Source organism: Dermochelys coriacea, chromosome 4 (assembly GCF_009764565.3).
Source record: "Dermochelys coriacea isolate rDerCor1 chromosome 4, rDerCor1.pri.v4, whole genome shotgun sequence".
Lineage (NCBI taxonomy): Eukaryota > Metazoa > Chordata > Testudines > Dermochelyidae > Dermochelys > Dermochelys coriacea.
Genome location: NC_050071.1, coordinates 104,927,283 through 104,999,371, shown reverse-complemented (window position 1 = coordinate 104,999,371; position 72,089 = coordinate 104,927,283). Strand labels below are relative to the sequence as shown.

The 72,089-nt window shown below is 39.6% G+C and overlaps 1 long non-coding RNA gene across 1 annotated transcript; it reads right to left on the bottom strand.

Annotated features, from left to right (window-relative positions):
* Positions 1–24,995: 24,995 nt before the first annotated feature.
* On the bottom strand, positions 24,996–55,445 carry LOC122459885. Its single transcript, XR_006280843.1, has 3 exons — positions 55,192–55,445; positions 42,671–42,780; positions 24,996–25,294 (listed from the first exon to the last, which is right to left on the bottom strand). It is a non-coding gene; the product is annotated as an uncharacterized LOC122459885 (long non-coding RNA).
* Between the last annotated feature and the right edge of the window lie 16,644 nt (positions 55,446–72,089).

Genomic DNA, 72,089 nt, shown 5'->3' with positions numbered 1-72,089 from the left:
AAAGAGATATTTGCGTGTTGGACACTCAACCTGTGGGTGGGGGAACAAAGTTAATAGACTCCTGCCAAAGTTTGTGTTATTTATTCATAGACAGAGAAATATTTTTGCTATGTTTCCCTAGTTGATGATATGTTCCCTTCCACCCAAGTAAAATTTTGTCTGTTTCATACACAGACTGAGGGTTTGCAAGTGAGACCTATTGCTTGTTAAGGGCACCAAGGAAAGGCATTTAGTGATCCCAGAAATTCTGGGTGGGGGCTTGAGCTGGTGGTGTTTGTTACTTGTAAGAGGGATCCCCAGATACCTGAACTTGCTGCTGCTACCGCTGACTTCACCTGGAAGAAGGGTTACATTTTGAAAAAAATTCTTTACCAAAGATACAAACATTCTTACTACAAAAAGATTTGAAAAAAGATTGTGTCCTGATCAGGCAGATAAACTTATCCTGCAGTATAGATTTGTTTTCACTTCTTGTCCGCCTGTGGATAAAGTAGAGAGAAGGTGGGTGAGGTAATATTGTTTATTGGAACTTCTGTTGGTGAGAGAAACTTTTGAGTCACAAAAAGCTCTTCTTCAGGTCTTGGAAGGGCACTTCCAAAAACACAGCAAAATGCAAGTTGGAACATAGATTCATAGAACAGATTGTTTAGCATAAGTAGTTTGCACATATTGCAAGGCAGAGTGGCCTGTTAACCCCTCTTCAGTCATAGGACAAAAAACCGGGAGGGGGAGGTTGTGTGTTATAAATTGTTATAATAAGCCAGGAGTGGCCAAATTTAATAACCCTCCAAGCCGCATACAATAATCTTCAGCAGTTAAAGAGCTTCAAGACATACACAACCTGGCCCGCAGGGAGGCATCTGCCAGAGCTCAGGGCTAAAGCCTTTAGACCCCTGTTCCTTACAGGAGAGAAGCCTCTAGTTCCACCACCCCACCACAAGGCAGAAGCCCTGAGCTCATTCCTGTCCTGTCCAGTCTGGTAGGCGGAGAAGCGGGGTGAGGTGCGTGAGGAGCTCTGCGATCCACACTTTAGCTGTAAAAGAACTGCATGTGCCTCATGAGCCACAGGTTGGCCACGTCTGTAATAAGCCATAAATCCAGAGTATCTGTTCAGTTCATGATATTTAGTGTCTAGCAAAGTAATGAGTTAAAACTCCCAGGCTTGTCTTTTGAAAATGTTGTTCAGGTTTCCTTTGAGGATGAGGATTGATAGGTCAGATAAAGAGTCAATGCTTTGTGAAAAATGTTCACCCACAGGAGATAGGCTGTTTTTGTCTTTTATCAGTTTCTATGTGAGTTCATCTGACAGCATAGTGATTGTTTGGTTTCACCCACACAGGTGTTGTTGGTGAATTTAGTGCACTGGATGAGGTACACCACATGTTGTGATAGGCAGAAGTAGGATCCATGGATCCTGAAAGGTGTGTTGTGAGGGGTATTGATCACTGTAGCAGTGGAGATGTCTGCATGTTTTGCATCTTCTGTTCTGGCAGGGTCTGGGGCTGCTTTAAGTTGATGTGTCCTGGTCTGTGGGGAGCTTGTTTCTAATGATGAACTTGTAGAGTTTGGGGTGTTGGGGACAAAGTAGTCTTGTCACTGGTTAATTATAGAGGGCCAGGTTCTGTAGTCCTAAATGCATCAACATTCTTATTGAAGTCAATGGGTGATAAGGTCCATTAATCTATTTTATCTAATCTAATCTACTTATGTGTTCCCATCATCCTAGTATCTTAGTGGCTCACAATTTTTAATGTATATATCCCCATAATACCCCTGTGAGGTAAGGATTACTATTTTATAGATTCTATTTTATAGATAGGGAATTGAGAGGCAGACTAGTTGATTTACCAAAAATCACGTAGGAGGTTTGCAGCAAAGCGTGGAATTGAATGCAGGTCTCCAAAATGGGGTATCATTTGAGAAAGATCAGGAAAAGAACAAATGAAAAAGAAAACACTCTGTGATGTGATGCTGCCAATACCAGCTCTGCAGGAACAGGTACTGTTGTGTGAGGCATCTAGGCATATTAGAAAAGTATTGTTGATGTGGTCTTCCCTCCTTCTCTTGGATACGTTGTAATAAATTGATAAATTATAGATATAATTTGTATTCCATCTTGTTTGAGTGTTCTTGGTTTAGTATGGCCTGCACTATGTGACCCAAATATACAAAAATGGTAAGTCTGGCCCCAAATATTGAGCTTTAAAAATCTTGCAATTTAAATAAATATTTTGATCTCTTAGTTTACCCTCTGTCGTTTGAGCCATTCCTGTTTGCATTTTCAGGCTTTTTTCCACAATGGTGGGGATTAGAACTTACTTTGATTTTTAAATGAAATCTAAAATGTGTATCTAATCACATGGCTCCAAGAGTGGGGATGTTAAGGAAACCCCTAAATAGCATGAGATTTAGGATTAAAAACTGCAAGAGTTGGCATGGTGGAATTTGAAAACTGTTTACTGAAAGCTGTGAGAGATAGTGTGTGTGTGTGTGTATGTGTGTGTTTTCTTGGGGGTGGGGCTAAATCAAATTAGTGAGTTCTACATGTCTCTCTGAAACCTATACAAGCTATACTTACTCTGATGTGTTCAGAAGACGGTGAGTTTCATAGTCACAGTCATCCCCGGCACCCTGCACTCAGGATTCTGACACTTGGGGGTAATAATTCACGTGTTTCACTGATAGGTAGCATTGTGGACAGTCATAATCACTTAGGGCTCAATCCAGTGCCCAGTGAAGTCAAGGAAAAGACTCCAATTGACTTCAATGAATATTGGGACACAGCCATGAAGAGAGGTTCCGCAAACATACTGTTCTTTATAAACTTTTCAACAGAGTTTATACATTTACTCCTTTGTGAGATAATTAGTTTGCTGTTCTTATATGGCCCATATGTTGTAGTAATGCATTGACAACTGTATTTAAAAGATCTATTCTTTTTCAGGTACATTTTCTATTTCATTTTATACTTTCTTTGGGCATGGTAGAAGTTTAGTCTTATGTTTTATTTTTTTGTTTATGAGGTTTAATCTTTTAAGAAATTTTAACTAGAAAGTCTTAGATCTCGGCACAGAAATTCAATGGCTTATTTTACCATGTCTAATGCTTTAACAGGTGTTTTAATCTGCTACAGTATACTAAGCAGGAAATAATAGGAATCCATGTTTTCAGTCCTTACTCCAGCAAAATTCTCCTTGACAATAATAATAATTAAAAAAATAAATACCCCTCTTTCGCCCCCTCCCCAAAAAAACTACTGTACATCCCAAAAAATCTAGACAATACTTCCTGTGAATTATTTTAAGAAAGAGAACTGAAAGTTTTCTAACAGACAAACCAACAGGGCAGACAAATCATTGATCGATGGAAGGACCATTTGTCTTGATTTGGTAAAATTTGCTGCTAAAAGCAAAAACCAGCTTCTATTGAATCTAAAGTTTCTATATCCATGGGAGTTTCTAGTGGGACTCCTTCAACTTGAATCATGCCAAGATATAGTGTACAGCCTTGCAGATCTAACCCTCATTGATTTTTTTGCCAGAGTTTGGCCCATAGGAATAAATTCTGGCAGCTGAAACATAGATGCAAAATACAGGAAAGGGTGTGGGGAAATTGCCCCCTTCATGCACATGTGCCCAGAGGCAGCTGGAAATGACTTTGTTTGAACTCAAAGGGTGAAATTCACTCTTGTGGAGACAGTCTGCAGAAAAAAGAAAAGGAGTACTTGTGGCACCTTAGAGACTAACAAATTTATCTGAGCATAAGCTTTCGTGAGCTACAGCTCACTTCATTGGGTGCATTTGGTGGAATGCATAAGACCTATGTTAAAAATTTAATTAGGGCTTAACTGCTGCATATGGGCTTTATGCAGGACCTCTGTAGTAAGAATAGGATAGCGTAGCTTAAAATTTGATCACATCCCAAGTACAAACAATAGCAGCTGGAGAACAGTTAAGAACCCTTTCAAATGGTGTAGTTTTCACTTCTAAGCAAGCTTCCCTACTGTCTCCAGAAGTGAATCTTAGCACCATTGAAATCAATGGGAATTTTGCCATTGACTCCAGTGAAAAGCGGATTTCACCCATTATATCTACTTCTCTTCTCCCAAGTAGAAAGATTCAGATAACTGCCATTAAGGTGATACTCTTTCACATCCCCTGAAGCACACCACTGGCTCTCATTTCTACAAAGGAGCCAAAATGTTTACAAATAATTGAAATGAAATATGAAATCTCAGTGTGGAAACACTGAAGTTCTGTGCACTACTGAGTTACAGTTTCATTCCTGGTAGGCTTGGTAATCTTTCTATGGAGACAAAATGACTTTAAGTGAATAAATGCACTCAGTGGCTTGTCATATTGCACTTTACAGGGAAATATTTTGATAATTAGAATTCAAAAGGGTGATTTCTTAAATTTATGGGCTGCATTATCACTTTATGTTCATTTTAATTTACTACTTGAATTAGTAGCCCACATTATTTTCATTAGGGAAAAAAGTACAAATAATTATAAACAGTAAAAGGGTTTGGATAAGCATTTTTGTTAGCCCTAAAGCTATCCTGATAGTTTTACTGTCTTAATCAACTTGGCCAACTCTTTTTATTGCTCTTTTGAGGTGACTGTTGTGAAAACTTGCTGGGGTGCTAGTTCGCTGCTGCCAAATTAAAAATGATAATTCTCATGTGTGAAATAACTGCAAGGACTAATGACCAAATTTCTGCATAATTTAAGCCCCAGTCCCAGCAGGAGGCAAAACAATTAGACCTTATAATACAATATATCCCCAAAGTGTTTAAAAAAAATAAAGCCAAAGGAAAAGAGTTAAGCAGAACATTAAAAATAATTATTGTCATACTATTTATTAGGATATTATAAAACATTCATATCTTTCTAGTGAAAAGAATATTAAAATACATGATCCTTTTCCTAATGTTTGATTTAGGGAATATAGACAAGAGCCTGCTTCCACTGAAGTCAATGGCAAAATTACTGTTAACTAACAAAATTAACTGTTAACTGTGGAGATGGATCAAACCTTATGAGCTAGTTTGAGGTTCTTAACATCTGGACATTTTAAGTCAAAATCCAAGAACCAAGTACCTTATATACTCGTTCATAAGCTGAATATTTTTGGTAAAAAAGTGATGCATCAAAGAGCAGGGTCAGCTTATAAACAGGTCTACTTAAAAATTAATGATTTTAAACTCTGTGGAATCATTGAATTGAATATCTAATACCTTGTTGTTTTGTTTACTTGGAGGGTCTGCAGGCATGGAACCCCTCAGCTTTCTGTGGCCTTAGTTCGCCGTTCCTAGCCAATGGGAGCTGCGGGAAGTGGTGCGCCAGCGGCTTAGCCTGACAGGCCGGGAGCCAAAGTTTGCCGACCCATTTATTGATGTCAATACTGCAGCCTTTTAAAGTTACAAAGGCTTTGTTTAGTGGACTAGATTGGCTTGAAAGGAATACTAAAAGAGCAGTGCTGCAGATCTGCATGACATTTGACCCATGCATTTCACAAAATGCTGTGCCTTACACACCAATCAGAAAAATACAATGAATGATAGTACTATAGCATTGTTGTCAGTCTGCTACTGTGTAATTTGATCTTTTCATGCTTTTCCACAATGGACCTCATAAGTCTCGAGTCAATATGAAAATATAATGTGCAGAATCGATGGAATCTCTAATAAAATAGAAATAGTCTGTTATCCCTACAGATATGCCAATCTACAGGGCTGCTTTCAAATAAACAAAGAACAATAATAATTTGACAGTGATAAAACAGGTGACATTCCTTATATAAAGTCCTACAAAATCTATAACTACAATAATAATCTATTTTCATACTAGTATTTAAAATGAACAATAGTGAAATCAAAATAAAAAGGTCTGCTTATCATGCAGAGTTCAAACTTAAAGTTGTTGAATATGCAGAAGCAAACAATAATTGTGCCACTGCTCATGAATTCTGTATCAATGAGAAGAAAGTAAGAGAATGGTGAAAAAATAAAACAACACTAAAAGACATGCCAAGAAGCAAGAAAAAATGAGGTGTGCTTCATTTCCTGAGCTGGAGAAAGATCTCAATAATTGGGTTGTTGAATGTCGACAAAAAGGGTACATTGTCACTGGAACTGGAATTCTTCTGCATTCTCTGCAAATGTCGAAAGACGATAAATACAAGTCAGTAAAGCCGTCAAAGTTTGTCGAATCAGCAGGTTGGTGTACTCGCTTCATGAACTGTCATGGTCTCTGTCTCTGTCAGCGAACAAAGATGGTGCAAAAGCTGCTGAGAGATCTGGAAGAAAAAATCAAATCTTTCTAAAGGTTTATTATAAACTATCAAAAGGAATATGCATTTGAACTGTCACAAATAGGAAATATGGATGAAACATCAATGACATTCGATCTCCCGAGCAACAGAACCATAACCAGTGTTGGTGAAAAAACAGTTTTAATTAAAAACACTGTCCAGAAAAAAAAAATCCATTTTATGGTATTTTTATCATGTCTGGGAAATGGATCAAAGGTCCCTCCTGTTATTTTTTAAAGGAAAAACCTTGCCTAAAAACATGAAATTTCCTGCTAGTGTCATTGTACGTGCACACGAAAAGGGATGGATGGATGAAAGGGGAACTATTGAATGCTGGAAAAAGTGTGAATAAGAGACCAGGAGCACTTTTCAAGAAATCTGCTATGCTGGTTTGGGACATGTTCAGGGCACACAAGACGGATGAAGTGAAAAATGTGGCCAAAAATATGAAAACTACTTTGACTGTAATACCTGGAGGCTTAACTTCAGTTCTGAAACTGCTGAACAAACCCTTTAAAGACAGGCTACGCAAAATGTGGTCTTAATGGATGTGCTCAGGCATGGCGGAGTTGACAAACGGCAGAAATCTTATGAAGCCCAAAATCAATCTGGTCGCCCAGTGGACCAAGGACGTGAGGATGTCCATTCCCTCAGAAATTATAGAAAAATAATTTAGGAAATGCTGTATCAGCAATGCACTTGGTGGGTCAGAAGATGATGCCATATTTGATTATGACACAACAGAGGCTGATGATGAGAAGGAATCTGATTCTAAAGACGACACTGCCGACATCTACGATGACAATGCAGGTGCAGCTGTGACTGAAGCCGAATTTAATGAACTGTTTGATGAATCAGACTTTGAAGGATTTTAAGACTTTTTAAAGTCTCATATTGTTCTAAGTTACTTGTTTTAAATATCCATTTCCTGATTTTAAATATTGACTGTAATTTTGAAGGTGAATACATATTCAGTTATTATAACATCAACAGGTTTTTCATTAGATTACATTAAAATAATTATAGCAAAACTTTTTCTAGAGTGTTTCTTGTGACGCCAGCTTTTAAAATATAGCAGGGGTTGGAAAACTTTGGCTCCCAGCCAGTCAGGGTAAACCGCTGGCGGGTTGGGACGTTTTGTTTACTTGGAGCATCTGCAGGCACAGAGCGTCTCAGCTCCCAGTGGCTGTGGTTTGCTTTTCCCAGCCAATGGGAGCTGCGGGAAGTGGCGCCACTTCCCGCAGCTCCCGTTGGCTGGGAACAGCAAACCACAGCCACTGGGAGCTGAGAGGCTCTGTGCCTGTGAATGCTCCAGGTAAACAAAATGTCCGGGCCCGCTAGTCGCTTACCCTAACTGGCTAGGAGCCAAAGTTTGCCAACCCCTGAAATATAGGGTCGGCTTATGAAAGGGTCATACAGTTTTTGCTGTTTTTACCTATCCATCTTGGGGGGTTGGCTTATAAACGAATGGGCTAATGAACGAGTATATATGATATCTACAACTTTGAGAAATTTTTTAATTCAGATCTGAATTTTCAGCTATTTCTATAATGGGAAAAACATTTCCAAGGTTTCAGAAAGTTTGTATTCAAGTCTACATTTTGTGGTTTGGCCCCTCTCATATAACTAAAATTCTTTTTTTATTTTTTATTTGATTGAAGCAATAGACAGGAGTTCTGAAAGTGTGTTTCTATGCAAATTTCTTTGCAGCCACTACTTAGTGGTATTTGCAGATATTTGAATTTGTTTTTAAAAAGCAATACTTGAGCTAAAACTTCCAAGTAGAAACTCATTTTATGCACATCAAATACACTCTTAATATAAGTAGATTTTTCTTCTTTCCAATTCAGAAACATGAATCACCTTTGGAACCAATCCTGCAACAGTTTGCTAATACTAAGTGGTTTGGTATTGGCAACTGTTTGGGTTAATGCAACTACTTGTTAAGCAATCATATCCCACAGTGATGAGTACAGTAATAAATCAATAAGTTAGATAATTACATGTTTTGGTATCAATAGATATCCCATATCTTAACTGAAAAACAACCAAAGTAGAACATAGACTGGCCCGAGTCCACAAAGTATTAAAGTTCATATCTAACTTTAAGCTCCTGAGTGTCCCCATTGACTTCAGTGCAAATTCAGTGGGATTACTCATGTTCTTAAAACAATACATACTGCTTCAGCATCTTGTTGATCTAGAGCAATGGTTCCCAAACTTGTTCCGCTGCTTGTGCAGGGAAAGCCCCTGCTGGGCCTGGCTGTTTTGTTTACCTGCCGCGTCCACAGGTTAGACCGATCGCAGTTCTGACTGGCTGGGGTTCACTGCTCCAGGCCAATGGGAGCTGCTGGAAGCAGTGGCCAGTATGTCCCTCGGCCCACGCCGCTTCCAACTGCTCCCATTGGCTTGGAGCAGTGAACCGCCGCCACTAGGAGCTGCGATCAGCCAAACCTGTGGACGTAGCAGGTAAACAAACTGGCCCGGCCCGGCCTGGGCTTTCCCTGCACAAGCGGCGGAACAAGTTTGGGAACCACTGATCTAGAGTTTACAGCAACCTAAGAAACAAGTGATATATAGAAAATGAGAGTATAGTCAAATATATACTATATAATTATGTCATGTGTTTGTGTGAGTGTGTGTATATATACATGTATGATGTATATAATTACACATATTGTATATACATGCACACACAAATGATGTAATTTGTATATTTAAAGAACTTACCAACTGTTCATCATCTGTTCCTAAATTTACCAATTGTTAATATTTTGAATGACCTTTTATTTTATAGTGAGTCTACTGTTTTCTCAAGAATAAGTACAGGAAAACTAGAGGTGAAATGATCACTGTAAAGCTAAGGTTGCCATATTTAAAAGGCTAGCTCAATGAAGGCATGCTGGGAAAATAAGTTAATATATTAAGGCAAACGTGTACTAGAGAGGGAGAGTAGGGACCAGACACAAAGGAAGGTGCTTCTGTGGTAGATGATGCTTTGGTATGTTGCACGCTCCCTTTCCTTCTATCACAGTAAGGGAATACTAAGCAAGTGGTAAAATGATTCACTGTGATTGTAGAAAAGCAGATAAAATATCAGATCACAATTAGTTTCTGGTCATCCACCATTAAAAATAATAGGAACTTTGCCATTGACTTCAATAAGTGTAGGATGAAACCCTAATGTACCAAAATATTGCAGACAAATTTCCCTTCTTGCCATCCACCACTACCTATCTCCCTTCCCTGTTTCTTTGGCCATGTCAACACTACAAAATTATGTCAACTTAAGTTACGTTGGCATACAGCTGCTGCAGTTATTACATCATTTGTAATGTCCAGACTACATTCCTTGTGTCGGCAGTACGCATCCTCACCAGGAGTCCTTGTATTGATGCAGAGGGCAGTGCATTATAGCTATCCCACTGTGCAACTAATTACCATCCGGTGCAGGGTGTTTTGGGAAACTTTTGCAGTGTCTCATGAGGCCAAAATGAGCCATGCAGGGGTGACTAGGAGCATTGGTTCAACATCCTATAATACAGTGTTCTTCATCTCATAACATTTTTTACCTCATTTAAAAATCCCCTCAAACCCATGAATCCTTCCTTGCTGTTCACCACCTGTGGCAGAAGCATAGAACCTACACAGCTGTGCACTATTGTGATGAGCATTGCAAGCATGAGGTATCTCATCCTGCAGTATTTTCAGAACTGCAAGAGGAGCCGCAGGAAACATGATGATTCCTTGTAGGTTAGCTTGCTGTGGGACATAGAAAGAAGCAATTCAAAGTTATTGGTAGCATTAATGGAGCAGCTGCTGGTTCTGGGCCCAAGAAACAAGCACTGACTGGTGGGATCGCATTGTCATGCAGGTTTGGGATGATGAGCAGGGGCTGCAGCACTTTCAGATGTTCAAGGCCAAATTCCTTGATATCTGTGCCAAACTAGCCTCAGCCCTCCAGCCCTGAGACACCAAATGAGAGCTATATTGATAGTTGAGAAGTAAGTGGTGGTTGCACTGTGGAAACGTGCAATGGCAGATTGCTACCAGTCAGTTGGGAATCAATTTGGAACTGGGAAATCAATCACAGGGCCTGTAGTGATGCACATGTGCATGGCCATTAATCGTCTCCTGCTATGAAGGACTATGAATCTGGGAAATGTGCAGGACACAGTGGATAGTTTTGCAGCAATGGGGTTCCCAAGCTGCAGGGAGTTGGGGAGGGAGGGTTGATAGATGGAACAAATATCCCCATTTTAGCACCAAACCACCTTACCACAAAGTACATCAATAGAAAGGGCTAACTTAAATGGTAATGAAAGCACTCGTGGATCACCAGGGGCACTTTACTGACATCATTGTGGCCTAGTCAGGGAAAGATGCATGATGCATCCATCTTTAAGAATACAGGACTGTTCAGAAAGCTACAGAGACCTACTTTCCCTACCAGTGGATTACCATTGAGAATGTTGAAATGCCAATAATGATCCCAAGAGACCCATCCTTGCTTCCATGGCTCATTAAACAATATTCTGGCCACCTTAACAGCAACAAGGAGAGCTTCAGCTACTAGCGCTAATTCAGGAAAGATTGACAGTACAATGTGTTTTTGGCCATTTGAAGGGTAGCTGGCATTATCTTCTTACAAGATTGAGATTTTTTTTCACTGAGGTCCAAATTTATAGCTGCCTGCCGTGTGCTGCATAATATCTGTGAAGCAAAGAGGGAAAAGTTTCTCCTGGGGTGGAGGTGGAATGGCTGTCTGCTGAATTTGAACAACCAGATACAAGAGTTTAGGGAGGCATTGATAGAACATTTTAATAGTGAGTAGTGTGTCTTGCTATAGTGTGCTCTACATGGCCTTGTTCATACTCTGGTATGAATCTTGTAGTGAGTGCTGTGTGTGTTGGAATATAACATTGCCAATGCACCTATTAATATTGTCTGAATGATGGTATAGATTCTGTGACAAAATGAAGTTACAGGAAACTGGTGAGTGTCAGACCTTGTCAGCATTGGACAGCATATGTTGTGAACTAATAAGAATGAATTTTGTTCCAAAAAATTTTATTCTGTAACATGAACCAGGCCATTACAAAAGTGAAACATAATAAATTAAGGGAACATAGCTTAGGAAGGGGAAAAAACAGTAATTTCCATTTCAGGTACTTATATTCTGATCTGTGAAAGACACGGTTGGTGTTATTTTCTTTAATGTCTCCCTGGGTGCAGTGGCAAGGGTAGTGTATCAACCTCTGATGCCAGGTGGAATGTTGAGGGAAGGTGTAGGGAGGTCCTGATACCGAATTCTCTATGGGTTGCACAGGGAGGTGAGCATGGGATGTTGAACCTGCAGGCTCACCTGAGTATACAGCATCTCTATATGCTGTATGAAAAGCACAAGCATATCTTGCTGCACGTCACTCTCCTTTTCTTGTGCCTTTCTTCTCTGATCTCTATCCTTGTCCATGCTGTCTTCAAGGGTGATCCTCCAGGCTCGGTGTTCATTCTCTGGTGCAGCACTGGCTTGCAGGATCTCCTAGAACATATTATCCCAAGTCCTCTTCTTTCTTCTCTTTACCTGGCTCAAGTGTTTCACTGATGTAGAGGGGGAACCCTCAAGGCCATAATACCAGCAGCTAAGGATACAACATACCAAGGTATCAAGTTCTGTCAGTGTATTCATGACAGAAATAAAAACCTAGGATACTGAACTCACTCTCTTTCATCCACACAAGTTGTAAGCACTACATTCTCAGTTCTCTTTGGGACTGATACACATGGTGCCAGTCAGAGCACCAGCCATGGTAGGTATGGCCTGGGGTTGGGTGAGGTTGGTGAAATGAAGGATACTTGGGGATAGCTCACAGACACAAATATATGTGTATAGAGCAATGGCACTGAATACTCATGCTGTTTTCCACACTGTTTTCCAGTGTAGGCAGTGATTATTTTAGCTAATATCTCACTTCTGAGGGTAGCACACACAGAGAGCAGAACTGCTACTAGTATCCTGATCTCAGGTCTGTATGCTGCTAGTCTTTGTACTGCAATGATGCCCGCTGAAGTAATTGCTGAGTGGTGTGGGAAAATGTTCTCCCACAGAAGAAGAAATAAGCCCTCCCTAGTAACCTTTGGCAAAGGATTGCAGAGTACCCCATGAAAGTTTAATTGAGATTTCTACAGAGAATTCAGAGGACATCCCAGTGCACATAAATTGCTCCACATGGCCACCTCTGAAAAGGGAAAGGAAAAGCAGATAGCAGAGTATCCATGGGGCTCTTGGGGTCTCTGCTGAGGATGGCATGCAGCTCTTTGTAAAAGCAGCAGGTCAGCAGCCCCACACCAGATAAATTATTGGCCTCTTTTGCCTTCTGCTCCTTTTGCTTTCATGTGGCACTACTGCTGATCCCTGTTCTAGCCCTTCTCCTACATGTCCAAAGCAATCTGCTCTTAGATGTCAACATTTCTGTGGCTGGATTGGAGCTGTGCCTGCATAGCCTCTATTCTCCACATACACAGGAAATCCAACACTCCTGTGTATTCCAGGCAGGAACACTTCTGCAGCATGTACTCGGCATGGTCAGCTGGGCAGATGCATACAACATTATAGAGTTGCTAGTTGTTCAACCAGAAAAAGGAATTTTTTAAAATTGCGGGGCTTCAAAGGGGAGGGGCAGCTTCCTGTCCATCTGGCCCCTAGCTAGCGGAGTTTACAGCGGTGACCAGAGTGGTTGGGTAGGGCATTGTGGGACACCCCCTGGAAGCTGGTAACAGTAAATGTAAGTAACCCAGTGTCTACACTGACATTGTGTCAACCTTAGTACATTGACTTTGACTCTATGCCGCTTAGGGAGGTGGTGTTATTATATCAGCATAGTGGGCTAGTTATGTCGGCAGGCATGACATTTAAGTCTAGACACAAGCTAGATCAACATAAGCTGCCTTGTTTCGATTTAAGTGTGTAGTGTAGACCAGGCCTTTGTCTATATTTTTATCTATTGAGCTCAGCAAACCAGATATTAACACATACTGGCCTACAAGAGTAGGAAATACACAATTATTTCATTTGGTGACATCATTTTTGCTTTAATTTCCAGTATGTTGACTACAATAAATTTATCCGAGAAACTTGCTTTATCAAAGAATCTTGCATCCTTCCAGCTTTATTGCCTCCTTTCCTTTTATCTTCCGTGTCAATGACAGGGGGGATTATATTTTTAAAACACTCTTTTTTTTTCTTTCTAGACTACAGATACCCTTTCAAACTGCTTCCCTTTTTCCAGTTAAAAAGTCTGACTACTGACAGTCCCCAACAGGAAACAGCCAGGAGGCAAATATGTTGTTGTTCGTTTAACTTCAGCTCACCCACTCCAGTGATTCACTCATTTAATTTTCAGAAAGCTCAAAGAGATTGTGTTGATGAGATCTGAACTTTGCTTTTGGTAAAGAAAAAAGAGAAGTGGGGTCTGACAAAGTTCCTGCTTTACCTTGCTGGATCTTGCTCTTATTGGCATATTTGCTCACCTTGGAGCTTCACGGCAACCCTCAGCTTGGCCGTTTTTCTGAATTCACAGTCCAGGTCAACTCCTCCTGTGTCTGACCAGGAGTTGGGAGGATTTGGGGGGAAGCCGGACCCACCCTCTACTCCGGGTTCCAGCCCAGGGCCCTGTGGAATGCAGCTGCCCAGAGTGCCACCTGAAACAGCTGTGTAACAGCTACAACTCCCAGGGCTACTTCCCCATGGCCTCCTCCCAACACCTTCTTTATTCTCCCCATAGGACTTTCCTCCTGGTGTCTGATAATGCTTGTACTTCTCAGTCCTCTAACAGTCCGCATTCTCACTCTCAGCTCCTAGTGCCTCTTGCTCCCAGCTCCTCACACGCACACCACAAACTGAAGTGAGCTCCTTTTTAAACCCAGGTGCCCTGATTAGCCTGCCTTAATTGATTCTAGCAGCTTCTTGATTGGCTGCAGGTGTTCTAATCAGTCTGTCTTAATTGTCTCCAGAAGGTTCCTGATTGTTCTGGAACCTTTCCTGTTACCTTACCCAGGGAAAAGCGACCTATTTAGCCTGGGGCTTATATATCTGCCTTCTATTATTCTCCTATATCCATCCTGCCTGACCCTATCACAGGGGGAACAGGAGGAAAATGATTTTTTCTACCTATCTACAAAACAGTCAGCAAGGCAACATTTACCGCTTTTGCATTGTGTGAATCTTTTTGCATGCTAATAGGTACAGGCATGATTTACTTATGTGCACTTGGGGCTATTCACAGATGTAATAACCCTCCCCCACCCTTCTGGAAAAAAGGTTGCATGAAAGGTTTGTGCAATGCGATTAGAAGCCTTCCCCTTTTGACATTAATTAAATTAAACTTCCTTAAATAATTTTTATTACATTCTGCAATTACATCTGTTTAAGATCCTTAACATGAAGTCCACAGGAAACAATTGCTCTGCACTCTACAAGATATTTCCAGTTAAGTTATGTTCTAGATGTACGGGAAAGGTGTTCAGATGCTTACATTCTCAGGTAAATGTAAGAATGAAAGCCTGAGGCAACGTAAATACAGGCTCTTCAAACTTCAAAGGAGAGGTGAATCATTCTTGCTGGCTTTTGCCATCCAGAATTGGCCTATGCTTGGGGAGAAATTAAAATTAAATAGCCATTGAACTGCTAAAGGTGAAGGAGACAGCTCTGGGCATAAGTAGACTCTTATAAAATCTCCTGTCTAATCCATACCTTAGTGTGTTGGTGAACAAAGAAATCAAATGAAAACTGGAGCCAACTATTAAGTGAGCAAAAGACAACTTTTTGATTATCACTACAAAAGGTTTTGGGTTTTTTTTTCTCTCCTGCTGGTAATAGCTCACTTTAACTGATCACTCTCATTATAGTGTATATGATAGCACCCATTGTTTCATGGTCTCTTTGTATATAATATCGTCCTACTGTATTTTCCACTGCATGCATCCGATGAAGTGGGCTGTAACCCACGAGAGCTTATGCTCAAATAAATTTGTTAGTCTCTAAGGTGCCACAAGTACTCCTGTTCTTTTTGTGAACCTTGCACATAATGGGCCAGATCCTCTATGCTTAGGTTACCATGGCAACCTCCTTGTGATGGAGTGAAATTCCATCCTAGGCTAGAGGAAGGTTAAAGGTCATACTTGGGCTCAAGTAGCTACAGCTGTGCTAGATTTGTTTTTTAAAAGGGGGAAGTCTAGGAGTTGAGGATAGAGAATTCCTGCCAGGACCTAATAGCTTACTAGGGGGCAAGAAATTGTCTGGAGATTATAGCTGGTCAGAGTTGGTTGCTGAAATGAGAGTTTAACCCAAAAGATGGTGACTTAACCTGAACTATCTGTCAGAGAAGTGTGGTGCCAAGGTGTAATGACTATACAGGAACAGGGACTGGAGATAGAGCCCAACAGTGTGGAAGATTCTTTTGTTTTATAGCTTTTGGGACTTTATTTTTAGAAGACTCCTTTCCCCTGGAAGGGGTTGGATACTAGGAGAGGCCTTGCGGTTGTTACAGCCTGACAGACCACAGGTGTGGGAGGCAGAATACTCACAGGACCATCCTGGGATGCAAGAAGGTATGCTTAGGGGCTGTGCCTAGTTACACCCTTAATCCAATGACCACTTTGGCACTGGCCTGCTGCCACCAGAGATTAGAGAATCCTCTGAGTTGCCCTAATCTATGCTGTTTTCCAATAACCCCCAGGGGAAATTATGGGAGCCATGGATTGCTGAGGCTAAGGGATGCCCCTGCCACATTCCCTTTTCCCACCACCTGCCCCCAACACTAAGGCCAGAAGGCTGGTGTTGTATGGCTTGCTATGTAGTTCATACCACAGGAAGATATTTCTATGCATTATCACAATGCTTAACTCCCTTTGTGGATCCAGGCCAATGTCCATATTCAGGATGTAAATCAGCAGCACAGGAGGCCAATGCTTTGAAGACCCCTCCTCCATTGACTCTTGGTGCTCCTTCCATTTTTTTTCTCCACTAAATCAGATCACAACAAGTGATTCATTAAATTCCGCCTCTCCCCCCTAGTGCTGACCTATTTCAAGCAGTCAAAGTTTTGGAAAGAAATAAACGATATAGAAATGCTGCTTTTATTTAGGGGGGGGGGGGGAAATGTCAAGGCAATTAAGAGGGAAAATAATGATCTCTTACCATTTTTATTAAAAAGTGCTGCTTTATTAACTCTGGCAGGTTCAAAAAGGTCAGGAATTGTGCTTGATAGGCAAAATTTAAAATCTCCAGTTGGAACTGGGTGCTAATAAGGCCAATAAATTAAAAGATTATACAAACTAACAATTAACATTCTCCTCAATATTTTTCTAATTTTGAAGCTATTAACGGCTATATGAATATGTTAAAGGTGTTGTACCAGGATTCGCTTCATTGCTGTCACTGTTTGCACCTCCTGTTGTTCCACCAGAATACTTGCAGTTCAAAGGCAGGAGCCAAGCAAACATAAAATAGCTTGGGTGAAAGCACTAATGTGATAAGCAGAGAGGGATTCCAACCCATATAATTATCATTCAAAGAACAGAGACATTAAGACTACATATAACATTGCCACTCCATGTATTTTTCAGTTAATGAATATCTGCTGCAATTTCCTATGTAGGTTTTTGGGGTGGATGGAGCAGAGGAGGCCTTCAAGTCCTAAATGTAGGTGTTAGCTTTATTTCTCCTTCCTATGGGGCTGTGATCTGTGAGTGGCACCAGTTGTTACCGCTGTGTCTGGTGGAGTTCCAAAAGAACACAATGATTCCATTGGAGAAAATGGTAATTACATAGTAACCTGTGTTACCACTACTGCACCATCTCTGGATAATTGCACAATTAACATACGTCTCCTCTGCATAATTGTTGTTTAAAAATCAGCCAGAGGTCAATTCTCCTTTCTTGATGCCCACATAGCTCTCATTCATGTCAATGTGTACCCTGGCCCAGAAGACCCCCTAATCTTGAGTAATACATTTCAGTGAAAATCAATGTGTGGCTTTTGTCATCTTGTTAATGTGTCAAATATTTATTGTACAATAGGAGGGTGCATAGACTCTGCTATGCTTCACTAAACCGTCTCTGTACTGGAGGTGTATCTTACTGCTGTGCTGTCAGTCTGACCCTTTTCTTCTTCCTGAGCATATAGAGGAATATTGTAATCTCCACAAACATAGTTTAGGAAAATTACTCTTGTTATAAAAGACAATGAAATCCCGCAAGAGAGACTGGAGGAGGCTATTTTGCTGATATTCAGTTCTTATCTGTCTGAAAGCAAGTCTTTTAAGATAGAAATGCGTTTAATTCTGCTTGCTTGTCAGCTATATCAGATTTCTTTTTTTTTTTTTTTTTGCTGGACTGTGTTTTCTCTGATTATGTTTTCCTCATTTTCTGCTGATTATACTGCTGATGGAAACATTTTTGTATGTTGTGGTTTCTGTTTGACAGCAATCTTAATAACACATCAGTATTCTTGAGACTGGTAATGAGTATCTCTTTTTAGGACTCTGTCATTCTCTTCTCTACAGAAAAGATTCTAAGCAGAAAATAGCCTCTTTTTAATGTACTATTGACAAGATTCACCACCCTGCATGATCACGACTGTGAATGTGACAGTGTTGTGCAGTGAATGAGAGGTAGAGAGAGTGTGAAAATGCACACACGACAGTTATTTATTCAGAGATGGACCAAATTTATATACCTTTCACAGTAAGGGCCTAATTCAAAGCCCCTTGAAGTCAATGGAAAAAACCTCCCATTGAAATCAGACAGCTTTAGATCAGACGCCTAGTACAGTAAGAATAGCACAGAACTATCTTCATTATTTTCATTAGATGCTGATGACATCTGAAAGCAGGTATGAACAATGGACCTACAAATGGGAAAACACTGAACCTGTTCTAAACAAATCATACTTCCAACAAGGTAGAAGAAACTACTGTGCCAACCCTACGGGCTTACTGTTGCCAATGAAATGTTAATATATACCTAGATTTTCAGCAGAAAGCCTTACAGCTGGAAATATTTAACAATCAAATACTTTCCAGGGCTAGCCATTATGATAGGAACCTTTTTTTATTCTGCACTCTAATTTAAATATAAGAGGTCTATAACTTTGATTCTGCTTTGGGGTGTCAGCATACTGTTCAAGGCCAAGGAAAAGTTTGTACCTTGGGGAAGTTTTTAACCTAAACTAGGAAGAATAAGCTTAGGGGGTCTTTCATGCAGGTCCCCACATCTGTACCCTAGAGTTCAGAGTGGGGAAAGAACTCTGACAGCTGGTGTAACGATGCTGGTTCTGGTGGGACCCAAATGAGAGTGCCAATTCAGTACAAATTGCTTAAAGTAGGGCAATTACAGCCCAATGCTGGGGTTTTTCCACCGCTAAGGCAAACCAAACCAGCCAGACAAAGAGGACTTTGGTTTTACCCCACTGTCTAACCACCAGTCACACAAGCAATTCCCTTAGAACCTCCAGTTTCCCAGTATCACCACCAGTGACACTCATTAAGGGGATAAATGGTTATGGAAACCAATACACCAGTGAAAGAAAAAAGGTTCTCTTGATCCCAAAGGACCAAGTCCCAGACCCAGGTCAATGTACCAATTAGATCTTACCCACAAATCACACTGTTGCCAATCCTTTAGAATCTAAAATCTAAAGGTTTATTCATAAAAGGAAAAAAGATATAGATGAGAGCTAGAACTGGATAAATGGAATCAATTACATACAGTAATGGCAAAGTTCTTAGTTCAGGCTTGTAGAAGTGATAGAATAAACTGCAGATTCAAATCAAGTCTCTGGAGTACATCCACAGCTTGGATGGGTCTTTCAGTCCTTGGTTCAAAGCTTCAGTACAGCAAAGTCCCTCCAGAGGTAAGAAGCAGGATTGAAGACAAGATGGAGATGAGGCATCAGCCTTTTATAGTCTTTTCCAGGTGTAAGAACACCTCTCTCTTCTTACTGTGGAAAATTACAGCAAAATGGAGTTTTGAGTCACATGGGCAAATCCCTGCATACTTTGCTGAGTCACAAGGCGAATCTGCCTTCTCTCAATGGGTCAATTGTATAGCTGATGGTCCTTAATGGGCCATCAAGCAGGCTAGGCAGAGCTGACACCAACTTGTCTGCGGTGTCACCCAGAAGCATAGCATACATTTGAAATACAGACAGTATAGAGCCAATATTCATAATTTTAACTTCAAAAACGATACACACATATAGACAGCATAATCATAACCAGCAAACCATAACCTTGTCTTAGACACCTTATTTGATCCCTTTTATACAAGATTTGGTGCCACTACAGGACCTTTGTTGCAATAGTGATCTATACGGTCCCAGATTATGACAATAATGTCACAGCTGGAAACAAGAATTGCTTGCAATGTTTTATTGTGGAAAGCTTTAAATTGTGTTGTGAGATAGCTTACTTTTATGAAAAGCCTCATGGGATGATGATGATGATGATGATGAAGGAAAGCTTTAAAAATAAAAATGACATGCTGAGTTTTAAATTAGCCTTTAAACTAAATTGTGACGATTTCTTAATTTGGTTCAATATCATATAGTTTATCTAGCTCTAAGTCTTCTTCAAATAAGTGAAAACATTTTTGTGAGAAAGAAACTTAGATAGCTAGAATGTAGTTGAGGATATAGTTATTGAATTTTGTAGCTGGAACTGTAAAAATATTAGGGTTCTTACATTTCTTTTTGAAATATCTGTTGTAATCATACTAATTATCACTGTGAAAACAAGTGTTGTCCAAAAGTAAATCATATTATACAAATATAAATAAATGAGGGGATTTTAGGATGTATGGGTATTTCTTACAGATTAATCTGACAGTTAAGGGAAAGCAGAGCTATTTTAGGGTAAGATAGTTTTTTTTTTTTAAAGACAAGTATATAAGTGTCAGTGGACCATTTTCAGTTATGAAGAAACCATTCTTTATGGTGAAGGCTCTGGCAGGTGAGACTTGAAGGGATATGCAAAAAAGATTGCATCTCCACCTAAGGCTCAAAAGAACTTTTGAAGTGATATCTGAAGTGACAGAAGATGAAATATCTAGGGCTATGGATTTCAATTCAGTATTGGCTGATGTGCATCATATAATTTTACATTGTATCAATCCCAATGATAATTTCAAAAATTATGGTTTATTAGCAGTTGTGAGATAAGAGTTGTTCACATAAATTCCACAACAACCTAACAGCATAACTGAGAGGCTTGTTTGGCCTGTGGGAAACGGGGCTTTGCCAACCAGAAAGACTAAAATACATACACACTTTATGAATGTAAGGATTTTATTGTTAGGTTTAAACAAGCTTATAACAACAAGCTTTCACCCTATGAAATATGACTATTATCCATCTCGGGCCTTCTCTATATTGAAAGTTGTACTGATATAACAAAGGTGTTATTTTAAACTGGTTTAGTTACAGGTGCAAAACTGTGTGTAGACATTCTTAATTTGATTTAGCTGAACTAGATTCCTTATTTAATTAACCTAAATTAATATAAACCAGGTTTAAACTGCATTAAGAATGTCTATCTTTCCCTACCTATTGGTGGATATGTCTGCACAGCAAAGAAAAACCCCTGGGATCAATTCTCAGAGCTCAGGTCTACTGTTTGGGGCTCCTGGGGCTAAACATAATAGTGTAGATGTTCTTAGTTGGGCAGGAGGCCAGGTTCTGTAACCTACCAACTAGGGAGTATCATGAAAACTGGACTTCAAGCCCCATGAGCCTGAGTCAGCTAACCCAAACTCTGAGACGTGGTACAGCACATTTTTCTTTGCAGTGTAGACATATCCTTAAAGTTTTATAATGCCTCCCATTACTGTAGTATATGAGCACCTTCCAAGTAAAAGAAATAGTAATAGCAAATTCCACATGGTACTTCATGGAATCTCTGGCACTTCTTCTTGGGAGTAAAATTTCTGCTTGGGGTAAAGTGTGCATTTTGGATTCGTCTAAATTTTGTTGGTGGTAGTAGGAGTTCATTGGGCAGAATTTTTGCACCATTTTTTAAAGCCTATCAGAATTTTTCTGACTCTGGAAGTTTGTTTCTTACCCAGATCCTCTCTTTATCTATGCTTTATTTCCAGCAGTTGTGTGCTTTGTCCTCGGCTTTGTGATCTGCTTTGTCCCAGTGTAGTGCAGTTGTTACAGTGGTTCATAAACTGAAAGGCTAAAGTCTAATTAGTACCAATATTTGGTCTTTGATGTGACTGGGGCTTGATCCATTAATTGCTTTGAAATGTAGGACATGAACATGGTACCTTGAACATGGTAAGTTTACTGGGAGCCAGGGGAGGGATTTGGGCCTGGTGAACTCGTAGCAATTTAAGTCATGGAGAAAAAATTTAAACCAATTTAAAACTTACATGGGATTTTTCACTGGAGTAACTCTTTACATTGGTGTAAAAATTTATAGTTAAAATGATGCAACTTTGAACATAGAGATGATGTTACTTTTTCTTTTCCCTTTTGATGTTTCAAATAAACACTACTTTTTTTGTAAAGATAATTTGCGACAGAATCTGTGGGCCATTCTTGGAGAAGAGTAAAACAAATTCTGCTGTTTGCAGCGATGCAAAAGATAGGAAAAAGGTACTCAAGATGTTCAGCATTTGGTTCCAGATAGGGGGAACAAGATCTCATATTTCCATAGGGTTCTGCAAAGCTGTGCAGCAGAAAAAAGTTCAGTTTATTCACAAATGAAAATTTATCATTTCACCTTTGTATAAAGGCTTCATGCTTCTTTGGGTAGATCACATGTACAATGCTCATTTTAATCAAATCAATCTTAATATTAATGTTCTGAAAAACAACAACAACCCACAAGAGTTTCCATAGAGGCTCCCTAGACTGTTTTAAACCTGTGCCATTTCCACTAACTCCTTTGTCTATGATCTATATCTCCTCCAACATGGCCTTGATGTAGCATCATTTTCTGTAATTATATGGTAGATGCTTATAGTCTGTGATATCATATTTTGTAAACGTATCATGAGAGCTTGTGAGAATATACTTTAAAATACAAGGTTATAAAAGCCTATAAATGTAATTATATACTCAGTACCTATACTATATTGGATACATTTTCAAAAGTGCTCAGCTCCCACAACTGGGATGAGATTTTCAAGAGATCTCAATTTCTATTTAAATATCTAAATGAAGTGGCCAGATTTTTCAAAAGTGCTCAGCACCCAGAAGCTTCCTTTGTTAAACACTTTTGAGAATCTGTTCCTATAATTAGTGTGTGTGTAACGACCAAACTAGAACTCTTGTTCCAAATCTCCTAAGTTTCCTGGGGGTCAGGGACATTTGCAAATGTCCCTATCTGAACCTGACATAGTGGCTGTGACTTGCTACCAGACTCCAAATTAGAAAGTGCCCATTTTCTACATCTAGTTTTAGATGTTGGCTAAGAGGACAGAAATCTTGTAATGAAAAGCTCATCAAGAGATTTCTGTCTTATAGCCAGAACATTTTCCTAATATCCAATTTAAATCTCCTTGCTGTAAACTAAGCTGATTACTTCTTGTCCTACCTTTATGGACATGAGAACAATTGATCACCATCCTCTTTAAAACAACTTTTTATATTTTTGAAGAATGTTATGTCCCCCCTTGGCCTTCTCTTCTCTAGATTACAAATGCCCAAGTCCTTCAAGCTTTACTCATAAGTCATGTTTTCTAAATCTCTTATCATTTTTCTTGCTATCTGATGGACACTGTCCAATTTGTTCACATCTTCTTTAAAATGTAGTACTCAAAACTGGACACAATACTCCAGCTGAGTATGCTAATGCTGAATAAAATAGATCAATTACTTTCTGTGTCTTACATTTGGCGCTCATGTTAATAAATCCCAGAATAACATTTGCCTTTTTCAGAACAGCATCATGCTGTTGATTTACTCAATTTGTGATGCACTCTATCCCCCAGATCCTTTCCCGCTGAACTACCACCTAGCCAGTTATATACCATTTTTGATAGATTTTAATTAATGGATTTATGATTTGGAAGAGACCATTATGTCATTTAGTACGATCTCCTGTAAAACACAGGCCATAACTTTGTGGTCAAACAAGAGACATCCATTCTGGATTTAAAGACTTCAGGGATGGGGCAGTACAAGAAGCAGCTGGAAAACCACCCATCAATCAACATTATCATAACAAAAATATAAGCCCCATAAAATGTGAGTACACCAATTTTTCAATTTTAACACTCACTAGCATCCTATTATGTTCATTTTATTTTCCCAAGTGAAAATCTACAAACTAAATAAGGACCCAAGCAGATTTAAATGAATTTTCTAACAATTTGCCCTAGCATTTTCCCTCAGAATTGTTATGGCAAATCACTTTTTCTATAAGCAAATCCATCAGATTAATATTGTTCTTCATATACAAGGAGAGAACAGTAGTGTTGTGTGAAATGTGTTATTAAAATGTTACAGTGAAATGTTGGAAGCTGCCAAAAGATTACATGTTTGTTTTTCACAGATTATGTTTTAGTGTTGAACAAAGAAAATCAGAGAAACACTAGAGTACATCTACCATTTGTGACTCTTAGAAACGTATCTCCAACTCTGATTTCATTATATATAAAGTCCATTAGGATTTAATAGGAATGAGATCAATAGAAATGACTGGGTTCTATAGAAAAGACTTTGAAACATATAATTTAACAGAATTCTATCCAGGAGTGCAGGGGACTGGACTAGTTGTCCTCTCGAGGTCCTATCCAGTCATGCAATTCTATGATTCTCTATATTTTAAAATATCATATAGGATTTAATAGATATTTAATATTTATTTCTGTTAAAGAATACTATAAATTGGTTTAAAAACTCTTTTTTGAAATATTAATCTACTCTATATGTCTCATATAAACTGAGCCTGTTACAACCTTTAAAATCCTCACTAAGTTATTAAAACATATGCTTAATGAAAAGACTTTTTATTGGTTTAAGTAATAAAATGCAATGTATTCAGTTTTAAATACCTTTCAGCATTTGAGTTCCAGCATCCCCTCAAGGGATATTAAAATATTGGTCCTTCTAGATGAGCATGCATCTTGTGGACTTTCTGCCTCAAGTTTTAATATAGAAGGAATAAAATACTTTCAGAAGGACTGTGTTTTAACAATCAAGCCAGTATGATGGGATAATGTGATTTTGGTAAGTACTTGATCTTTAAATATTCAGGTAAATAGGACTAATCCCCTGAGATGGGATATTAGATGGATGGGATCTGAGTTACCCAGGAAAGAATTTTCTGTAGTATCTGGCTGGTGAATCTTGCCCATATGCTCAGGGTTTAGCTGATCGCCATATTTGGGGTCGGGAAGGAATTTTCCTCCAGGGCAGATTGGAGAGGCCCTGGAGGTTTTTCGCCTTCCTCTGTAGCATGGGGCACGGGTCACTAGAGGGAGGCTTCTCTGCTCCTTGAAGTCTTTAAACCACGATTTGAGGACTTCAATAGCTCAGACATAGGTGAGGTTTTTCGTAGGAGTGGGAGGGTGAGATTCTGCGGCCTGCGCTGTGCGGGAGGTCGGACTAGATGATCAGAATGGTCCCTTTTGACCTTAGTATCTAGGAATCTATAATTCCTGAGAATCCAGTGTTATCATAATAGATAATATACCTTCGGCACACTGTGTTGTATCAATTATCCATGCAACCTGAAGAAATTCTTTAATTGCAGTTTCTTTTGATCATGGAAAAATGGATCCATCCACTGTGATTTTGTTATACTGAAAGAAGTCATGCAGAGGGATTTGGTGACACAAGACATTTCCATGCTAGGTGCCGGGATGGCTTCTGTGAGTTATATTTACAAGCACCCATAAAAACAGGCATAGTTTATTCAGTACAGCTATAGACATGTATTGAGTATATTTAGACTAAGCAGTTAATAGAACCTGGAATAGAGAGAATATATACATGTCAATGTTATTTCATACAAACATAGCTGAATGGAAAATATGTTTAGATTTCAAGCTTCCATTTTTAGTATGGCATCAAAAAGAGACCACAAGATAACAATCAAATTATATCCACCAGAAATTGTCATGAGATCAGGTTAAATTTCTAGCATTCCTCTTCATTTACAGATATTATCACTAGAATGGTTTCACGTTCTGTCACTTTCAGTTCTCATTACAGTCATTGTCACTGAAATGTAAAACCAGAATTTCAATGCCCTAATCTGCAAAATCTGGTTGCAAACTGCACCACCCTGACCTTTTTATATGCTGCTGTTTGATTTTCTAAGCATTCTTATTCTTCCTCATTTTCTGTATAAGTAATATGCAATGGAAAAGTAGAAAGAGAGTATTAAAATTTCAATAGTGATTTCTGGTGTCCTTAGTGATTCAAGAAAGCATCCCTCTTTAAACATGTGCTGAGCTTTAAACATGTGCTTTAAGCCTCATTAAAGTCAATGGGCATCACACATGTGTTTAAGTGCTTTCCATAGTGAAAGTGCTTCACTTGGGTCTGGGGGTGGTAGCATAGAAGGGAAAGTAAGCTATAGTGGCCTTCTATTTCCTCCCTATCTACCTGCAGGTGAGTAGGAAGGGACAGGGAAATGGTGGAACCTTGACTCCAGCCAGAGCAACTACAGGAGTGTATGTACTGTTTTTGTATAGCACTAACAGTGTATGTTATCCCCTACTGGGGGAGGGAGGTATGGGTCTAATCCAGGGACACCACAACTGTCGAGTACCCCATAAAAAGGGCTTTTGGCAGTTATATTATATACATTTCCCAGACCTGAAGAAGAGCTCTCTGTGGCTCAAAAAATTGTTTGTCTCACCAATAGAAGTTGGTCCAATAAAACATATTACCTCACCCACCCTGTCACTCTCATACTAACATACACTTATGCAAAATTCACTGCAGGAGAGAACACTTTTTTTGTCATTGAGTTTTTGGATGCATAAGCTTTTTGGCACAAAACTTCTATTTTAACGATGCCCAGGCATAACCACAAACTGAAAAATAAATAACACTCTCCTCTAAAGAGATTCACCTGTCTTAAAAATCAAGGCAAAGTATTTTTCTTACATATATTTTTGATGTTACTTAACCAAGATGTTGTAATTAGGTTAAATGATTAAATAAGCAGTACCTTTGGGGAAGAGTAAGAATTGAAGACGTATGGTTCTGCTCCGTTGGACACATGAACAAACATTCAGTTTCATTACAGATTGCAACTAACAAAGAAGGTCAAGCTTTATAAAACTATCAAAGTCAAGATTATCTAACATGAAGTCAGCAGAGTTCTTGTATCAGCAACTAGATTATTTTCCCATAGAATGTGCCTATCTATATTCAAATGCACATTTTTTTTAATACGAAAAGGGGAAAGAATCAAGATTACATAAGATTAGTAAATATTAGATCCCACTTGGATTGCATTTTGAAATAACAGGGAACAAATTACAGTAAAATAATTTCAAAACTGATTTATTTGGTAGAAATATACCAGACATAGATTCAGAGAATTGATCAACTAATCCAGGTTATTCATGAAGGGCCATATTGAGGTCTGGTATAAACAGGTACAATTCCATTCCATTTGAGAAAGTTGTTCCTTCCATCTGTTTATAAAGGGTCTGAATATCACCTGAGAGAAATCATATCAGGTTAGGGACAGATTTTCCCTAGTTTATTCAAGGACTCGTAGTATTCACAGATTTGTCTTTCTGACCTGGCTTCTGGATTGGAAAGGACTTTCAGCTTCTGTAGTGGATGTGTGCAATTAGAGCCTGATCCAAAGGCCATTGAAATCAACAACCCTTACTGCTTTTACAAAAGTTGTCATAACAAATAAAACAAACTGAGCTGTACACAAAGAGGATTTATTAGACATTTTTTATACTGTTAAGAACAAAACAGTTTTCAGAATCTGTAGGCATTGTGGCAGAGTGAGCGACTAACGATCAGTGATAATGACAACATATTTATTACTCATCTTTATTTTTACCTCTGATTTAATTTTAGTCCATATGTACAAAACCCAAATGTAGTTATTTTCACATCAAACTCAAAGTTTTCCTACACCGTGGACACCAGGGACATCAAATTAAGGTCAGTTTAACATACTCTCCACAATGCCTTTAAGGTTTTTACCATTGTACTTTTCCAATTGTGCTCAAAAGAATAAACTGCCATAGAAACCCTTAGGCTTACTTCACGTAAACATGTTGGGTCAAGGATTTGAATTGACTTAAATCTCAAATCACAGCTTGCTACTCTTAAGAGAGGCCACGGGAGTCGGGAACATTTTTTTTTCTCTCTCAGTACAATAATGAAATGCCAAAAATGAACTAGCTATTTAAGTCCCTTTTCTCCAGTCTGATCTCATGGGAAAGAATTATGGCAGCTGGGAGAGCTGTGTGTCACCAAATCATCCATCATTCCTGTTCTGTATTACAGATGGAGGCTCTGAGTGTCATACAGTGGTTGAGGCATTTTCCTAGCCTATTCAGTAACTGGATTAACACAAACTGTGTAGCACCAAGGCATTTTTTCTTAAGGTACTTTGCAGATGATCTTGTCAAAAAGAAAACTGTTGGAAAAAAAAAAGGAGTCCCTGTTTCTTCTCTGAAATGTAGAGAAGTACTCCCTGCTGGCTTGAAAGCAAGCCTCTGGAATCAATCAGGTCAAATCATGGGTCTGGAGCATACATTACTACTGTACATCCTGGATTTAGGTAAACCTTAGCTCATATAACTGTTGAAGAATATTGACTTGTAGGCTCAAAGTGTGATGGGAGGTTCTTTTAGTAAAACATTAAATGCAAAGAACAATTATGTGACATGCTATAAGATGACAAAAATCAGAACTTCCAGTTTTTCTGTTATTTCTAAGCACAATACTTTAAGTTGATTTAAAAAGAAATGTGTGTCATATTCTTAGGTCCCTACCCAATTGTTATGCTGTCAAATTTCCTTTGGATTGACTGAAGTTTTCATGAGTGTTTCTGTAGTTCTTAAAACCCAAAGCTCTTGGTAACTATTACTCTTGGTGAGGTGGTGGCAGGAAATAAATCAATGGAGACATGGCCATCCAACCAATAGGTAGCTGGCACAAACAGTACAATACAAGAGTATTTCCTCTTAAAGCTGTACTTTATTTTAGTCTCAAGCACTTACACACATCTGCAACAGGTTAGTAAAACACCCCAAAAATCAATAATTACCGACATCAAAAGCAGTCTTTGAATGGTACAGTCCTTCCGATAGACCAGTCCTTCAGCTGTCATTGGGAACCCTAAACTGTGTTTCTGAAGAGTCCACCTTCCCTATACTTTCTCTCCTTGTTTATTTGGGTTAGTGAAGTGGTTCTCAACTCTGGTCTACCGCTTGTTCAGGGAAAGCCCCTGGCACTCCGGGCCAGTTTATTTACCTACTGCATCCACAGGTTCGGCCGATCACGGTTCGCCACTCCAGGCCAACAGGTTGCAGAAAGCGGCATGGGCAGAGGGATGTGCTGGCCCCCCTTCCCTACATTTGTTGTGTCTAAGGTGTCACAAGTAGTCCTGTTCTTTTTGTTTCTAGTGAGTTACTAGTCAGCTTCACTTTCAAATTTGGCACATATAATGGTTTAGTTAGAATTGGGAAGAAATGTTTTACCATATACAGAGAACATAATTGACCCAACTGTGATACCAGTTCTGTTTCTAGTTTATCATCCCAGCCTGACAAAACATATCTGAAATCTTTCCTTTAAATAGCTTCCTAAGTAAAAAAGTCTAGTCCTTTGTCTCTCCTTGATCCTCTGAAAGTCTTATGTGTCTCCTCTTGTTTTGCATTTAAACTGAGATATTTTCATTAAATAACTCTCAAGAGGACTGAGATTATAAGGCAATAGTCTTTCAAATAGTTTATTCTGGAGTGCATATTGCTATTATTCAGTGCAGATATGAAATCTGTATTTCATAAATGTGTGTTTCTATGAGATCTGCTCAGAAGATGAATATCATGGTCATTGTTCCTGACACCACTGAATTATAAATAAAGTGAAGCCTAAATTGTTTATTTGCTGTGGAACAGCTGTATGAAAATCTCAGTTATTGATGGCATAGTAATTGCTTCAGAGAGGATATCCTTCAAATTATCGTGCATTCAATTTGAGATAGGTACTCTTAAATCAGATAATCAGTTAAAATGGACATAAATCAATTCCCCCAAACTAGATATACAATAGTAAAACAAGTACATGCACTCTTAATTGAGACACCAAATCAGAGAGTGGGGGAATTATTCAGGTGTTAAGTGAGATTATACAGCAGATTAAGTTCTAACTAATTAGTACTGTATGAATGAGACTAGGTATAAAATAACCTGAACAATACCCAGCTTTCTGTTCAGCCTGCTTGCTCTTGCTTATTATGGTTTCCAGGAAAACCATTCTTCCTCAATGTCAAAAGATCAAGATCATTATAACAGAGATTCTGATGAATGTGAGGGAGACATGGTACTACTCTATGGTCTGTCCAGTTTGACCAATCTATTTTTGTCATTAAATTTTACTCCATTGCTGCCATGCTCTCCTTGTGACTATCTACATGGTTGCTTAAATTGAATTTTGGAGAGGCATTCCTGTCTTATACAGACAAGTCTCAAAGATTTTTCCTTTCTCGGTTGCATGCTCAATGAGTTTTAACATCAGAATAAAGAATATGAATGATGGTTGTGTAGTTAGAAAGGAAAGCAAATCCCTTTTGAGAAAAGTTAACAACAGAAAAACGTAGTCCAAAGGATACTAATACAAAAGTGATTGCTTATTCATTCTTATTAGATATTAAATCCACAATCCTAGAAAGACTTCAATGGGGCTGCTCACAGAGTATAAGGGAATATATTTGCATAAATGGACAACGAGGAGGAGTTTAAGTATATTAGGAATAAAAGGAAATCTCATCAAAAGTATACGTCAATTATTGGATGGTGTGACAAGATATACCTGTCCCACATAGCACAGGAAGAGGATAATCCTATACTTTGGGCTGAAGAAGCCATGTCCCCTCGCCTGTGCTGGGTATGCTCCAACTGGAACCACAGTATAAGTGGGAGCAGCTCAGCTTAGTCTGGGCTCACTGTGGAGAAGAGACAGCATACGCTGCAGGCTTCTGTTTGGAAGGTGTCAGAGCCCCAGTTCTCAGAGGCCAGGCACCCCAAGACCCAGGCAAATACCAAGCTGCCAATGGAACCCCATGAGAGGAAGGAGTCATTGGGACCTTTGCCTGTCAATTATCCTGGAGAACCAGAGATCCCGCCGTCTACGGAGCAGGAAGACAGTGTAGGAAGTAGCCCAGGGAACCAGACATTGATCTGGGAAAAGAGTCAGCATATTTCAGAGGGATCCCTGCTGACCGACTGTGAATACACTCACTTCTGATAGGGCCCTGGGCTGGGACCTAGTGGTGTAGGTAAGGCTTGTGGCTCCATTGACTCCAGCTCTTAGGCCATACTGTCCTGAATCCGAGGACAGTCCTATTATCTCTGACCATTTGGCTTTTCCTCAGTGAGAAGAAAATCAGTTATTTGCATTTGACTGTGGGCTACAGAACCCAAATTGGCAATGGGGTATACCTGACCCATGACAGATGGAGATAGTAAAATTTTTGATAATAATGATGGAACAAAGGCAGAAGTGTTCAATAGATGTTTGTGTTATGTATTTGGGAATAACGCCAAATTATTTAATTTTAACACATGAGGATGAAGAAGTACTTTCCAGTCCATTGGTAACTGAGGACTGGAAATATGATCTACTAGGGATAAAGATTTTTAAAACAGCAACCTCATAAAACATACTAAAAAGTCCTAAATAGTTTCCTGACAAAAGTTCTGCTCTGCTGATATGTTTTAATACCAGGGAAACTCCAGAAGGCAAGTGGGATAACCTGAGTAACAATAAACCAGTTAGCCTGACATCCATTCCAAACAAAATAATGGAAAAGTTGATAGAGGATTCAATTCCTACAGAACTAGAGGATAGAGATATAACTAACACCAGTGAACATGATGTTATGGAAAATAGATCTCATCAAACACCCTGATTTCATTCTTTGATGAGATTATCCTGTTTGGCTGAGAAAGATAACTATGTAATTCAATGCATCCGATGAAGTGAGCTGTAGCTCACGAAAGCTTATGCTCTAATAAATGTGTTAGTCTCTAAGGTGCCACAAGTACTCCTTTTCTTTTTGCGAATACAGACTAACACGGCTGCTACTCTGAAATATGTAATTCAATAGACGTTGTAAGGAATCTGACACATTACCACCCAACTTTCTGGTAAAGAAATTAGCAGTACAGTATCAATAAAGATCTCAAAAAGCAGTCATCAATGGGGAAATCAACCTTGAATGGAGGTTTTTCTAATGGGGTTCTGCAGGGATCAGTCCTCTTCAACTGTTTCATCAATTTCGTATTTATCAATGATCTGCTCATAAAATTTGTGGGTGACACAAAGATTGGCAGAATGGTACATTTAGGCATTTAGGTACAAGAATGCAGGCCATACCTACAGAATGGGGGATTGTATCCTGGAAAGCTGTAAAAAGAAAAGGAGTACTTGTGGCACCTTAGAGACTAACAAATTTATTTGAGCATAAGCTTTCGTGATCAGTCCTTTTGGTATGATATCCATCTGTTTGCATTTGGAGAGGAAGATAATGTCTGTCTGTATCTGTATGAGTTTTTTCATGAAGTTGACAGATTACTCTGAAAATGATTTTAGGGTCAGAGTGGAGATGCAATTCACCAAGAATGCTCAATGTGATGCTGTGGCAAAAGAAGCCAATGTAATTGTTGGCTGTATAAACAGGGGAGTAGGGGGGAAGAGGAGGAAGATGATTTTACCTTGGTATATGACATATAAAGATAAATTCTGTAATACTGTGTAAAGTTCTGGTGGGTGCAGAAAAGAACCACAAAAATGATTCAAGGGTTGGAGAAAGTGCCTTACACTGAGATATTTGAGAGCTCAATCTGTTTTATCAGAAAAAGAATAAAAGGTAACTTGAATTCAATGTATAAGTACCTTCATAGGGAGAAAATATTGGTTATTAAAGGGCTTCTTAATATAGCAGAAAAAGGCAGAACAAGAACCAAGGGCTGGAATGTAAAGCCAAGCAAATTCAAATTAGAAATAAGACCCAACTTTTTAAAATAACATTACTAACCATTGAAACAAAACTACCAAAGTAAGTGGTAGATTCTCCATCTCTTGATGTCTTCAGATTGAGACTGGCCATCTTTCTGGAAGATATGCTTTAGCCAAATACAAGTTATTGGGCTCAGTACGGGGATAAATGGGTGAAACAATGTCCTGGGATATGTGGGAGGTCAGAATGGATGATGTAATGCTCCCTTTTGATCTTAAGCTCTGTGTCTAAATCTCTGCAGCATCAGTACCTGAAGCATATGTGTATCTTTACTCACATGAGTGAAGATATATACGTTTAAATGTTTGCAGAATGGGGGCCTGAATTTTTAATCAGAGCTTCATTAAAACACTTATTTTTCAATAGTTTGCCATATTGGTGTAGCCAGGTTGGTCCCAGGACACTAGAGTGGCAAGATAGGGAGGCAATATCTTTTACTGGTCCAAGGGTGAAAGGGACAAGCTTTCGAGCTTCTGGTCTTCAGACTTGATGAAAAGTTCTGTGTAGCTCAAGAGCTAGTCTCTTTCACCAACAGAAGTTGGTTCAATAAAAGATATTACCTCACCCACCTGACCCCTCTTTTTCAAATGGTTAGTTATTCTTTGCTTAACTAATCAAGTTTTGAAAGATTTTAAAAAAGTAGATTTGCTTTTGTTATGCCTTCCATGATGTCACACTTTTTGCATATAGCCAAATGAATTTACATAAAATAATTCAAAATGTACAGCAGCAAGGAAAGTGATGAGATTCTAGTTTTCCCACTGCAAAAATCCCTAGTTTATGCAATTAAAAACATCTGTATGCAGTTTGTAATTTTCACCTGTTATTGAAGTTTAATGTACTAGTACTCTCTGCTAACAGGGGAAGAGATTGATGAGGGTTTTTTTCCCTTCTGTAACAGGAATTATTTCTTCAGGAAAAAATAAAAGTGTACATGAGAGAGTATTCTGATTCATCTATCATGATGGGCCAGTACTGAAACTGATTTACTTCACTTTCACCAATCCTTCATCATTTTCCCTCTGATGACCCATGCTATTAAATTCTCTTTTTACTTGAACAAACAGAAACACCGAAAAGAGCATTTACTATAGAAGTACATGAATGGACTGAGGCCATAAGAAGTACTTGTGTCACTTGAAAAATATTCGCTATTATAAAAGAGAGTTGTATCAAATATCAAAATCTCTTTTGGATGTAACTCACAAGTAACTAAAATAATGCTCTGATTTTACAGCAGCCTCTTTTTAAATTTTTATTTTATCTTACTTGCCTATTCTGATAGTACCACCTTGGAAATACAATAAAGAGAAAACAGTTTGCTTCTTTCCTCCCTTTTGTGGTGTGTCTGACAGCTTATTCAACACATCTCCCACCACAACAGCTGTGCACCAGGATTTTTAACTTCACCCTGGCTTTGGTGATTCATACATATCAAGGTTAGAAGGGACCATTATGATCATCTAGTCTGACCCCCTGAACAACACAGGCCACAGAATCTCACCCACCGACGCCTGCAAAAAACCTCTCACCTATGTCTGAGCTATTGAAGTCCTCAAATCATGGTTAAAAGACTTCAAGGAACAGAGAATTCTCCAGCTAGTGACCCGTGCCCCATGCTACGGAGGAAGGTGAAAGACCTCCAGGGCCTCTTCCAATCTGCCCTGGAGGAAAATTCCTTCCCGACCCCAAATATGGCGATAAGCTAAACCCTGAGCATATGGGCAAGATTCACCAGCCAGATACCCAGGAAAGAATTTTCTGTAGTAACTCAGATCCCACCCCATCTAACATTCCATCACAGGCCATTGGGCCTATTTACCATGAATATTTAAAGATCAATTAATTGCCAAAATCATGTTATCCCATCATACCATCTCCTCCATAAACTTATTGAGTCTAATCTTAAAGCTAGATAGGTCTTTTTGTGGAAAGGGAAGATACAAAAGTCCAGTTAACAGAATTCTTTCCATCCTGTCACAACATAACTGGTGTGCAAGTATCACTTTCCCTGCTGCTTCAACTAGGGCATCTGTTTCGCTGAATTGAATGTTGTGCTAAGAGACCAGGGTTCTATTCCCAACTGCTATTCAACCACAGTATAGATCTTGAGAAAGTCTCCTAACCTCTTAGTGTCTCACCTCTAAAGTAAGGATAATGATTACCAGGCCTTTGAGGTCTATGGATACAAAAGTATGTGAAGTATTTTTATTTACAGTATCATATCTTGTATTACAAAACCAGGATTAAACAAAAGGAGCACAACATAAAATTTTGGTTTAATTAAATTAAAGTCACATATGTGACTATTTAACTTGCCCTCCTTTTCATCCTCCCAAAAGGCTTAGCTGACCCTGCTTCAGTCGCCCAGTTCAATATTCAATACTCTATTGATAAGTGATAGTGATATTGTTAGTAGATTGTAGATAATTACTTTCTTAATCATTCCCAACCTTCCATGCACTACTAGTGAGTGTTAAAAAATGTGAATTTGATTAATAGAGTGCACTATGTAATATATTTCTATGTTGTCAGTTGAATAAGGTCAGCAGTTTGGGGTTGAGATTAGATATCTCATCAATAATTTAAAAGATTATTCTTTTGTCCTTATGTTAGCCTGGAAGGCTTTCCTCTCAATAACAAAAACCCAAGAGAACTTAAATTACACTATACTGTGATAAAGTTACTTCATCCCATTTTAATGCAAGTTAAAAACAGAATGACCTTTTTAGCTTATCTGCTGAGCATAAAAAATAAGGTAATTTATTGTTGTTTAGTATTGTATCAGGTGTATTTAAACAAAATGTTTTCCATTTACCAAATAGTTTCTACAGAAAAGAACAAAGAATTTTGTATTTAATTGAATTTTCTAAAGGGAAACATCTGAGTGCACCAATCCCTACTGTAATCAGACCTGTTTGTTACAAATGAATACATAAAGTCGCAATGATTTACAATCAGGAAAAAAAGATAAAATAAACAAAACCAATATTTTAGGCTAATCTGGACTCTAGTTTTCTTCCTCAAAGAAAAAATACTAAACATACACTGGGCTTACAGCTGGTGTAAATCTGCATAGCTCCATGTAGTCTAAATACATTGTTATAAATGGCTTGTAATAAAAAAGTATTTTAGTCTGCCTCATATTGTGATCAAACATGAACACTGGGGCAAGGAAACGTGGCAAGGGGTAAGGCAGAAACAGGCTCTACACAGGTGCTATGTGCGCCCATCCTGCACAGGTGGATGGGGTGATGGGAAGTGGGTGGAGCTGTTACTCCCCCAACCTATCTTGCAGTGTAGGTATACTGCCATTTCAGGGAGTGTACTCCATCCTCGAAGCAGCAGGGAGACTGGCAGGAACATTATTACGTAGGGAATCAATCTCCCTCCCAGGCTGCTTCATAGTACCTCATATCATGGATAAGATCGCAAACTGATCGTCTAGGCCATCACAATGAATTATTAGTTTCTGGAAATTTAAGCAATTAATCTTCTTACAGTTTTTTAGAATATATGTTTAGAAACTATCTGATATATTGACATAGTTCACAGTACTTCAGCTAGCTCAAAAGTAGACCATTTTGTCATGGATATAATCACTTGGTTTCTAGTTGTCATGTAGTTGTGCTGGACAGTGTTATTTAAACAAATTCGTTACTTTGGCTTTCACTGTTTCTATGAAAATAGATCAATATCCCAACAAATACATAGTTAATCATTTAAAAGAATCCCATGAATACTTTTCTCTCATTTCTTTTTAAGTATATTCAAAATATTAATTCTTCAATTTGCATGAGAAACATCTGTTGTTGTCCAACATTAAATTAAAGCTGGATCACCTTTTGCAAAAGTTACATTCAATGACCATACTATAATTACTAAAACAAATGCAATAAAATTATTCACAAGAGAGGATGAATAGACAATGCACTAATCCTGTGTTCTGAATGGGTCCCATCCTGCAACCTCGCTCTACACAATACTAACTCACAGAGCTGTCTGCTGTAGAACATTATTATGCAACTCTGTTCATTTAATTTTGTTTTAATTGAACAGTTCCAGAATCACAGGACTAACTACATGGCAGGGGAGCATGTACTAAGCAATATCCATCTCCTGTGATGCATAAACTACTCATCCTGAAGTCTTCGGTGTTTATCACTCAGTGGTTCTGGAGATGTAAATTAACAAATACTGAACATGAGTATTTTACCAAATAGCTATCACTGCAAATATTTTCCTTTATTTTTTCTTTGCAATTTATTTCCTCTATTACTACCTTTCATTGAGATTTGAGATTATTTTACTTTATAGTACATGTCAGTGTCTTTAATGACAGGTTTCAGAGTAGCAGCCGTTTTTCTTTTGGTAACTCTCAGTGGGATCAGAGGGTAATGGCTTGTAGAAAGTGGTGTTGGAGAGCTGCCTAGTAGCCTCTTGTTCATACTCCGACCTATTCATGATGATGACAGCACCTCCTTTGTCAGCCTTTTTGATTATGATGTCAGAGTTGTTTCTGAGGCTGTGGATGGCACTGTGTTCTGCATGGCTGAGGTTATGGGGTAAGCGATGCTGCTTTTCCACAATTTCAGCTCGTGCACGTCAGCGGAAGCAGTCTATGTAGAAATCCACGCTGCTGTTTCGACCTTCAGGAGGAGTCCACCCAGAATCCTTCTTTTTCTTTTGGTAACTCTCAGTGGGATCAGAGGGTAATGGCTTGTAGAAAGTTTTCTTTTGGTAACTCTCAGTGGGATCAGAGGGTAATGGCTTGTAGAAAGTGTCTTTAATGTTATACAAAGAATAGGCCAAATTCAGACACTACATTATTTTAGTGCCAAGTAAATTTAGCAAAAATGAATTAGCAATAGTTTAGACACTTTTTTCAATAATTGACCTAAACTGAAAACACACACACAAAGTTGAATAATGTCAACAAATAGACTAGACATGAATAGTGTCTAAGACCAGGTCTATATTACTGATCATCGGTATAACTACATTGCTCAGGGTTATTAAAAAACAACACCCCTGAGCAACGTAATTATACTGACCTAACCCCCTAGTATAGACAGTGCTATGTTGATGGGAGAGCTTTGTTTCTCAAGAATGTGTATTAACTATGCCAATGGGAGAAGCTTTCTTGTTGGTTTAGGGTATCTTCACTTAAGTGCTATAGCAGTGCAGCTGCATTACAGCAGCTGCACCAATGCAGTGTTTTAAGTGTAAACCTGCCCTGTGTCTCTTAGAAAATATTTTTTAGAGAATGATATAGAATATCCATGGAGGGTGCAATTAACTACATCTGCATAGAATCTGTGTGGAACGTGGAGAGGATGGGAGATGATATTAACTTCTTCAACTCATGTCCAATCTATATGTTTTCTGTGCAGCTCCCTTGTGGCTACTACTGCAGCTTATGGGCTGGAATGGTAGACACAACTCCTTTCTTTGGTTCAATGGGTCACCAGAGTCACTGGTTTTGCATAAAATCCATGATCCTTCCCCAGTTCACCCTGTAAACATCTTTGTCTCTTCCGCCTCTCGTTATTCTTCTGCACCAGCATACATAGGCTGGCATGGTAACCGGTTTTGCTGCATGCAGCTGGTGTGCAGGCACCACCATTAAGCCACTCAGCATCTGACCCTACAAAAAAAATAAGGCTAATTGGAATAGAGGTACTTATTCCCATTCTTCACATGAAAAATTAATTTCGCCTTTATAGTGAATTTTGAAGTTGTAATCACAAGGAAAATTATTCATTTTAAAAGATTCATTTATCCAATCAGGGAATAGAAATGTCCCATGTGGCCTATATTCCCAATTAGAATCACAAGAATGTTGAACTATGTATGCTGAATACTCAAAGCAATACTCATAAAGCTAACAGTTTCATGAGCAATCCACAGGCTGAAATGTATTTTGTAGAAAATATTCATCAAAACATTTAAAATACTGTAAATTAATGGGAACATTTTAGATTTTTCAACAGGTGTAAATAAGCATAGCTTATTGGCTTCAATGGATTTGTGCCACTTTAAATCACCCTAGTACCTGGCTAATCTATTCGTGGACAATTCACAAACAAGAGAAATGGCCGAATACACTGAGGGATGGATACTGCTCCCCTTACTCATATTGAGTAGTACCTTGCTTTGTAAGCAGAGCTATTTATTTCAATCAGGCATACTTTCTGACCTTCTAAAAAGAAATTTTACTAAAATATGTTCTGAAGGTAAGAAGATTACTTAATACAGGCTTCAGAACCTCTTAGAGTACAATTATACATACAGGTCTGATTTTGCAAGGAATGCATTTTAAGTACTTAAAGGCATGAGTGCATAGGAAAGTTTAAATAAGATTAAATTAAGTGAATGGTGTATTTGGAAATAGGGAATTTACATGCATAATTATGTATCCAACTGAGACCACCCTGAGCAAAAAAATATAATTTTCAGAAATCTTTTTGTGCTCATAATTTCGCACAGATCACTACACTTATGTTTATTTAACATACACATCCCTTTCTTATTTGTGCCCTTATTTCTCCTTTGTAAACAAATTCTAATAGCCCTTTTCCCCTTTCACTCTAAAAGTGACTCTAATATTTTTCTTGCTTAGCAGTAGAACTGGGTTTACCCACTGAGAGTATGGTGAGAGAATCTGCATCTATGTAAATAGTTTTTTGCAGGTTGTTCACGTACCGTAGTTCTGCTTTTGAAGTTAATCCATCAGCTACTGTTAGCATGCAAGTGGTTTGCCAGTGTGTTCTAATATATAACGATCTATTTCACTGAATCCTGTATCCCTTCTTCTTCCTTCAGTTAGTAATTTTCCAAGGGATGGAGGGGGCTGTGTGGAAATTGTCATATACATTCAACTAAAATCAAAACTATGTGTCTTCCTTCCACATTTCCTAATTAACAAAGATATTTTTGTTTAGAAACTTTGTCTCAGCAATTCTTTGTTCCTACTTTTCATGAAATGAAACTATGTTGCAGAATGTATGATATCATAAGGATTTCCATTACATTAGATTTTATAACAGGCCAAGGGTGAGAAGAGTTACTTAACCCAATCAGATTCAGAAACTGCACTGCTAAGGATGGTTAAGCCTTATATTTCCCCGCCCAGACCCTCCGTTCTCATGCTTGCTTATTGAATTTCCACCCCCTGCCCCCACCACTTCTGACTGAGTGTGAAGGACAGAAGTATGCAGTCACTGGACTCCACAAATTGGACAAATAAGATGGCTGCTTCATCCAAGTCCTTTCCCAGATGTAGAGGTTACTTTCTTGGGCTCCAGTGGTGATTGGGTTCCAGCCACTGGGCAGTTAGCAAAGGAAGGGATCAGGCCCTAAATAGTTTTCCCAGCATCTTGCTCTCTCTAATGGTTAATACCTAGACTTGAATAGCCTCTAATGGACAAGCACAAGCCCTAAATAGTCTCCATAAATATTGATGCTTCTGAAAGGTTTTGGCAAGTTGCTAACACCATCTTCAGCTTCAATTGACAAGTTTTTTTTTTAAGTTTACCACACAGAATACTGCAGATCTTATTGGTGCTATAACTACCTACAGTTCTTAAAACTCCACACATTGTAAAGTGGATGAGCAACAGCTAAGCATCAACAGTTTTTTTAAAAGTTGAACCATAGAATCTGGGAAGCTGGATGTCTACTATCTAACTTTAGGGTTGAAAATTCAAACTGCTCTGCAGTGTTTCAGCTGCACAATTCCCACTGATTCTATTAGGATTCACACAGCTACAACCCACACAATTCTGTACTTTGCAAATTGACCTATAAGTGACAAAATTGAAGGGGGGTTATTTAGAGCAGATGTTCTAATGTATACACCTCCTACCTTCTAGTGACACTTTTTCTAAACAAACTGCAGGTTTCATTGCTGCTGTCATTTGGAGCTAATGAAAAAAATATCACATAATGAAGTTATTGGATTTGTTTTGATTCAAGTTGATTATTAATGATGCATGTGGGCAAACACCTGCCTCTTTCCAGACCTCCTCATTATTAAAATGACTTATTTTAGATATTTTCTATGTGCTTTATTGCTTCCTAAGTGCTTATTTTTGTCTTGGAAGAATGGTTTAATGGCTAAAGAACTATACTGGGGCTCTGAAGATCTTGGTTCATCCACTGGCCTCCTGTGACATCTTGGGCAAGTCACTTCAACCTACATTATTCCTCAATTCCTGATCTGTGAAATGGAGATAGATAGGGAAGAACTTGCAGGGGATATATTTGTGGATGATTGTAATATACTCAGATATTATGGTGATGACAGCCATAAAAATACCTTGATAGATGTGATGCAATTTTTACCAATTGGGTTTTTATTCCAGGCTTTTTTGAGACTTTTTGATCTTCAATCTTGGTTTGCAGTATTTTTGTAGCTGAGCTGGTCCCAGGATATGAGAGAGAGAAGGTCAGTGAGGTAATATATTTTATTGGACCAACATCTATTCATGGAAAGGACAAGTTTTGAGCCTCATAGATGTCTTCCTCATGTCTGGGGAAGATAACCAGAATGTCCAAACTAAATATATGGTGGGACCAATTGTTAAACTTAAAAGGTTCAAAAGTTACTAAACTGGACGGACATTATTTAAAGCAGGTGTTGCAATGTATGCAACCTCCTCCACTTGCAAGCACCCACGTGGTCCTGTACTTCAATCTGTCCTACTGTCCCCCACCTTCACTTTGTGGATTGGAAAGATAATTATATTTGAAGCAAGAATTTAAACTCCTACTTCTGAAAACCTTGACTTCAAATCTTCCAATGTATTATAAGATGTCTGGAATTGATTGTTTACTGTTGATAGGGATAGCCATGGTCAGACATCTAGAGAGAAGTACCGTAATGTTCCAGCTTTATACGTGTGTGTGATAATGGTCTTGAAAAATGTTAATCTCATCAACTATCTGTCTCTATTTTATCCCATTGCAAGATTAGGGGATTATATACCACAAAACATGTATCAGATGCAATATTACAATATATCATTAATCAACTGTCTCAGTTACATGCAATGCAAAGACGGTGGTGACAGTTTCATCCTCTATAATTAAAGGAAGAATTTTCTAATCCTTTTTCTAGACCTTACAACACAACACAATATGTCAGATAATAATTATTAAGATGTGGCAAGTCTTTATCCTCTCTACAAATAAACAAGGACAATTGGAATGTTAATGTTCCGACAGGGATGGGGGGGGTTTCCTGACCATTTCTTGTATTTTGAAAGCAATATAAGTTATAGTAACTTTTCAACATTTTAACCTACTTTTACTCAATAGCTTCAGTAAATTAATTGAAATGAAATGTAATCCTTTCACTTTTTCAGGTATGGTTAGAAACAACTGTTCCTGAAATATACATTAAATTAAGTCCATTAGTGAATCTGTTTTGAGTTCATATCCATTCCAGATATCTAAAATATTTCCAATATTGTAGGACATGGCAAACACATTATGATTCAATTTCATGATCAATATTCAAAGCAAATATACACAAGTTTTATTATTTGCCAGAATTACAAGCCATTCATAAAATGGTTTATATAAAACAGATTTTTATTTTTTTAAATTAGGTCATTTTCATTCCCTTATGACACAATATTTACACTTGATTGAATTCAGAGAATTCAGAATAAGCATAATCTTTTAAAATAATTTAATACATTCTCCTAAGCGTCAAACAGACAGTGTTAGTGATGATTAAGTAAAGGAATATTGTACAAATTAGTATTGCACTGGAATTAATTATTGAGATATGTATATCAGTACTCAGTCAGCACACATTAAGAGAGGGTTTGTGGGGTATCACAGTAAGATCCTTTCAGTCCAGGATCAATGAGAGTCAAGAAAGGGTCAAAGAGGGATAGCCTTGCAAGCTTTTTAAAATCTGAATTATTATATGGGGGGTCCATAGGCTCTACAAAGAGAACAATGATAGTTGGTAAAGCATTCGCTGAATAAAATGTAATCATTATACAATCTTTGTGTAAAGAAGGATAATTATAAACTTCATGGGCATAAATGATTCTGATGTTCTTGACAAATCTTATCATAATTACAATATTATACTTACTTATCACTCTCACCAGGAAGCATCAGGAAATTATATTTGGTGGCAGCTCAAGTACTGAAGAACTAAGAGTGGAAAGACTGGGGGGTGAAACGTGAGCACTTTGAAATGCACTGAAAAAGAAAAAAAAGTGCATGAATATTTTCAAAACAAAAACAGTTTGGTACTGTCTCCTGCCCCCACAACATAATCCTTTTCTAATTGCATTTTCCAATACAAACATTTTCCTTTTGACCAACTAAAGACAGACAAATGGGATAATTTAGATCCAAATACCACTGATCAAGAAAGGATATTTATTATGCAAATCATCTTTTAGAACAAGCTAAGGAAAGTATTAAAAATAGGCTAAAGTAACCCAAAAAATCATAAAAATACTTAATATATTTTAATTGGTATTCTATTATTTAACAGTGCAATTAAAATTGTGATTAATTGTGATTTTTTTATCACGATTAATTGTTTTGAGTTAATCTCGTGAGTTAACTGTGATTAATCAACAGCCCTTAATTAAAATAATAGCAAACCATATAAAATAGATCAGAAACACTAAGATAGCGCTATTCTGCTGCTCTTTCAGGAAGAAAACTCTTCTTGAGACACGCACAATACTAATCTTATTGTTTTCACTGTCTTCTCTTTATACATTTCAACATCAAAAACCATCTGACTGAAAAAATTTACATTTAATATAATTGTAAAAAAGGTATTTTGTAATTCTAGCAATGTAATTTGACTACTGAAGTGAGTGAGGACTATATTCAAGGATGGGAAAGCCATTTACTTTCTAACAAAAGTTGAATCAGTGTATGCCACTGTAAATATACATTCTAAGTGTTCGTAATAAGGTCAGGCTTAACTGCCAAATGTTCAAAAATCATAAATCAAGTAACCAAGAATATTCAGGTTGGCTTAAAATAATGAACTTAAAAAAAACAAAAACCCTAATTTGATTTCTTTCATTGCCCTTTTGGTTTTGGGGGATTCAGGCTGCACTTGGGGCAAGCTGCTCTCTGCAATGCTGAGGACTAGAAACTTAACTCTCTTTTAAAAATAAAACCTAGGATTGTCACATAATCAGTTGTTGCCTTTAGGAGCTGGGGCTTTAAGTAAACCATACACTATTATGTGACTCATGATAAAATTGCAAGAATTAGAAACACTGCTTTATGCATGTTTGGTACCATTGGGTCCATGATGCTACTTAAATCTGGAATTCAGTGAATCTATACCTGTGCATAATGTTATTCATGTGCACCTGTGCCTGCAAGATCATAAGACATCAGAACAACAAGAAAACATAAAAAGGAATGAGAAAGGAGCAGGGTGATGGGGATGATTATGTGGTTAAATACAAGGCTAATGCATGTGCCCTGTTGGTTATTGTTTCTGTGTCAGGTAATATAAATTATTATATTAGAACTATAGAGCTTGAAGAAGTGGGATTTGGAGAAAGGACATAAAGGACATGATTAAGGCTACATTGTAGTCATTGGTATTTTTTGTAAATGTCATAGACAAGTCCCGGGCAGTAAACAAAAATGCACAGCCTGTGACCTGTCCATGACTTTTACTAAAAATGCCAGTGAATAAAACATGGAGGGGGTCTTGTGGGTGCTGGAGGAAGGCAGCTTGGCTGCTTGCGGGGGGGGCATGGCGTGCGGCCCGGGATATCTGCTAGTGCTGGGGGAGCGGGGTTGGTGGGGCTGGTAAGCTCCTTACCTGGCTCCACACCTCCCCCTCCAGCAGCAGCAGAGTTTGGGGACAGGAGGTTGGAGCACAGGATGGGGTGAGGCAGGCTCTGGGCAGTGCTTACCTGGGGGGCTCCCCGGAAGTGGCAACATCCCCCTCACTCAGCTGCTAAGCAGAGGCATGGCCATTGAAGCTCTGCATGCTGCCTCTGCCAACAAGCACCGCCCCCACAGCTCCCATTGTCTGTGGTTCCCGGCCAATGGGATCTGCGAAGCCAGCACTCTGAGCGGAGGCTGCCTGGCCACACCTCCACCTAGCAGCAGAGCAAGGGGTATGTTGCTGCTTCTGGGGAGCCCCCCTGGTAAGTGCTGCCCAGAGCCCGCCTCACCTCATCCCCTGCCACAACCCCCATACCCAAAGGCTGCTGGTGGGGGGGGGAAGAGCAGTGACCTGAGACTGCCACAGCTGCAGCTGGTGCACGGGCTGCCTGAGCTGCCCCTGAGCCACCAGCCACTGCAGAAGTCATGAAAGTCATGGAAAGTCATGGAATCTATGACTTCCATTACCTCCATGACAAACTCACAAGGAGGCATCTCCAGGCTGATGGGGCAGCCTGAAAGAAGGGTCAGAGGTGAGAATGGAGAAAGACATGCCGGAGACATCCAGACAGGTGGCTTGGGCAGAGCAACATGGCCAAAATCAGGAGCAAGGAGCCAGGAGCAAATGGGAAAGGGAATCTGAGCTGTGGAGTCTGTAAAATTTTAATACAGATATACACTTTTCACAAACGGATATTATAAATAGATTCCTGTGCTGGGAGCTACATTTTGGCTTTTTCCCCGCCCCCCTGCCACTTCTAAAGCAGTCTGTCAAGAATGTCAATTTTTTTTTTAGGATAGCCCTTACATGAGAAAATATTGATGAATTTACAGTGCAATGTCTTTCTAGAAGAGTTTCCCATTTGAAATGTAAATGTTAGAGCAACTTTTGTTTAGTGGAAAAATAAATAAAGCTGGGATCCCTAATGCCGCAATAGATTTGTTACACAGTTAGCTTAAATAGATACTCTATTTTGACTGGTGGTTTTCCACAAGTGCCACATTTTCACTTTCAGTTAATAAACTTGTTTGCATTTTAATTTCTAGTCTCAGTTGGCATTTTACTGTTCTGTGAATAATTAATAAGCCAAAATTATTCCTAAGGAGCTAGCTAGAGATTGGTCTCGGTGAGCTGGATCTGCAGGGAGGGTTTGTCCTTTTAGGATTTGCCATGATGATGATAATATAAATGAATGAACATTTCGGGACAAATTCTGTCTTCTAAAGCTAAATATACAACCCCCATTTCAGGCATATCCAGGGCTAAAACTTGGCTTTTTTTAGGAACTGATCTTACAAGGGGCCAAAGACCATCTGCCCTCTTTAACTTCAGGGTCAATGGAAAGTGTGAAGTGTCTTTCAGGAAGCACTCAGACCTTTGCACAATCCAAGCATTACTGTCAACCTAGTGTCAGTCTAAGGCCTGGTCTGTACCTAAAACTGAGGTCAACCAAACTGTAACTTTCAGCCCTGGTCTACACTAGGCATCAAGGTTGAATTTAGCAGTGTTAAATCGATTTAACCTTGCACCCATCCACATGATGAAGCCCTTTTTTTCGACTTAAAGGGTTCTTAAAATCGATTTCCTTACTCCACCCCCGACAATGGGATTAGCGCTGAAATCGGTTTTGCTGGGTCAAATTTGGGGTACTGTGGAAGCAATTAGATGGTATTGGCCTCCAGGAGCTATTCCAGAGTGCTTCATTGTGACCACTCTGGACAGCACTCTCAACTCAGATGCACTGGCCAGGTAGACAGGAAAAGGCCCACAAACTTTTGAATTTCAATTTCCTGTTTGGCCAGTGTGGCAAGCGGCAGGTGACCATGCAGAGCTCATCAGCAAAGGTGACCATGATGGAGTCCCAGAATCGCAAAAGAGCTCCAGCAAGGACCGAACGGGAGGTACGGGATCTGATCACTGTATGGGGAGGGGAATCCGTGCTATCAGAACTACGTTCCAGTTTTCAAAATGCCAAAACATTTGTGAAAATCTCCCAGGGCATGAAGGACAGAGGCCATAACAGGGACCTGAAGCAGTGCTGCGTGAAAATTAAGGAGCTGAGGCAAGCCTACCAGAAAACCAGAGAGGCGAATGGCCGCTCCAGGTCAGAGCCCCAAACATGCTGCTTCTATGATGAGCTGCATGCCATTTTAGGGGATTCAGCCACCACTACCTCAGCCGTGTTGTTTGACTCCTTAAATGGAGATGGAGGGAACACGGAAGCAGGCTTTGGGGACTAGGAAGATGATGAGGAGGAGGTTGTAGATAGCTCACAGCAAACAAGCGGAGAAACCGGTTTTCCCAACAGCCAGGAACTGTTTCTCACCCTGGACCTGGAGCCAGTCCCCCCCAAACTCACCCAAGGCTGCCTCCCAGACCCGCCAGGTGGAGAAGGGACCTCTGGTGAGTGTACCTTTTAAAATACTATACAAGGTTTAAAAGCCAGCATGTTTAATGATTAATTTGCCCTGGCATTCGTGGCTCTTCTGAATATACTCCCAAAGCCTTTGCAAAAGGTTTCTGGGGAGGGCAGCCTTATTCCATCCACCATGGTAGGACACTTTACCACTCCAGGCCAGTAGCATGTACTTGGGAATCATTGTAGAACAAAGCATTGCAGTGTATGTTTGCTGGCGTTCAAACAATATCCGTTCTTTATCTCTCTGTGTTATCCTCAGGAGAGTGATATCATTCATGGTCACCTAGTTGAAATAGGGTGCTTTTCTTAAGGGGACATTCAGAGGTGCCCGTTCCTGCTGGGCTGTTTGAATATGGCTGAACAGAAATGCTCCCTGCTGTTAGCCACTCAGTGGGGGGAGGCAAAATGCGACCTTGTAATGAAAGCACATGTGCTATGTATGTAATGTTAACAGCAAGGTTTACCGTGAAAGAGTGTACCCATTGTTCTATAAAATGTGTCTTTTATACCACTGTCCCTTTTAAATACCATTGTCCCTTTTTTTTTCTCCACCAGCTGCATGTGTTTCAAGGATCACAGGATCTTCTCCTTCCCAGAGGCTAGCGAAGATTAGAAGGTGAAAAAAACGCACTCACTATGAAATGTTCTCTGAGCTCATGCTGTCCTTCCACACTGACAGAGCACAGACGAATGTGTGGAGGCAGACAATGTCAGAGTGTAGGAAAGCACAAAATGACCAGGAGGAGAGGTGGCGGGGTGAAGAGAGGGCTGAAGCTGAAAGGTGGCGGCAGCATGATGAGAGAAGGCAAAATTCAATGCTGAGGCTGCTGGAGGATCAAACTAATATGCTCCAGCGTATGATTGAGCTGCAGGAAAGGCAGCAGGAGCACAGACCACCGCTATAGCCCCTGTATAACCAACCGGCCTCCTTCCCAAGTTCCATAGCTTCCTCACCCAGATGCCCAAGAACGTGGTGAGGGGGCCTCCAGCCACCCAGCCACTCCACCCCAGAGGATTGCCCAAGTATCAGAAGGCTGGCATTCAATAAGTTTTAAAGTTTTAAACTTTTAAAGTGCTGTGTGGCCTTGTCCTTCCCTCCTCCACCACCCCTCCTGAGCTATGTTGGTAATTATCCCCCTATTTGTGTGATGAATTAATAAAGAATGCATGAATGTGAAGCAACAATGACTTTATTGCCTCTGCAAGCAGCGATCGAAGGGAGGTAGTGAGGGTGGTTAGCTTACAGGGAAGTAGAGTGAATCAAGGGGTGGGGGGTTTCCTCAAGGAGAAACAAACAGAATTTTCACACCATAGCCTGGCCAGTCATGAAACTGGTTTTCAAAGCTTCTCTGAGGCGCACCACACCCTCCTGTGCTCTTCTAACCACCCTGGTGTCCGGCTGTGCGTAACCATCAGCAAGACAATTTGCCTCAACCTCCCACCCCACCATAAACGTCTCCCCCTTACTCTCACAGATATTGTGGAGCGCACAGCAAGCAGTAATAACAGTGGGAATATTGGTTTCACTGAGGTCTAACCAAGTCAGTAAACTGCGCCAGCGTGCTTTTAAACATCCAAATGCACATTCTACCACCATTCTGCACTTGCTCAGCCTGTAGTTGAACAGCTCTTGAGTACTCTCCAGGCTGCCTATGTATGGCTTCATGAGCCATGGCATTAAGGGGTGGGCTGGGTCCCCAAGGATAACTATAAGCATTTCAACATCCCCAACGGTTATTTTCTGGTCTGGGAAGAAAGTCCCTTCCTGCAGCTTTTGAAACAGACCACAGTTCCTGACGATGCGAGCATCATGTATCTTTACCGGCCATCCCACGTTGATGTTGGTGAAATGTCCCTTGTGATCCACCAGTGCTTGCAGCACTATTGAAAAGTACCCCTTGCGGTTTATGTACTCGCTTTGCTTGGTGCTCCAGTGCCAAGATAGGGATATGGATTCCATCTATGGCCCCACCACAGTTAGGGAATCCCATTGCAGCAAAGCCATCCACTATGACCTGAACATTTCCTAGTGTCACTACCCTTGATATCAACAAATCTATGATTGCGTTGGCTACTTGCATCACAGCAGCCCCCACAGTAGATTTGCCCACTCCAAATTGATTCCCGACTGAACGGTAGCTGTCTGGCATTGCAATTTTCCACAGGGCTATTGCCACTCGCTTCTCAACTGTGAGGGCTGCTCTCATCTTGGTATTCTTGTGCCTCAGGGCAGGGGAAAGCAAGTCACACAGTTCCATGAAAGTGCCCTTACGCATGCGAAAGTTTCGCAGCCACTGGGAATCGTCCCAGACCTGCAACACTATGCGGTCCCACCAGTCTGTGCTTGTTTCCCAGGCCCAGAATCGGCGTTCCACCGCATGAGTCTGCCCCATTAACACCATGATGCCCACATTGCCAGGGCACGTGGTTTGAGAGAAGTCCGTGTCCATGTCCTCATCACTCTCGTAACCGCGATGACGTCGCCTACTCGCCCTGTTTTGCTTTGCCAGGTTCTGGTGCTGCATATACTGCTGGATAATCCGTGTGGTGTTTAATGTGCTCCTAATTGCCAAAGTGATCTGAGCGGGCTCCATGCTTGCCATGGTATGGCGTCTGCACAGAAAAAAGGCGCGGAACGATTGTCTGCTGTTGCCCTGACAGAGAGAGGGGCGACTGACTACATGGCTTACAGGGTTGGTTTACAGGGAATTAAAATCAGCAAAGGGGGTGGCTTTGCGAGAAACTGAATGGCCGCCTCAAGGGTAGAACTCAAAACCTCAAGGATAGAACTCAAAACTGGGTTTAGCAGGCCATTGATTTCACAGAGGGAGGGAGGGAGGGAGGGAGGAGAAAATGAATACAAAACAAATATGGTCTATTTCTTGTTTTGAGCCACTTAATCTATCTTTATACATCTTGCTGGCAGCAGAATGTGCAGTATGACCGCTAGCCATTGTCACCTCCTGGGTGCTCGGCAGAAGATGGTGCAGTATGACTGCTGGCCATCATCTTCTGCTGGCTGCAGATTAAAAGACAGTGCACTGCCGGTAGGACTCAATCACCATGAGACAAAACAAGGGAAATGACCTGGCTGAGTCACTCCCATGTTTGCCCAGGCGCCCGGTTAAAAGAGCACCCAGGACTATGTCGACGACTGCTACCAGTCATACTGCACTGTCTGCTGCCAAAAGGCAATAAACTGCTGCTCTGTAGCAATGCAGCACCACGTCCACCAGCACCCAGGAGACATACGGTGACGGTTAGCTGAGCAGGCTGCATGCTTGCTGTGGTATGGCGTCTGCACAGGTAACTCAAGAAAAAAGGCGCAAAACAATTACCTGCCCTTGCTTTTACATAGGGAGGGAGGGAATGGAGGCCTGACCATAGGTACCCAGAACCACCCGCGACAATGTTTTAGCCCCATCAGGCACTGGGATTTCTACCCAGAATTCAAATGGGTGGTGGAGACTGCGGGAATTGTGGGATAGCTACCCACAGTACAAAGCTCCGGAAGTTGATGGTTGCCTCGGTACTGTGGACACACTCCGCCGACTACATGCACTTACAGCATTTGTGTGGGGACACCAAGACTCGACTGTATAAAAACGCTTTCTACAAAACCGACTTCTATTAGTTTGACCTGATTTCGTAGTGTAGAGATACCGTCAGAACTGTGAACAATGTTGCACCCTGTGCAACATAGTTAGGTCAACCTAACACCCACTGTAAGTACAGTTAGGGTGGCGGAAGAATCCTTCTGTCAACCTAGCTACCACCTCTCAAGGGGATGGATTTATTACAATGACGTAAAATCACTTCTATTGCTGTAGTAAATGTCTACACTACAGTGCTACAACAGTGTACCTGCAGCACCACAAGTGTAGCACTCATAGTGTAGCACTCATACTCTAAGAAGGACAGGATTCTTTCTGATATTAAAAAAATGATTAGACTATATATTTTTTATTACTATGATGAACTCCATTGATTTTTGCTTTTTTTTTTTTGTTTTGAGATGGGCTGACTAGAACTGAGCACAATATTCCAGACAAGGACATAGTATTGATTTATATACTGGAATTATAATTTTAGCTTTACTTATAGCCCACTCTTTGTGCATTCCAGCATTTGTTTGCCAGCATTGTCTAGTGGCTGCAACAATGTTTTGGGAATCAGGAGGCTTCGGTACTAATTACAGTTCAACCACTGACTTGCTTTGTGACTCTGGACAAAAACACCTCATGCTGTGCCTTTCTTTTTCCCCCACCACCCTTTGCCTGTCTTTTACTCTGAAAGCTTTTTGGAGCAAGGACTGTCCCTTAGTATGTCTATATATAGCATCTAGAACAATGGGGCCCTGATTTCAGTTGGGGCTGCTAGTCACTACTGTGATACAAATAAGTAATCATAATAATAACCATCACCACTGCATAATGAACCATGGTTTTCAATCAAGCTGTCCACACTGATGTCCTTAGTGGTTACAGTTAATGTAGAATCCAGCAATATATACAAGTAGTTCAAATGATTGCTTTCAATATTCATTACCTTGCATTTTGAGAGGATGTTTCATAAGTAAGTAAGTTTACAAAGCTCATCACCCAGGTATTTTCTCTGGCTGCCTCTTGCTGGTTTCTCTCTGGAAGGGGTGATCTGTCCCTTGGATAATAGTATCAAAATGGCAAAAGATTCCCTCAGGCAGTTTTAAGTCAAGTTCTTACATGAGATAATATTTATAGCAAATGCTTTAACAGTCATAATTTAGGAGTCTCTCAATTTGCAAGTTTTACCTCTTTTGACACTAGAGCTGAAAAATGATGGTAAAAAGGGATCAACCTGCTTTCTTAAGAAGAGTCTGAATTGATTCTGAAGACTTATGAAAACAGTGGGATAAGATTGTTCTGACTCACTAATAAGCATTACCCATCAACTGCCAGGGTGCCTAAATTGGACGATAATGCCATTTTGGGACACTGGTTCAGTACCAATTATAACTAGTCATAGCTTTCATAGGAGATGAATTTAGTACATTTTTTCTGTTCAGATTGATCATACATATCATGATGTTTAGAAGTTTGTTTTTTCAAAAACGGTTAATGAACAACTTTAATTAACATATTAGTAATTGTTCATCATGAATATTGAATTAATTATTTTCTATGCAAAATTTAGAGTTCAAATTTTGTGGCCTGCCATCTAAATCACATGGTTCACTGATGGGAGGACCTAAAATTAATTCAGCTTTCATGTGAAAAAATTCAGTTTTGTCATTAAACAAACCTTGTTTTGCCATAAAAGAAAAAGAGTACTTGTGACACCTTAGAGACTAACAAATTTATTTGAGCATAAGCTTTCATGAGCTACAGCTCACGATGAAGTGAGCTGTAGCTCACGAAAGCTTATGCTCAAGTAAATTTGTTAGTTTCTAAGGTGCCACAAGTACTCCTTTTCTTTTTTGCAAATACAGACTAACACGGCTGCTACTCTGAAATTTGTTTTGCCATTAAAGCTTTGTTTGGGGAATAGACATTTGATTTGTTCAAATACTCACATGGAAACTTTGCTTCCATTAATGTTCTGAAACAAATAAGTAGATATGAACAAGTCACATCAAAACCCAGGATGAAGTCTGGGCCTCCATTGAATTCAACCACAAAACTTCCATAGACTTCAATGGCACCAGCATTATACCTAGTTTCGAACTTTAACCAAATCAGCCGCTCTGTAAGAAGTAAAAGCAAAATGTACTAAATCACTAATAGAATTTCTTACAGCTCCCTTTATATTTCTTATAAGTGTCCCCTCCAAATATTAACTGGACTTATCTGATATAGTTGGAGACTTGGAACAAAGAATGTTAATATCTCTTCTTATTTTTGTTTCAGAACAAAATCTGAACAGTCCAGAGATGACCAGAGACAACATTCCAGTTCACTTCCTGACATCTGAGTATTGCATGTTTTACTGCTGTCTGCACAAATGCATATTCAGATGTCATAGAATTCTCTCTCTCTAAGTCTTAAAGAATTAATATCAGATGCACGTCTTCAGCACAAATGTATTGTTTGTTTTACAGATGATTTCCCAAGGCTCATCTGCACAAGAGGTGTGTAAATTCTGGTATGCACAAGTGCGTCACACACTAACCAATGCAAATGGATTCTGCTGGCACACAGTAAAAATTACCTAGTGCACATTAACATAGTACTTTTTGAAACTGGACTACATTAATGTTTTTACCACATGAGCCAGTCCGTGCATGACATGCTACTGCACACTAGAATTAACACTACTCTGATGCAGAATACTGCACCATGTAGACAAGCCCTTATATAATTTTTGTAGGACTTATGGTGTGCTGTTGAGTCATAGAGAAGCCAGGACAAAAATCACGGGAAGGGGAAAGCTAATTTGCCATCTGTCAATGAACTACTCTCTCATTTTTTTGTATTAAATCTGTTTAACTTTCCTCCCTTGCTTTACTACAGAATTTTTAAAAACAAAAATCCTATGGTTTTTCACAACTAACCTCCTTGATGAATCTTCTAGAACAATGGCTTGTTTTGTAAAATCATCCTTGTTATTTCATTTTAATGGTATAATGTGTACTTAATACAGAAATGCATTCTTCTTTATTAAGACTGTTTCTATACAGAAACAATGATCTCACAATCATTGATAGCTAATAGATTTGCATCCGATGAAGTGAGCTGTAGCTCACGAAAGCTTATGCTCTAATAAATTTGTTAGTCTCTAAGGTGCCACCGGTACTCCTTTTCTTTTTGCGAATACAGACTAACACGGCTGCTACTCTGAAACCTAATAGATTTTGTTCTCATCTGCTTCCAAGTTTTGCTTATTGTATTTTAAAGATCGGCTCAAGTGACAGAATTTGTACTTCATCATCATTTTCCAATATTTGGGGTGTTTGAATCTCAAGGTTTGGTTTGACATGCATAGAAAGAGGCCCTTTGTGAAATCATATCAGGTTTTTGAACCTCCCCCTGAGTTCTGGCGGAAAGAGATTTGGATTTTGGGATTTGTTTTGTTCCTCTGCATTGTATCAACATACTGAAATAATTTCTGTATCCAGAAATATTGCCATTTCAGACTTTCCAACCATAAAGTAAACAACTGAAACTTTGTTACATAACAGATCCATTCCTAGTAAATCTAATAGCATAAAGGGCTATGATAAAAGATAGATTATATATATCACAGTTAAACAATGAGTGTATTAAATATTCTCTTTGTAAAAAAACAAAACTAAATACTATTTTGTTGAGTAGTTTCTAAAAGAGTTTAAAGGAGGAATGTGTACAAGAGTGAAATAGGAAGAGAGTGGAAAAGCTGTATTTAATCAAGGACTCCTATAAAGATATTGTGAATTATCTGATATTAGTAACTTTTGGAAGTTGATTATCCCAAAATATTTCCCAAAGGGTCTATATTTCAGTCAGTCACTACTTTGTCCACCCTAAAAAACACAAGACCCAGAAATGAGGTAAGAAGTGTGGATGTCAAAGATGATTATACACTGAATGTTAATGCACTGTATTAATAATGTAGGCCAAAAAAATGGGAGTGCAGAAGCTTGGGAGGAATGCTATTCTTCAATCCTGAGTACACTGTTCTATCACTCAGATTCTTCAGGGCAATTTAACAAAAACCACACAAAACACATTATGTAAAAATTGCTCATTAGTGGATGTAATGAAATAGGATTAAAATGGTGTGTACAAGGCAGCAATTAAGAACTACAACATATTTCTCTCACCTTGAAATGGGTACACATGGGAATAAAACTCCAAAACCATAAATCAACAACAATGCAAGTCCCTACAATAAAGGTGACCTATATGCTGGTGAGATAACAAGTGTCTTCTAGCCACCAGCAACACCAGAATGTTGAAGGAATGTCTGCCTTTCCACATTTGTATCTCTTCAGAGCCTCAAGGGTAAAGAATGTGCAGATCAGAACACATTATGTCAGACAAAAGACAGGTGTATATCCTGAGCTCTTCCACAGAGATATTTTTATACCTTTGCTCCTAGATGATATAGCATCTGTCAAATACAATAAATCAGATGGTTTTATGGACTACTCCTTGAAATTATAAATGCAGTGTGAAGCAGTATGTTCAGTAGAATTTGTATTCAAGTGCTCATTAGACACACGATATTTGAATAGATTCAAAATCCACAAATACCCCAAAATTGGGTAGGTGAAATTTATATAATGGGAAATAAGATGTTTGAAAATTGTACATTTCTTTACATTTTATCCAAAACAAAATTTTGCCCCTTTGCTCACCTCAAGTTTATACCTTGTTTTGCTTTGTCTATGCTTCCATCTGTGGCCTTGGAAAGGCAGTGGACTCCCAAAGAAGAAGCCCTAGCAAAACCAAAATCAAAGTACACAAGCTTCTGGGATTCTGCCATCTCTGTCCTACTTCATAATCTGACATTCCTATAGTGATTACCTGAAAATTCCTGAATTCTGAGGAGATACTATGTCCTACATCACATAGCATTACTGAGTCACTTTCCTCCAAATTGACCTCTAATTGATTCACAAGGGGGAGTTAGGCAGTGTAATGCCCAGCTTTTAAGTACTGTACTGCTTAGCAACATTGAATTAGGGGCCTAAACTACCAGTACAATGCAAGGGGAGAGTTAGGTGCTGTAATGGGGTATATACTTCATCCTATCTTTAAAAGAGGTATTGTGGGACTGAGAAGCTAATTTACCCATTTAGCTGCACCTGGAAGGTGGGCAACCCCAATTAAAGATGAGTCCCAGCTGAGAAAGGAACTGGGTGGTTTCTATAAAGGCAGGAAGCCTGGAACAGAAAGGCACTGTAGGGAGAGAAATTCTATAGCTGTCCTTTGGGACTAGCAAGTGGAAAGATCAGGATGGTCAAGGCAGAGCCCTCTACTGGGTAGTAAAGTCTGTCAAGAAGCTAGAAGAGATAGTTAGCCACTGAGGTGGAGGAAGCTCTGGTGGTGAGGTCTGATAATAAAGAAGGTTCTAGACTTCTGGGAGAGAGTCCTGAGAGGTCTTCATCTTAGGAAGAGAGGGATGAAAGGTCAAGCCTGAGGAGGGCAGAAGTGAGTTTAAATTTTCTCTTGTAGTTTAGGATTTACTGGGGGATTCTGAGGAAGAGTCCTGGCTCTAAAAAACAGGGTAAACTTAGAGAGGTGGTGAGAAAAGCCTACTCTCAGGAAGTAGTCCAGGGAAGTGACAGCAAGGAGTTTAGCAGAGTGAAACTTCATTGTCTGTCCTGAGGCCCCTAGACAGGGCCCAACATCTACAGTGAGACTGGATTCCCCTATCAGCCAGGGCATGAAGCCTGGAGAAGGAAATAAGGATTAGTGAGAGAAGAATGTGAGGATTAAGAGGCACACAGGGCTGAAGGCATTTTGTAAGGACACTGAGCTGTTGGACTTTTTTACCTTAGAAGGGGTGGGACTAAAATGTGATCGGGCCAGAGGCCCAAGTCATAATAAGAGGCAGATCACTGCAGGAACAGAGCAACTGTCAGGAGAAAGTGCTAGAGAGGAGGAGAACTAGCTATGCCTTACCCAGGAAGAAGATGGTATTCCAGCAGTGAGTCAACTTTCTATAGGTGTCAAGAAAGGCTCACAAAAGCCAACACACTGAGTAGGGAGTGGAAGCTAGCCAGTAGGAAAGTCCACTCAGGCACCCAACCCCATGAGATTTCACAACTTTGAACCCAGAGTACAGGCAGTTGCTTCCCTTTTACCTGGGAGATATCTCAGCTAGATCAGCCCTCTCTTATGGAAAAAACAGGGTGATAGCGGTTTCCTAACTCCTGGGCTAAAGTTTTCTCTCTGTGTGTCTCTCCTCATATTTAATTATTTATAGAAGGTAGAACAGTTTTTTTTCCAGAGAGATTCCCCCTCCCCATTGTAGACAATAGTCCAATTACAGTTAGGTCACTCATTTAGGAGATCTTAGTATTTAAGTCCAGAAGGGACCACCACATCTAGTTTGCTCTCTTTATATATCACAGCCACCAGCATGTTAAACACTGCAACTGAAATGAGTCCAAAGTATTACAGCCAACAGAAGACTAAACTGTTGTGTCACAGGCTTCTACAATGTCAGTGAAATGATTAAGTGAGAGGCATAGGTGAACAGTCCTGGCAAATGACCATGCACACGCTTCAGAGGAAGTCAAACCCCATTCCCACCCCAGCTCACTGTCAATCTAACCTAGGGGAAAAATTTTTCTTGACCCCACCTATGGTGATCATTTTGACCCTGAGCATGTGAGCAAGAACAAGACAGCCAAACATAATTGCTGGCTTTCGTTATCTCTGAAGCTTCAGGTGAATGAGATTAAAAAACTGTCCCAGAAAATGATTGGCAGGAATCCCTTCCTGACCCCTGCCTGTTGAAACCCTGAAGCATAAGCTTTTAGGAACATAAGACATAAATAAGAAGTAAGCCCTACCATTACAAGCAACCCCATTGTACAATCACTCTCAGATTTGTCCAGCTCTCTTAAAGCTAATTACATTGTTTGCCCTACTACTACTTTTGGGAGGCTATTCCAAACCTCACCTCTCTAATGGTTAGCAACCTTTTTCTAATTTCCAACCTGAATTTGTTCATGACACAAATGGTTATAAATTGGCCAGCATTGTCCTCTTGCTTAAATAGCTCTTACTTCCCCTGGTATTTACCCTTCCATTGTTTCCTTCAGACCTTACCCAGTTTTCCAGTTGGATTATGTGTAGTCCTTTCACTAACTGTAACATCTACCGGACTACTATTCCAATCAATGTTTGCACTTTCTTTTGCCTTATTGTCCATATTCTTTCCTTTTGGTGTTTCATTATCTTTCACTATTTCTTCATGTACTGACTTCCTTCCTCTTGTGTGTTGAAGCCAGGCATGGAGATTCCATGAGTCTCTCCCAACTGTCTCCTGTCATCTCCTAGTTTAAAGCTCTTGTGCCAGCCTGGATCCCAGAATGTTAATACCTCAGGGACTCAAGTGGGGACCATATGTTAAGAGTCGTCTTTCTATGAATTCCTCCCAATCACTGATCATCCCAAAATCTTCCTCAAAGTACAGAGGTGGGTTCAAGGTTCTTCTCCCAATTAAGCACAATGGTGATTTAAATCTGGGTTTCCTATATTGTTACTGAGTGCTCTACACAATGGGCTATTGGGTAAAAAGGGTTACCTTGACTATCTTTTTTGTGAGGATTTGGCATGTTTTGAGTACAGCTACCAAGTCAGGTCCCACGGATGAGATGTGCAGGAGAATGCCTAGTCTGAGTATCCCATCAGAACTTAGGTGTGAGTTAGGCACGGAGCAGCTCAGTGATGCAGAGAGTTAGGCAGCTGTGTGCATTCTCACCAACAGAAATTTAGATGTTTAGGGAAGTTAGGTAGCAGATGGGCAGGGGTTTGTGAATGCCAATGGTACCTAAATGTTAGATTTAGGGCTAGATTCTGAGACCTTAATTGCCTACATCTTCTAAAACCACACTCCTGGTGTGGTGCATACCCCATCATTCCAACAAGACATGTATTTTGTACAAAGTTCTAAAATGTAAATCAGTCAGTAGTTTGGACTGTCAAAAATACATTGCAATCAGACCGCTGGGTATACTCTTGCACATACTACTCTGAAGTATTCTCACCAGGAGAGATCACATTTAGCTGAACAATAATTGTTAGCTATTGTATCTCATTCAAGCTCATGAAGAGCTTGACTATTTGCCACAGCTTTTTCTTCATTGTCCTGGGAACAGATAAGTGTTGCTAGTCACACTGAATTAGTAATTATGCACTCACATTTCTGTTTTAATGTATCTGCTCCTATTGGATTTGCAGAAGAAATGTTCTTATGCCACTCTATTGACTGGTGAACCATTTAAGGTTCCAATTCAGTAAACATCTGCTAGGTAATAGACCACAGGTGTCTTCCTTGATTAGCTGTTAATACCGTTATTGATGCCAGATTATCATTAGTTCTCACTTAACAAAAATGGGGGTTAAATCTGCCCATTCATGCCAGAGAGCACATTCAACCAGGCTATAAAAATCCCTTGAATAAAGATACAGATGAGAGAGAAGGATTAGTTGTCCCAGAGTAGTCTCATTAGATCATTGTGGAAGACTGAGATGATCAGGCAAAACTGGAGATTCATGGAGCTAGATCCACAATGTGTCTTTATGCTGTACTCCTTAACTTTTAGGCACCGTGCTGCCTACTGAAATCCACAGCGCTGAGTTAAGTACTGAGGTCCCCCGTATAAGGGGGAGAGTTGGACACTTAATTATTCACAGAAGCCGGCAAGCTAAGCCAAGAACTGACTAAGCTAGCTATTAAGAAATGCCAAGGAGAAGGTGGGGACTCTTTTTAAGAGCTTGGAACATCTGTCTACTTGGCATTCTCAGTTGTGAAGCCTCTCCTGAAAGCTTCCTCACATGCCTGCCTCCAAAAAATAAATAAATAAGAGAGGGAGGGAGGACCCTCTTGTACCTAAGAGCCCAGTGGCTAGAGCAATCACCCAGCCCATGCGGGAGACCTGGGTTCTAGTCCCTGCTCTAAATAAAAGATACTGGGGATTTAAAGCAGACTCTCCCACATCCTGGTTGAATGCTGTGACTACTGGGAAATTGGGTATACCGGTGTGTGGGGGGGAGACTATGGCACCCCCGCCGCTGTCTTCTGTGTCAGTTTAGCATGCTCTGCATATGCCTATTAGATTGGGTCCTGCAGGGAAGATAATTTGAGTCCTGCTAGGATGTAGGCATGAGTTTGGCACCAAGCATATAGGTCACCATATTTAATCTCTTGAATAAAATGGCTAGCTGTTCTCTTGCCTCTTTTTGTTTTCTGAGAATTGTATAGTTCTAAACTGTATTATAGTATAATATTCTAATTTAGAGCTATCTAGGCAAAGAACAGTCATGTGGCTGTGGCACTGGAATGGCATAGTGGCAATTTGGCTCGCTTCCCACATATGCCACTAATTTATAATGAAACCTTTAAATAAATTGCTTAATCTCTCTGGGCCCCATCCAGCTCAAATTAAGGAAAGTAGAGTGGCTCCCATTGACTTTAATGGGAGCTGGATCAAACCCTATGTACCTGAATCCCCAGTTTATAAAGCAGGAATAATTGTTGATGTTGACTACTTAGAACTGTATGCTTTTCAGGTGGGAGACGCTGTTTCCTATATGTTTAGTACTATGAAGCCTTGATTTTGGCTGTGGCTGGACCTAGGTGCTACTGTAATAAAAATAAATAACAATATTCTAGCAAATGAGTTTGTTGGTGAAAAATATTTGAAGGGAAATTAAATCTTAAGATAATATTAGAGATTATTCATAGCACATGTAGTTTGAACTAGAGTATGTAAATTTCATCTTATAAGAGGTACATATTTCAGGTCTTCCATCTCAGTTTCCAGTTGAGTGTCCCACACTTGAAAAACAAGGGGTGAATACATGGAAAATGATGCAGGATAAAGTTTACTAAATGGCAAAAAAAATAATTAAATCTTAAATTTTTTTCAAGTTCAGCTCTGATTTTGAGATAATGTTCAAGGGTGGGAGGTGTTCGTTAATGCAAATTAGCTTGCCGCTTTTTCTGTTTATGAGGAAGAGGCAAATATAGCTTCCTTAACTTCATCACTGTGTGCTATACAATATACAGTTTGAATCTCAGGGAACAGATACCTTTCAGAAAATGAAGCTATGAAAATCTCCATAATGACTTACTTCTGTACAGCGTTGTTAGAGTGTTTCCACTTGCACTAAGTGATTATTTCCTCCATGTACTTACTGTAATATCCTGCACAGACAGGCTTTATATCTATATCTATATCTATCTATATCTATATCTATATCTATAAATATGAAGAAAGACTTGATAGCAGTCTAATAAGAATAGATCGCTCTCCACTTCAAACATGCTAGATTTTTCATCATAAAAATGATCAGTCAGAAACTGGAAGCAAGAAAGCTTCCAGTCATTAGAATGATTCTTCTGTAGTCTAATGAACACTGGAATAATATGGTATGTCTGACTGTACAATGTTTTTGTTTTCTAAAGGGCATATCTGTCGTTTAATAGTTTTTTTCCAATTACTATTGTAATACTGTTATCAGTTAATAACATTGTTAAAAGTACATCAGTATCCATTCTTGTACTTAACCAGTAACTAAGTTTTAGGTAAACTATGTGTAAAGCAGAGGTAACTTTTTGCTGAACTATTTATTATTATTATTAATGGACATGAATGTTTGCTTGGATCAAATCCTTGCCAGTTCAAAAAGCTAGATCTTTCTCAAAGCCCACTTTCAGGATCAATGTTTGCACAAAGAAATAGTCGTACAAGATGATTCATGTGGGCTTACTGATTTAAAAAGACCTTGCCACCATTGATCAACTGTCTATCATAATGCTATGCTATTTAGAGAAATACAAAAATAAGTGATTATGGTCAAACAGGGTCACATCTATGGTGCTTTTTACAAAAGAGATATGGCCTTCTGAAATCCACAGAATATAACTGGAATAAGCTGTCTACAAATCTAAACTTCACAATAGTTTATATTAAAATGTCTCAGGTGGGATTGTGTGTGTGTGTGTGTGTGAGAGAGAGAGAGAGAGAGAGAGAGAGAGAGAGAGAGAGAAAATGTCTATAGTGTGATGCTGGACATGTGTCCAGAACTAGACCCATGTTGCCTGTGAAGGACAAGATAGCTGAAGGAGGGCAACATCAATTTTTCTGTCCCTTCCAGAAGCTCTTGCCCATGTGCTCAGGGTTTGGCTGATTGCCATGTTTGGGGTCGGGAGGGAGTTTTCCTCCAGGGCAGATTGGAGAGGCCCTGGAGGTTTTTCGCCTTCCTCTGTAGCATGGGGCATGGTTGACTGGAGGGAGGCTTCTCTGCTCCTTGAAGTTTTGAACCATGATTTGAGGACTTCAATAGCTCAGACATGGGTGAGGTTTTTCATAGGAGTGGTGGGTGACATTCTGTGGCCTGCGCTGTGCAGGAGGTCGGACTAGATGATCAGAGTGGTCCCTTCTGACCTTAGTATCTATGAATCTATAAGCTCCAAGACAGAGCAGAAAGCACCTCCATTTGGAACATACTGTCAACCTCAGCAGCCATATCTTCTTGCTGTTGGCCTGCCAACAAATACTAACTGACACACTGTGGTACTCCAGCTGATTTGGTTATCAGACTCCCCTCTTAAGTTGTACATAGGACTTGCCTACAGTAGAAAGTTTGCAAGTATGGATATTCCCTTCCAGGGGTATGCACAGGGGGAATTTAAATTTCACTGCTTTTGGAGGGACACCTGTGTCCCTGCCAGGGTTGGGTTCAATTCCATTTATAATTATAATGTCTACAGATATGGTATATTTTTATCCAAAAATATTTAAAAGCTAAAAGGTCAATTCTTACTCAGGCCCATAATTGTGAATATCCAAAATTAATCATTGACCTTAAATAACCTCATTTAACCAAAGCATACATCTGAGTCTAGCAGATTGCACTCTGCTGGCTGGTATTGTACATATTGTTCGGGCTTAATTTTGATCTTACACTAGTGTAAATCACATGTAATTCCAAAAAGCAATGATGTTACATTGGTGTAAAACTAATAAAAGTGAGAAGACCCAGAATCAGGACCTGGGTCTTTATTTCATACACTATGGAACTGCACAAATGACAATGGGATCAAATTATTATTATTATTATTATTAGAGCAGAATTAATTTACACCATTGGGATTCTTAAAATTAGCAACAAGTTAATTTATCAAGGAATCCATAAATATCAGGAACCCATCCAAAAGATTGCTACTAAGAGCACTATTAGTAGCAACAAACTTAATACCATTTATAAAAGCCAACTAATATCTGCTTGATGTTAGTGACTGGATTTATTGATATTTCTTCCTTCAAATGAATATGGTATAAAATGTTGGGTAAATGGGGCCAAATACATTCTAGTGTAATTCCATTTTCTTTCTCCTAGGATGAATAGGTCCAAGTAGCTGTTCAATGAGGTAATTTGCATCCTCCCCCACAACCCAGGAACAGATGTGCATGTCAGTCAGGGATGGTGTAGATAATACTCGATCCTACCCTGAGTGCAGGGGACTGGACTAGATTACCTCTCGAGGTCCCTTCCAGTCCTGTGATTCTGAGGACTCAACCCATCAGCTTGAACTCTGGGGGAAGGGAATACAAATCTTTGACCAGAAGAAACTAGGTCTTTGTGCTGTTTAGACTTTGGGAGGACAAGATTTCTAAGCATAAGCAAGGGATCTCCCAGCTGCTTAGCCTGAGTTAGCCCTAAAGAACTTAGAAGCTGCTGTAATATACAAGCTCTATATCAGCTTTTGAAATATATCACTGTAAATTATTTGTGTGTGTTCACTTGCTTTAACCTTGGAAATAACTCTTATTTATTTTTTCTTAGTTACAAGCATCTTTGATGTGGGGTCTGAGGTACAATTGAATAGGAGTAAATGACCAGTCCTGTGGGAGTGAATGTAACCTGAATATTGTTGTGATTTTTTATTTAAGGTACCATCTATTACAAAGGCAGACTTACCTGGTAGTCAAGAAAGAGTGGTGTATCTAAGAGGACTGTCTGAGTCCATGGTTAGGCTGTTCTAGTGCTTGAGGAGTTGACACTTGGTTGGTGAGATCTAAATAAAGACCTCACAACCAATTTGGGGTTTGTGCCCTGTTTCTTAACAGTCTGTCCTGAGGTTGGTACCCATGCTCCTAAGCCACTCTAGACAGCTTGACACCCTTGTTAGAAAGACATTGGTAGATGATTATTTCCCCCTCTCTATTGGTAAAGAAACATTGGCTGATGCACTGGGAGGGGAAGAAGAGTTGAGGATCTCCTTCTTCTCTGACTATCTCCACCAAATCCCCACCAAAATAAGGGCGGACTAGTGGCTCTACCGAGTTGGGTATCCACTCTACATGTCGATTTTGGAAGACTAAACAAGATAATTAGGGGAAAGTCTTCTGTCCCAGTAACTCTCCTGCATGGCTACATCGAACAAGTAATAATTTTGCCCTAAATAGTTGCAATAACAGTTTTGATCATACATTTACACAGGCAAAAAAAAAAAGATAAGAAGCCAATGTATCCTCACTTATTAACATTATAATAACTAGTAAATAATAAATCTAAGATAAGAGAGAACAATATTAATACATTTTGTTTATAAATAGTTATCTTTGTTTCAAATCTCCTTGAAGATATAAAGCTGTGAAGGTAATGATGCCTATAGGTAAAGCTGCCCAGTGCTTTCCATTATAAGATGCTCTTTTCAGTTGTTTGTAATTTTGACAAGCTGTTTGGTCTGAAATCTTCCATGTCAGGTATCCACCTGAGACTGATATTTTGGAAAGTTTTTAGTTTTAATGGTATGGTCATTTCTGTGAACAAGGACAATAATTTAGTTTGCCCATGCTTTGTTTGTTTTTAATTATACTACTAATTTATTGAGAAGATCTAGTGCACTTGTGCTTTGGGACAAGAGCTTGAAATTTTGAAGGGGTGTCACTATAGTGTAAAGAATGTCCAGCTGTATCTACCACCTCTTTTCCACTTCTCTCTGCCCCCTTTGGGCTTGCTGGACCCTGATGTACAATTACTCTCTTTTTTCTTTGACATTCCCCCTCCCCCATTGTGCATATACACTCACCTTAAGTCATGATCATGGTGGATGGTGCTATATGCAGATAAATGGAGCAGAACTGAGGTTTGTGGGGGCTCAGTGCCAGTGAATGAAGCTGGTGAGAAGTGATGTGGTGAGGAATAGGAGGGTGGTTAACACAGGAGTCAGGTTCCGTAAATGTTCCTATCTGATCATTGTTTCTAGGATCAGTTCTTTTATAGTTTACTGGTCTTGAACCATTTGTACGGTCCACCCCACCCCCGAAAGTGTTTATGAACAAGTTGTGAAACCATAGTCAATAAGTTGTAGGTGATATATAACTTATTTAATGATATTTTAATGTTTATCTTTATTAAGTGTTAATTATCTGTGCACAATCTGAAAAGGTTGTCTCTTGGCTGAATCCTCACCCAGCAAAGTTTGAGAGGATGATTGGGTTCCATACTGATACTAACATCACAAGCACATCATCTTTCCCCATTCATCAGCAGCTACAATGGCCAATGAACTCAAACAGCGAAAAATCTCATTTCAACATCTTCATCAACTTTTATTTTTTTTTACTTATATGTTTTCTCCATTTTACTTTATTTAGCTCCTCTTGAATGTAGAAGCAGGAATTGCTAACAGTCTGTTAGACTTTGTTGGGGAGACAGAATCACAGCCAAGGGATAAAACATAACATTAAATTTAGATGTATTACTCTATTGAACAAGTATTCTAATAACTAGATGACACCTACACATTAAAATCAGGTCCTTTTGATTACTACCTTGGTCATTTTGATTCTAGAAATCAAAAATTCAATATTCTGCTGACGTATGGTCTGAACGAACTTTTGATAAGACCCTGAGAGTTTAATATTTTTCCCATTTCAAAATTTGGATTATGGCTGGTCAAACATTTTCTGATGGAACATTTTTTGTTGGAAAATTATATTTTGTCAAAACTTTCAGCAGGAATGTGTAGATATTGAAATTTCATTTTTAAAAAGAAAAAACATTTTGATGAAGTTGAAATATTTTGACTATCAAACCATTTTGATTTTTTGTTTTGAATATTTTTCATTAATTTATTTTTAAAAAGACAGCAATGGAGTGGAACATTCCAATTTCTCCAGTCTGTCCATCCCAGTCTGGTATGCAGAAAAAAATAGGGTATTTTTGGCCTGCATTATGAATCAGAATGAAAACAAATTTTCAAATCTTGTAACTTTTCACAGAATGGAAATTCTGGTTTCTGCATAGCTCTAATTGGGACTACAAGCTTTCAGAATGTATAGCTATATGGCACCTGTTCTACTTATAACAGTTCTAGAGAGGGCAGCCACTAAAATCAGTTTGTAGTCAAGGTGTGTGATCATAATTATGCGATTCTTTGGTCAGATATTTCACGAACTACCTATGCTAGAAAAACCTACTGTGACAATTGAATCCCCAGTTTCAGTGGAGTGTAGCAATAGTTTTCTGTCATTCATGTATCATAGGATATTAATATTTAAAATAGTCATTGGCCTATAATTAGGGCTCATGATTCACTCTGCCAGAGCCACTGCTTTCAATATGGTCCTCACTGAGCTTTGGAGAATTCCCATTGACTTCTGAGGACTTTGGATTAGGCCCTAGTTCACCAACTTTTTTCTCCCAGCAACTCTAAGAATTTCAGATTCTCTGACAATATCAACAGCTCTGGAAGACTGTTTTACATGGAATTAGACAGAGTTTAGTACTATAGCAAAAGAGAGACAGATATGAAACTACTGAGGTACCCAGAAGTAATACAGGGATAGGAGGAAATACCTCTGCCATTCCCATAAGTAGGGTCAACACTGTATTTATCCCACCATAAACATTGGCTTCCTAAGTTATCCTAAAAGTAAAAATGCGTAATTGGGTTCTGATTCGGTTCTAGGGGTGGATTTTTTTTAAAAAAATTGCTATGTCAGTAAATCCCCTCCCCCTCCCCCAAGCCAATGTTGTCTGACAATATTAGTGAGTGATATTGAGTCATAGATTTCAAGGTGCAGAGACCATTGTGATTACCTTTTCTGATCTCCTGTATAATTCCTAGAGGGTATATTTTAGAAAAAAATATCCAATCTTGATTTAAAAATTGTCAGTAAAGGAGAATCCACCATAACCACTGATAAATTGTTCCAATGGCTAATTAACAATTTACACCTTATTTCCCATCTGAATTTGTCTAGTTTTAACTTACAGACTTTGGATCATGTTATAATTTTCATGTTATATACTCTATACCTGTTACAACTTCTTAGCTGTCAGGGAGGACTTAGACTTTTGTTGTGGTTGAGTTCTTTGTTGGGAGAAGAATGAGTGGATACAGGCTAAGAATATTCTTTCTTACTCTGTTTCCATTTGCGATAGGCATGTTGTTCTTTCAATAATACAGCAAAAGCACCAGCGGTACTTGTCATGTGCAAATAGTTGTACTTTCAATCTGTCAAAGTCACAGCTTTTGTTCAGAAGGTTGCTATACATGCTCTAAAGCCAAGGCCCTGTCAGCAATAGATACGTTTTCGCCAACACTAGAGTAAACCCCTAACATAGACGTGCTGCACAAAATATACAGCTGACTTAAAAGTCACACTCATGCAACTTAATTCAATAAATTACCAGAGTAAGACTCATGAATGCATAAACTTCACTTTACATCTCTGCAGGTCATCTACATTAGGAATTTGCACTGCTGTAACTTCACTGATCTAATTACACTGATGTAAAAGTCTCTAATATAGGCAAGGACCAATTATTACATCACATAGACTGAAGCTGGGGCATCTGCATTGGCAACACAAAAGGAAACCATTGAAGTTTGATGACTCCTCTTCTGAAACAAAGGCTCAAATCTTGGACCCACTTTGACTGCTTTTCAACACATAATTGGCACAAAGCAGTGATACCTTCAGGGGCTCAATTCATTGGTTGTATGTCTATGCTGTAGTTGGGAATTCGTAGGTAGATATGTGATAGAAAGAGTAGAAACAGAGGTCTAAAGGGAATCTGTCACTTTATTATGTATGGGGTACGGGGACACAGGCAATTCAGACCTCTGTTACCACTCTTTCTTTAGAAACCCCAATAGAGAGTGCATGATTCCATCATTTTTACTGTTCAATTTTATTTACAGGTTACGGGAAGGAAAATGCAAATTATTTTAATGGGGAAAAAAGGTCCCTTGAGCCTCTATCACTACATAATCACATTGCTTCACTTAGCTGCTTTACTAAATTTTAGGTTTTTTTGAAATATTCAGAATAAAGGTACACGTCATTGTTATCCTTCAAAGGAATTCTAGGTTAGAAAGAGCCTAAGGCATGAGGGAGAAGGGTTCCAGCATATAATGTGTGCTTGCACGTCTGCAATTCAAGATGTGTTATTGTTGATTGTCTAATATTGGTTAAAGAAAATGGGATTAGATGTGAACTATTAGTGTTTCTTTTCTCCAGAGCCAAATGAAACCATTTTAGGTGGGGGTGGGAGCAGGAGGATGAGGATAGGGGACCGTAACTTGTGAGTGGGTGGTCATCATAAATTAACCCACACACACAGAGCAAGATACCGGACAATAATTAAAATAGGCCATAATGCTATTTTAAACGGCCAAAAAAGGTTTAAATCACCTTAACTACTTAGCCAGTAGCTGTCCAGTGCAGGTTCCTAGTATTGGACCACAACCCAAAGTGTTGATTCCTATAAGTAATCAAAGCTATAGACTATCCAGCTGCTCTTTCAAAATTTTCACAATAAATTCACCTTCTGTCCTTACTTCTTGTGAGTGCTAAGAGCTCAGATGAGAGGAGACCCAGGCTGCATAAGTCTTTTGATCTAAGCACCACTGCCCTAGGAGGTATACCAAGTCCCCAAGCATCTGCAACCTAAATAGGATATCAACTGAACCTTACAAAGCTCAACATCCACACTGGACTTCTGCAAATGTTGCACTGTGGACATTAGTATGGACTTTAGGAACACCAGATTTCTCCTGGATGATGAGAGGACATTGTGAGGTGGAAGGGAGAGGGGGACACTCAATGTTGCATTGTGTGGTGGGGGCAGGAATATGAAAGGCAGAAGCCCCTTGGCATTCCCAGAATTTTAGCATCAAACTACGGCTGTAAAAACAAAGAACAATGAGGAAAGGTACTTTAGCAGCTGATGCAGAATGCCTACTTGTTCAGCTCCTCCACTGGTCCTTGGGACAAATCAGGATCCCCACATCAACTAATCTCAGGCTGGATAAGGTCTGAGAGCACCATATCCCAGCCCTTCCCCACTCCTTAACTACAAAGGAACTAGGATGAGGGGAGAGAAGACTCCACTCCTCTCACCAGGCAATGGGACTGCACCCTAGAGTAGTGGTTTTCAGTCCATGGGTCGCGACCTAGAATTGGGTCACAGAATGGAAGGGACTGGGTTGTGGCGGCTCTGGTCAGCACAGCCGACGGGGCCATTAAAAGTCCTTTTGGCGGTACTGCAGAGCTAAGGCAGGCTAGTTCCTACCTGTTTTGACACCACGTTGCACCCCGGAAGTGGCCAGCAGGTCCGGCTCCTAAGCAGGGAGGTGGGGATCCGTGTCCTGCCCCCGCACCAATCACTGGCTCTGCGGCCAATGGGAGCTGTGGGTGAGAGTGGCACATGGAGCATCCTGCCACCCCCTACATAGAACCTGGACCCTGCCTTACCCTCCACACTGTGCTGCTGACTGGGAGCCACCCAAGGTAAGCCTGCACCCAAACCCCAAGCCTCAAACCCCTGCCCCAGACCTGTCCCCCCCTCAAACGCAGAGCCACCTCCTTCACCTCAAGCTGCTCATCCTTGACCCCATCCCAGAGCCCACACACCCAGGCAAGAATCTGTACCCCTCCTGCATCCCAACCCCCTGCCCCAGCTCAGAGCCCCCTCCCACACCCTGAAGCCCTCACCCCCACCTGAACGCCAACCCCCGGCCTCAACCCGCAGCCCCCTCCCACATTCCAAATCCCTTGGCCCCAGCCTGGAGCCCCCTCCTGTACCCCAAACCTCATCCCCACCCCCAGCTCAGAGCACTCACCCCCACTGAACCCCAACTCTCTGCCCCAGCCTAGAGGCCCCTCCCACACCCTGACAAACAAAATAATCATTTGCACATGCAACTTAGAATGTATAAAGACAATCCTATTTACATTTATTTACATTTATTATTTGAATGCATACATGTTGGCATAAAAAATAATGTATGTGCAGAAAGTTGTGTATGCACACACAGAGGCAAGAATCAGGACTCTGGAATTTTGTCCCCTTCCGTCAGAATTCCCTATTATAGAGGTATCCAAACTGTGATGATGGGACCACGGGTGGTTTACAAAGGAGGTCCAATAAAACTTGACTTGTCACAGAATGACAGTTTCTTCCTATTTCAGCTTTTGAAATGCATTGAATACTTTCCTAGTGGTTTTTTTTCCATGGAAGTCAGAAGTTGCTATAGTTGTCTGTCTCGTAATATCCTCATATGACTGGGAAGCAGTAGCAGCCTTAGCCGCTTTGTCATCCAAGGCAGAAAATGTTTCCAGCACACCGCCCCTTCTCAACTCCCCACCCTTCCCCCCCCACTACCGCCCCCCCCAACCAACCACCACCAAGACTGAAATAGCCAGCCAATCCGGAAGACAGAAAAGAACCCAAAAGCTGATAAGGGCAGCACATAGCGTGATAGTTCCCCCTGGAAGTTTGTGCCCAGAGAGACTTCCTGTTTGCCCACCCCTAAAAGTGGCCCTGCTGAGAAGTCAGAAGGTCCAGCCAGCCATCTTTATATTACAACGTAGTCCACATTAAAAATAAAAGTTTGGATACCCCTGCCCTATCAAACATAGGTCATAAAAACAGAAAGCTTCTATGGACTAGCCTTGAATGAGTCTCCTGCTTTGTTGAAGAACACACACTATGTAATTCTCATTTAAAATTTGCACAGTTCTTTTATGTGGCTAGAGTAAAGTAATTCTCACTGCCCATATTTTAATTGAGCCATCAAGTAGTGCGTGGTTAGCAAAACTTCATCAAGGAGCCAGTACGTGGTCATGTTCTTTTGAGTATCTCTGAAGACTGTTAGACCATCCTGAAACACAGACCATTAAGATAAAATAAAGATAGGCACACATAACATTTATAACAAGGAATAGAGCCCTAAGGAGTTTGTATCATTGCAATCTGTAATGGGAACAATTTCACTCTCCATCAGCCTAGATAGTATAAATTATTTTTTGGCTGCTGCTACTAAACACACTTTGGAGAGGATTTGAAAATATAGATGCTATTATCTCCTTAATTATCTCCTTCTATTTTTCTTTTTGCTTTTTTATTATTCCTGTTTTAAACATGGATATAAAATGGGTGTGAACCACTAATTTTGAGCACAACTCTTTACCTAAAAAATTAAGACAATTTTATCTGACTCTGTTAAGTATAATAAGGAATTGAACACCGATTGTTCCTCATTCTCTTGACTAAGTAATATATAAAGCTAGAACAGAGCATGTAACTTCAGAATGTTCATAGTTATCTGTTTGAAGGGTTACATCCTTTTGAAACGTTTCCATAGATCTTTTATAAAATTGTAGGGCCAAGTTTTGTCGTTGGATCCCAATATGGAATGTTCTTAGACTTTCTATCATTTTACTCTTTAGAACTACTCCTTTTATCTTGTAATTATTTGCTAATCTCTCAACAGTTTATCTTTCACTATATACATATACTTTCAATTTACCATCCTTCCCCACAAAACAAAATACACTGTATTTAAAAAACAACAACAACAACAATGAGATAGATCCAGGGCCATGCTAGATAGATAAAGTGTGAGATCCTGCTTTAGCATTCATAATCAGTGAAGTGCTTAAGTTCCTTTGATTCCATTGAGCCTTAAGGGACTCCTTAAAGCACATGGGCAAATGCTTTGCTGAATTAGGTGGGGACTCACATTAAGCATCTCTGAAACCTCTAGCAAAAGCAGGCTTGTCACAAAGAGAGAAAGTCTAAAACAAAACAATACCTTCCAGGCTTCCTTTACATGACACAGAGAAGCACAATAAGACTAAGTCCATACAAAAAAAAAAAAGATTTGTATGTCACCTTTAAAAGTGTAAAAACTCTGTCCTTTTCAGACAGCTGCAGCTCCTAGCGCTTTAGATGGTCACTTCATAAGTTGAAATAAATAGAAACCCATAGTCTCAAAAAAGCTATTGTTGAGATATAACTGGAACAATTATGTCTGTTTGAGTCAATGAAACATAATCATGAGCCACTGTTACCCAGGGTTCTTTCAACCCAAAGCTCTTGGTAACTTTTACTCTGTGCAAGGTGGTGTCAGGAAATAAATCAGGGGAGACACGGCCATCCAACCGATAGATGGCTGGCACAAACAAGACAACACAAGAGTGCTTTCACTTAAAGCTAAATTTTACTTAGTCTCAAGCACTTATACACATGTCTGCAACAGGTTAGTAAA